Source organism: Lampetra planeri, chromosome 26 (assembly GCF_965212315.1).
Source record: "Lampetra planeri chromosome 26, kcLamPlan1.2.h2, whole genome shotgun sequence".
Taxonomy (NCBI): Eukaryota; Metazoa; Chordata; class Hyperoartia; order Petromyzontiformes; family Petromyzontidae; genus Lampetra; species Lampetra planeri.
The window spans coordinates 10,763,838-10,824,785 of NC_136132.1; the positions used below are offsets into that span (position 1 = coordinate 10,763,838).

The 60,948-nt window shown below is 50.9% G+C and overlaps 1 protein-coding gene and 1 pseudogene across 6 annotated transcripts; both read right to left on the reverse strand.

The window, feature by feature from the left end:
• Positions 1-26,647: 26,647 nt before the first annotated feature.
• On the reverse strand, positions 26,648-41,082 carry LOC144727734 (tubulin beta-2B chain-like; annotated as a pseudogene). The gene is made up of 6 exons (XR_013587438.1): positions 40,928-41,082; positions 36,402-36,510; positions 35,222-35,332; positions 34,126-34,371; positions 32,023-32,625; positions 26,648-30,227 (listed from the first exon to the last, which is right to left on the reverse strand). The product of XR_013587438.1 is annotated as a tubulin beta-2B chain-like (transcript).
• Positions 41,083-44,628: 3,546 nt separating this feature from the next.
• Positions 44,629-59,642, reverse strand: LOC144727735 (enoyl-CoA delta isomerase 2-like). 5 transcript variants are annotated; one of them, XM_078606787.1, is made up of 11 exons: positions 59,523-59,611; positions 57,681-57,829; positions 54,289-54,457; positions 52,850-52,948; positions 51,009-51,188; positions 50,418-50,487; positions 49,944-50,046; positions 49,444-49,564; positions 48,258-48,347; positions 47,551-47,694; positions 44,629-46,372 (listed from the first exon to the last, which is right to left on the reverse strand). In XM_078606787.1, the coding sequence occupies exons 2-11, from the start codon at positions 57,755-57,757 to the stop codon at positions 46,217-46,219; spliced, it is 1,209 nt and encodes a 402-aa protein (XP_078462913.1). In that variant the 5' UTR covers positions 57,758-57,829; positions 59,523-59,611; the 3' UTR covers positions 44,629-46,216. The 5 variants fall into 5 exon arrangements, with proteins under 5 accessions (XP_078462913.1, XP_078462915.1, XP_078462916.1 ...); XM_078606789.1 differs by lacking the exon at positions 57,681-57,829 and adding an exon at positions 56,269-56,410 and having other exon boundaries at positions 59,523-59,610; XM_078606790.1 differs by lacking the exon at positions 59,523-59,611 and adding an exon at positions 56,269-56,410 and having other exon boundaries at positions 57,681-57,698.
• Between the last annotated feature and the right edge of the window lie 1,306 nt (positions 59,643-60,948).

The following is a 60,948-nucleotide window of genomic DNA, read 5'->3' on the forward strand; positions in this document are numbered from 1 at the left end:
TTTTACCTACGTGACTTTACCGAAAAAAACCTAAGAATATGAATCATTGCAGTCACGAAAGCTTCAAATCTAGAAGCGAAAGACACATATGGGCACGTGTCATCATCATCATCAGCAGCAGCGCGAGCATCAGGTATGTCACTAAACACATGGACAGTATTGTGAGATTGTGTAAGCAGTGGTGCATACACACGCAAATATTAAAACTCTCCATCGTCAATAACATCCTCGTTTTAAAAGGAAAATTATATAATAACGGACGTTTCAGGCGATGATCCGTCGTCATAGCACATGTGTTTGGTTCAATCAATAACACGTGTGCTATAAACAAGGGCAGTTGCCCGAAACATTGTCTATTATATATTTGATCTTGTTATGATCGTGAACTTGTGATGACGGCACCATACCCGACGAGTATGTTGCCCGGCGCATGCACGCCGGCTCCCTCCACGCGGACGCACACGCGGTGCAGGGCGCGTGCCACGGGGTTCGTGAAGCAGAGCTCGGAGATGAGATCGCGACCCACGTGGGTCCCCTCCATCACCTGTGGGGGATATCACACCATCTACCACTGCACCATTATCACACCATCACAAACAAAGCTTCGACAATCACATCACCACCATCATCATGATCTCACTTTCATTTAACATGGCATCATCATTATCATCATCACACCATCAATTACCACCACACCATTATCATGCCATCATCATCACACCATCATTAAACCATCATGCCATGGCAAAAACACCTCCGTTAAGCACTGGTGTCTACATACATTGCGAAATAAGTTCAACATACATCTAACATCACAGCATCATCAAAAATTATACCATCATCATGCCATTATAAACACACCACCATCTACCATCGCACCACTGTGTCGGGTGGAGGAGGATTTATGACACCCAAAATAAATTTTGAGAAGTATAGTTGTTGCTGCTGTTGTTGTTATTGTTTATGCTGCTGTAGTGTGCCACTCACGTGCAAGCGTGGGGAGCGCACACGGGTCACGGGTCACGCGCGCGACCTCGGCGCCCGTGTAGAGCACGCGCGCGCACACCACCAGCACGAGCGCGAAGTGGTCCACGGCCAGGTGCAGGTACTCGCTCGCGGGCACACGCACCAGCACGCGCCGCTCTGCGCCGGACAACAAAGACAAAGGTCCCCTCGTAGAGCCTTCAAACAGACTGTTGGGGCAAGTGTTGTTAGCAAACATCTATGAAGGCCGGGACAGTACACGATGTGGTGGGTGGCCAGTACCACGCACGACTGCTTTTGTCCGTCCAGTGGCGATGTTTACACACTGCACCCGGCAGTCATTTGAGGCTGCGTAGACCTAGGGGAAGAGGCCCAGGACCGGTTTAGAAAATCGCCACTGGTGTTGGCCATGAGCGGGAATAGAACTTGGGTCCCCGGGTTCGTAGCAGAGCGCTAACCACTACACTACCGCTCATATACACGCATGCACACAAGTGCACGTAACTATAATATTCATATAATTGCCCTCATTCTCTCCCTCCCCATCTCCCTCCTTCCGTCTCACCCTCGTGCGGTCCCAGCTCCAGGAGGAGCCTCCTCCTCCTCGAACCCACCCAGGTTGGTGCCCGTGTACGTGGCCTCATGGCCTGCACGCTCACGCGGGGTCGCGTGCTTCTTCTCGCCACGCGCACCTCGGCTGTTAACTCCCGGCCCAGCGCAGTCTCCTCATGAATCCGCACTGTCAGAGTCACCTCGGGGGGTGGTGGGTCCCCACCCGGGTCCCTGCCCGTTGGTGCCCCAATCGGGTCCCCGCCGGGGGATACAATCAGGTGGCTATCGGAGTTTACAATGGAGCATACATCCAGAGCCCTGCCGATATCCGCTGCGTCTTCTGCCCTCTCGACCCCGCCAGGACCCCCGGCGCCACTCGTGTTGTCCCCCCGGGAGGACCCTGTCCCTCCTGTCTAAAGCTCATGGGGTCGCCTCTCTGCACTCCCGTGCTTCAGCAGGCTGAGTGCTTACACCACCACACGACGCTCCTCCTCGGAGCCTGCGGGGGTGGACGAGGGTGGGTAGGGACTGGCATCATCATCGTCAGCAGCAGATGCAGCATCATTATTATTTCAGCAGCTACAGCAATAGTCACAGCATCGTAATCATCATCTGAAGTACCACCACTTAACAGGAGCACTATCATCACTATCTGCAACTTCCCCAGCCATCACCAGATTGATAGTTCCCTACCATCACCATGCGTAAAGACATTAGCATTACTATCACTATCTCCTGCATATCCTAATCTCAATATAATTATCGTTAAACATGATAATCAACATCATCGATCAACGCACACTGGTATATTGTTCTAGTTGTTTTCAATAAAAATCAGTCAACATTTGCATCACTCGAACATTCCGCGCCACTGACCCACTCCCCGTTGCCCTTCTCCATCCTCCCCTTGCTCCTTGTCCCCTTACCATCTGCCCACTTCCCCCCTGCTGCCCGGGCTCATGGTTACCCTCAGAGGGTTTGTATTTGGCTGTGATATCGAGGCTGCAATACATATCCACGTGATAAGCCACTTCGTTGAGGTATCATTTGTGATAGCCAGGTAGCTTCTGAGAAACACCTATATAGCTCATTGAGCTTTACCGGGTAAAATAAAAAATTATTAAATGTTTGTTTATCTGATGGGGAGGTACCACAAGAACCACCATCATCATGACCACTGTCAGGCTTCGTAAAGCAGGATGCGTGTTTGTTGTCATCATCTACGAGAGCTGCACGTGGCAAACGGGGGCGCTGTCGCATGGCCCGGCGATTGCGCACTTGCTGAATGAATCTGGAAATTGCCACGTGGTCAGCAAAGGGGCAGTACAGCAACATGAACCCTTGCATAGTGCCGCTTCCCACGCCTGCAACCAACCCGCACCGACCAGCGTGGTGAAGTATGGTCAACGATCCACTAGGTCGTGGCGGTGGGGAGGTCCCCATACAGCAGCAGACGCGTGAAAGGGCCATGACGTGGACGCACATGCATCGTCCACGTGATACCACCTGCGGGGCATGCTTCGCGACGCTCAGGTGAGCGTTACCTGAGCTCGCTTCCTGCGGGATAGCTTCAACCGCCTGCCAGCCATCATGTCCCGATGGGAAGTCGGGTCGCTTCATTCGCGCGTCGCTCCGCGATTGGAAGTTCCTGGCACAGATGCGCGAGGTGGATGAGTTGCAGTCCTGTCTGTGAGCGTGTGGGTTTAGAAAGCTGCGTTATGATGAATCCAATGTACCGATTCCCGCTTACGGCCACCATCACCAGTGTCGATAATCTGAACCAGTCCTGGATCTCCAGAGGTCGGCTTTAAATGAGTATCCGGTGCAATGTGTACACATCGCAACTCAAGAGACAAAGGCGGCCGAGGATGGTCCCGGCCACCCACACAGAACGCGTGTGAAACATAAACATCATGCGTGAAACACGTGCAGATCATTCGGAAAGCAGGCAAATATCTTGTTTGATATCACATATGGATCGTGCGTAGAACGCATTCCGATCATACATAAGAAACAAACACCCAGGTAATGTATATGCTGCTGTAGGATACGTTGGTTCAGCAGGCGTATAGGGTGATTGATTACAATGTTAGTTTCTTTTCAATGGCGATAAAGAATCTTGTTCATTCATTTGCTGTCCAGCTGTACACTCATTCATTCATGCGCTATCATATTAATCTGTGCATCTGCAATCCACAAGGTACCTACTATGATAACAGCAGTGCATACTGTGGTGGTACATTGTTTCACAACAGCAGTGCATACTGAATGCGGTGGTACCTGCTATGATTACAGCAGAGCATACTGTGGTGGTAGCTGCTTTAACTACAGCAGTGCATACTGTGGTGTAACCTGCTATGATTACAGCAGGGCAAGCGACAGTGGTGGTACCTGCTATTATTACAGCAGTGCATAGTGACAGTTGTAGTATCTGCTTTCACTGCAGCTGTGCATACTGTGGTGGTACCTGCTATGATTACAGCTGTGTATACAGACTGTAGTGGTACCTGCTATGATTACAGCTGTGTATACTGACTGTGGTGGTACCTGCTATGATTACAGCAGTGCATAGTGGCTGTGGTGGTTACCTGCTAGCACTACAGTAGTACATGCTGACTGTATAGCAGTATATATTGACTCTATAGCACAAAGTAGTAAGCAGACAGAGTGCCGTAGTGAGGCCTAGTCCCGTGCAGAGCCCCCAGCCTCGCCTAGATTTCCCAGCCCGCCGAGGTGTGACCTTGGCAGGCTGGGCCGCTCCCCCCGGCCGCGCTACAACAATGGCATGTACGCGCTAGAAGAATATGTAGGGGTTCTATAATAGTTTCAGGACGCATTGGGGTATCATTGGGGTATCATTGGGGTGGGGTGAATAGGACATCGCACTGTGAATAACTTACATGTTCCGTGTGTTTTTGCTGCATGTTTAAGGCGAATAAAAATTCGTGCCGATCGTGCGCGTTGCTAGGGGCAACCCATGTAAGCAGTGCCAAGTGTAATTACACAAATGCTTAAGGTACTAATGTGTGCGACTTACGTCTTGTATAAATGCAGATAATACAAAAGTGTGCGCCTTACCTTTGGCGACGGCGCGTGTGGATTGCTGCTGGGGGGTCACCTCGTGCGCGTTGTGCGCAAGTGCAGCTGGCTGCGTTGTCAGACAGCGAAGGGAAATACATAAATAATCGTGAAACTATTTAAATAAAGAAAAATCGGCAAAAGACGCTAATTTATCAAATTTTAAGGCGACGGGCGTGAAAAAGGAATCGCCTATGCCAAGCACGGGGCTTCCGGCGTGGTACCTGGCTAATTTTTGTTTACGCGAACCCCACCGTTTGAGAGCCAAATCCCTCGCAAGCGCGTGAACATTCACAGACAGGCAGAGACACAAAATGACATTTTTATATGAAAAAAAACAGATTATACGTGTCTGCTACTTAGAGGATAGGAGGATGAGGTGAGGGGTGAGGAGGACGAAGTGAGGAGTGAAGATAACGAGCAGAGGGGTGAGGAGGATGAGGCGAGGGGTGAGGACGAGGTGAGGTCGGTAAGGGGTGTCCGTCTCAGGAGTGTTGCATATTTGTTGCTTATTCTCGATGTTTGATTTGTGACAAAACATTGAATAAAGTACTTAATACATCCGGAATTATAGTAAATTATTCGTGTCTGCTACATCTACCTACACGCGTGCGCGTATTTATACCGGAGGGATCTCATGAGCTTGACGTCCTCTTTCACACACGTCCAGAAGGGGCGGGTCAGCCGGTTGCATCAACAACAAAATGTAATAAAGGATACTTGAATTTCGATTTAAAGCTTTCGTGACTGCAGGGATTAATCTTCTTGGTTCTTTCGGTAAAGTCACGTAGAAGGGAGATAATAAAATAATACAATTCTCACTGTGAGAATTGTATTATTTTATTATGTTTTATTTATCACACATTCTCACTGTGAGAATTGTATTATTTTATGTTTTATTATTTTATTATCTCCCTTCTACGTGACTTTACGGAAAGAACCAAGAAGATGAAAGGATACTTGAGTAAGGATTGAGAAAATGTCATCAAGTCACAAATAAATATGTAGTGCAAAAACAAACTGTGCAGCACATCCTGTAGATTTGTCAACATCATATCCAAGCTTGGGCAAGACGGCAAAACACCGACAGTCAAAGGACCACACCAAGACCAGAGACAGTCGCCTCGTGAGTGAATTTCACTGCGACATTGAACTCTCGACACGTGGCGAGGAGGCTCCGAGTCTCAAGTCGCAGGGAGCTTCCTCTGCCCCCATTGGGTGCCTGGGGGGGCGGGGTTCACGTGATCTGGCTCCGCCCACGGTAGGCGGGGCCAATGACGTCACCTCCGGCTTTGACGTCACTCCGACAGGGCGAGCGAGCTGAGCGGCTGCTTCTATCTCTTGCGCCCCCAACAGGAACTATGAGGTTCTTCAAGAGAGCGCAGCAGTTGCAAGCGACGCTGGAGACATCGAATTCGTCAAGAGTGGAGGTGAGTGGCGCCACCTCTTGCCTTTCAGCGATATCGGAGTTATACGAAATAAATACCGTGATCACATCGAGAAAAAAAATATCGATTTTTTTTCTGTTATTTAAGTTTCACTTTGAAATTGAACGCTTGATACGTAGGTAAGGAGGTTCATAGTTTAATATCACAGATTGAGAGTTTCATCAAGGATTTTAGTCGGAAGGAGCTTTCTCTGGGCAAGGTGGTCCTTGTTTGCGTTGCCATGGTGACAGCATCTCGGACCAACTGCCGTTGTCCAGCAACTGTGCCTGGGGTCACGTGGCACTTGGTGACGCGATAAGGACGAGCCATAGACTCCGCCCATTTATGGTTGGCTCCGCCCACATAGGATGGAGCCAATGACGTCACCACTGTCATGTCTGTTACGTCATTCATATCGGTTTTTTGGTGAGATCGCGTTATTATCAATGTGTCGCAACCCTCCACCACCCGACACGGCCAATCAGTAAAAAATGTGTCACGTTAACAAAACGCCAATTAGTTACTTCTTCAGCCCACCGGTGTGTTTGAAGAGTGAATCCACAACATTTAGAATTTGAGTACGACGTTTCACTTGTATTTACATTACTAATCTTGACTTAGGGGCCGTCCATAAATGACGTCACGCCATTTTGGCAGATTTTTTACTCCTCCCTTAAAGTTGCGCATTTTGATGTGACGTCACATTTCTCATTCTCAAACCCCCCCCCCCCCCCCCCCCGATGTGCGTGACGTCATTTATGGACGGCCCCTTAAAGCTTTCGTGACTGCAAGAATTCATATTCTTTGGGTCTTTCGATAAAGTCACTTAGATATCTTCAAAGAAAATAACAAAAAGTAACAAAAAACCTACGACGTTTCGATCGCAACACAAGCGGTCGGCATCAGGAAAAAGGATGCCGACCGAAAGAATATGATTGCTAATCTATTATACAATTACAATACCCCCCCACACCTCCGCTTCTGATCTCAAAACCTGATGGGATTCAACGATGATGGCGTCATCCTGCACTGTTTAAGACGGGAAGCAGGTGGGTGGCTTCACTATTCTGGCAAATCGCCCGAAGAAGCTGGATGTAATTACCAGTAAAACGTCGTACTCAAATGCTAAATGTTGTGGATTCACTCTTCAAACACACCGGTGGGCCGAAGAAGTAATTAATTGGCGTTTTGTTAACGTGACACATTTTCTACTGATTGGCCGTGTCGGGTGGTGGAGGGTTGCGACACAATTATAATATCGCGATCTAACCTAAAAACCTTTATTATGAATAATACTGGTCGCGCAATGCCTACGTGATTGTTACGTCATCACCGCATGGACTTCTTGTCGCTGCGAGGTGGCCTGTGTTTATTTCTCTGGGTCGGCAAGAGCATCAATGAGATCCTTCAGCATACCACAGTTGAAAGCCACACAGGAGACACTGAATTTGTCAACAGTGGAGGTGCGTTTTGATGGCAGAGTTGTACTTGGCAAGAGAGTGGAGTCAAAGCTAGGCTGGAGTGGAGGCCACCGCTGCAAACCTGTATGGAATTAATACAGGCAGTCCTCGTTTAGCGCTCAAGATGCGTAGGTGGAGAATTGAGCATTCATCATAATAAAGGCATTCATCGAATCAGCGCTTAAAGGGTTATTATACCATTGTACATATGGGGATGCTTTCCCAACAGCGTTGTCTCTCATGAACAATAAATGAGGGCTTCATTGGGGTGTCAGTATCAGCGCAATTTAATTACAGTAATAAAGCAGATGGTAAACATTGTTTCAAAACAAATATACATTTTTTATTATCAATAAGTATTATGTAATGTACTCGCCTGATGCTCACCCATCTCGACCGGCCTTATCACTTGCATGTTACCATTCTAAGTGATACTTTTACTTGACCTGTTGGTCTCATTTCCAGCACTAACACATTTGCAGGCCTCTTTCCAGACATTTTGGGGCTAAGATGCTCACTAAAAATATGAAAACAAGGCAAAGAGAGACCAAGGAAGAGCAAACACGTCGGTGGACCAGGGTGTCTTTTAAAAACTGGCGAGCGCTGCGTGGCTCAGAGCGTACTGTGATAATACTGAATAACAAAGATTGTAACAACATTGACAAAATTATCGATTTTTTTAATGTACTCGTGACCATACATTGTCATAATTGAATCGCGGGGGTTGGTTGCTGGTTGTCCCAGAGCGTTCGTCACTCTCATTGGCTGAGCTAATGTAAACAGAGATGGGTGGTGGGTGAGTTTCTGAGACCAACGCTGCTGCGCGTTCTACCACGGTGTTTAGGCTGTGTGAGGAATCGTGTTGTCTTGCGTGGGTGTGTGGGTGTCAGCGTATCTGTCCGATGTGTGTCTACCTACGTATGAGGCACTTCACTTGCCATGTGCCATGGTGTTGTTTCCACCATCCGTGTCAAATGGCGTCCGTCACGATGCGAATGAAGGCAGGATTTACACTGGGAGGAGCTAACGTGCCCATGCCATGTGCCCTTGCTCCCGTCGCAGTTGCCAATGCCGGAGAACGAAATGCACCAGCTGTCTCAGGAGGTGTCGAACCTGCGGGCCAACCTGGGCAGGGCACGAGCGCACTTTAACACCCTGCGTGGCGCCCTGAACCAGAAGGATAAGAGCCTCCACGAGATGCTGCACCAACTAGAGATCCACCATTCTGAGGAGGTACCCTGGCTGCCGCCAAACCCCCCTCCCCGTCCCCTTGTTGCACGGAGCGCGGCTAAAATTAAACGTGTTCTCGTTGTGAAGCTCCATGGCGCACAAGCAGGGATGACAAAACCTCAACATATTCGTAAATAAGACTGCAATGGATATTGCTGTAAAGGACCATTGCCTGAAACGTCGCCTTTTTGATGTTCTGCCCTATTGAGTGCATCGTTTTTGATGAATGTGTTGAGTTTTTATTCAGAGTGTGATCTGAACGTCAAGGAAATGGGCCATTAAATAAGTGCATTCTGGGAGGTGGCTGGGTGCCCCAGGGGTCAAAGATGCTGTGCCGGCACTGCTGAGATGCCAGGATCAAATCCAGATTACAGCCGCCCAACCACAGTGATTTAACCGGGTTCCCAAGCGTAATGAGTTGGTGATCTCAGCCTGGTCACGAATGAGTGCACAAAAAAACCCAACGAAAAATATTTTGGTTCTGTACTTAATTTGGCTAAATTTGAATCCTAATACTGTTGAAAATGAAAAAAGCAGATCAAACACAATTTTTGTATCATAGCATCTCCCCACAGAATATGCATGTATGTTTTACTGATTAATACACCTGTATGGGGCTGACCAGCATGGAGAAGTATAGTAAAACACATCCCCATGACCGACATGGCATTGTGAGTTGTTCTGAATATTGACTCCATTTGAAGACAATCATTTGGGTGCTCGGAATTTATTCATAATCTTATGATGAAGAGCATTTCCATGTTGTATGCATGCTTACAAATGGTTGATATATCATGCTTATATTTTTGGAATTTATTTTATTATTCGAATATATTTTATATTCTCTTTAAACCTGATTGTGCTATGTTGATTACGACCATGGGTATTTACCCGTGGTCGTATTGTTCACAATATAATCTAAACTTCTTCTCTTTTCATCTTGAAAGCATCCATTTGCATGTGTGCGCATCCTTCTGCATGCGTGCCACCTATATGGGCACATGTGCGTCTGTACTCGATCCCCGTGTCTCTGCATGCTTACGTTGTCTCCCTGTACATGTTGTGCCTGTGGCTATGTACATGTCTCTCCATATGCACTGTGACTTTCCGTACATGTGTCCAAATTTTTACATGTGACTTGCTTGTGTCTTTGTGTGTATATGTCTCTGCATGTTTGTCATTTCTCTATTTCTTTTCGTGTGTCTCTTGCCCGTGTCTCTGTCTCTATTTCTCTGTACAACTACATACTGCGTGTGTCAGTATGTCTCTACCTGTCGTCATCTGCACGCTGCACGTGTTTATGATGAGGGGCTGCCACTGTGCCCATCTGTCCGTGAGCAGCTACGGGTGCACTCGCAGGCCATCAACAGCCTGCAGGCGGAGTTGGAGGCAGCGCGGCGGGGTGAGCGGGAGGCCGAGGAGCGTTCCGTGCACTACGCCAAAGCCGCGTCAACGGAGCTGGCAGAGTTCACGCTTAGGACTGAGCGGCTTCAGGAGCAGCTGAGACATGAGCACGAGAAGACTCTGAATCTGGCAAGCATGGAGCTGGCCGAATATCGTACATCGCACACGCACGCCGACTCAGAGTACGACGCTCATGTCGTGCACATCGCGGTCCTGCAGAAGGTGAGGCCTTCACTCTCGCAACAGCCACCCCCCTACCCTCCCCCCCTACCCACACTCTAGTTCTCTTGTCATTCGGGGGCCATTGATTGGTGTCCTGGAAAATACTTGATAAGCCACAATCCCTTGGAGCTCTTTTCATAATTGGCCAATGTTCATCCATTGCTGGATGAAGGCCTCCCTTAAGCCACCACCACAACCTCTCCCGATCTTGCAATGATAACAATCCACTTAGTACCTGCACACAATCAGATTCCATCGCTCCATTCCCAGGCTGACACTGTGCTATTATTCTCCACCATCCGTCATCCCCTCGAGCAATGTGTCTTGCCCAAGCCCACTTAATTTTCTCAATATTTTGGGTGAGTGACAAAAAGGATAATGAATGTATTCAAATTACATGTAATTAAGTGTAATATAGATACTGCCCGTCCTCCGCCGGCAGGAGCTGAAGGAGCGTGACGAGCTGCTGCGGCGCTCTGAGGCCGACCTGGTGGTGGCACAGGAAGTGGCACGAGAGCGTGGCACTGAAGCCGAGCGGCTGGGCGCCGAGGCCGCGGAGCTGAGTGTGACCGTGCGTGACCTCTATGCCAACCAAGAGGTGCAGCAAACTGAGGTGGACACCCTGCGGGCTGAAGCACTGGAGTTGCAGCAACGGCTGCAGGAGACCAACGCATGCTTCGAGGAGACCGGTGGGTAGGGGCCTGTGCTCCCAATCTTTATAAATCCACGAACCCATTGAACACTAATTTTTGTAGACCACTAATTTTTGTAGACCACTATGCAACAATAACTTATTTTTACGAGTTTAAACGAGTCTAAGTCCTAGCAACATTTCACATGTGGACCACTTCCGTTAACATGGTAGGACTGCACTGGGTTTACTAAATGCTCTCTCGCTAAGTCCTTCCTGTGCATGTATTATTATTTTGGACCCCGTTTGAATGCAAGCTGGTGAAAAGGTCTGAGGGACCTAATCCCTCTTAGCACTGACTAGTTTCTGATACTACTCCCGCTGCTGCTACTCTTCCTCCTGATGCTTGCTGCTCTTTCTCCACCTGCTGCCATTGGTGGCTATACTGTCTTCATCACCGTGGTTTTGTGTCCCTTTCGACAGCCAATTCTCTGGAGCAACAGCATGAGCGTGCGGAGCTGTCTCAGGCAGAACTGGTGGCGATGCAGGCGCGGCTAGGCGAGCACAAGGTGGAGTGCGAGCGGATGCTGCAGAATGAGAAGTGCCGTGCCCAGGAAGAGCTCGACAACACCAGGTGCGTAGCGTAGGCACCGGTGGCGGCGACGGTGAGATGAGGGGCATGGGGGGAGTGATTAGGAGGATGCTCGGCGGGTGTGGGAGTGATGGAATGGCGGTTTGTAGCGAGGTGGCAGAGGTGAGCGGTGGTGGGATGGCGGTAGAGTCACGTCAAGGCGTCATGGCACGATAAGGACACATACGTGCAACGTCCAATGTGTTCAGATCACGCGTGTGCGAGCGTGTGCTTCCGAAAAGCAGAACACAGGGTGACTGAGGTTGAGCGATGGACATACGGGAAAGTAGAAAATCAAGGAACAATTTGTAATACAATTCACGTTTGAAAAAAGTTCCCAGGCTGCTCTGCTTGTAGCGCCAGTCGCACCATGGCCATGCAATTGCTTTTCCTGAGATTTGGTGATCTGCACATATACACCGCGGCCTTCAGCTTACCGCGTCTCGAATTCCCATTCTCTTCCTCTTCACTCCCCTTGCCCCGCTCTTTCCTCTACCTTCCCTACCCATTCGTGATCCCGAAGTACCCGATGTCGCGGTCTCTCATTCTTGAATCCTTGTATGCCCCTGCCATCTAAATTATTAAATTCTGTCACTTTTTTTAACTATGTCAAACGCTTTGAGTGAATTCGCTTAATAAATATACAATTAGATCAGATATATAGGACAGTGCAGTGTGAGATCTTCCATGGTTCGGTGTTGGATTCTCAGTGCGAGTGAGCGAGCGAGTTAGTGAGCGTGGGAGTTCCCGTGCTTGACGCCGTGCTGCCTCCTTGTGGTGTTGTAAAGGGGCAAGATGGAGTTCATCAAGGCCGAGCTTGGAGTCTCCAGGGCAGAGGAGGCCGCGACGGCACAGGAAGTGGTGCGGCTGCAGTACACAGTTCATCACGCGGATGCGGAGATGAATTTCATGCGCGGCCAGATCGACGGGCTGCAGCACCAGGTAACCAGAGGCTTAAGCTGCAGCCCCACACCTCTATTTGTGTGCACGTGGGGTCTGTCCTCATCCGCTGAGCAGTGCACCATTGCAGGTTAGAGAATGGTTCGCAGAAGCATATATCACAGAACTACTTCTGAGAAATCTTTAAGTGCCCTCTGGAACACACAATGGAAGGAAGTACTTTGATACCTGCCCTGCTATGGAAAGTAATGAGTAATTTTCACCACAAAACAGTCAGATCTTTGGTTTTCAGTGTTGGAATTTAGCTCGATTTAGTGCAAAGCCAACATTGTTTTCCTGGGCTTTTCTGCGCAGTCATTGATGACCAGGCTGAGATTATTAACTTATTGCACATGTGTACCTGGCTTAATCACAGGTGGCTGAAACCTGAAGGGGTTATAAAGTAACGTAGATGCAGCCAGGAAGGCAATCAGCCATTATTATTTTTTCTAATGTAGTATAATGCATTTCTATATGGCAAAATGTATAATTGTGACCACAGGATCGGTCCTCCCATCATGCCTTTTAATTTTGCCTGCAGATAGGTGAATGTTGGATGAGGTAATTACATTTGACTAAACAAGACAAGCCCTGACTAGGCCTGTGACTAATTCACCCCCTCTCGCAAGGGCACGCGTGACGAAGCCGTGATTGGCACTGAAGAGGGGCGCCATGGTGGCGAGATGTTAGATGTTAACTACCTCGCCTGACACCTGTATATTTGGAGTTTGCATGTTCTCCCCGTGGTCGTGTGGATTTGTCTTTGGGTCCTCCGGTTTTTCCCTCCACATTCAGAAACGTGTTTAGATTATTTGGCTGCAAAACATTTCCACATGATTAGCCACTTCTTTGAACTTTCATTTGTGACAGGTTGCTTCTGAAATAGAGTTATATAGCTCAGTGGTAAAATAAGGATAATGAAAGTTTTAGTTTGAAGACATCTGTGGTAGCGTTCACAAGAGGGAGAGGCCCTTTTTCGGTTGTCGAGCCTGAATCGCCAAATATAAAATGTGCCAATGACAATTTGGCCGGGGATACATTTGTCGCCCCCCCCCCGCGATTATTAAATCGGTGCCTTGATCAAAAACAATGTGATCATGGAACATGAAAGGAGTAACCGAGACCAGAATGGTCATTGTGTGGTCAAAATAATAGTACACAATGCAGCAATTAAGTTTTATCATGAACAAAGTAATGCACAAACAATGAAATACAGGGAGTTAAGTAACTAAAACAGACCACACGATGTAACAGATTACAACGGGGAGAACATACGGCATTTGAAACCAATGGAAGTTATATACAAACAGGTAGAAAGAAAACTAAATATTTGTGATTATATATAAAAAAGTAATTTAGTGTGATTCGTCTTCTGCACTCTGAACCAAGCCGTTGAAGTTTGATTTCCAGCCATGGGTAGCATCGATGGCCAGTGATATCTGAACCAGTCTTGGGTGTACCACCTCTTGCTGACCAGTGTGATGAAGTATGATCAATCAATTCCTATGACCGGTATGGCTCAGGGAAACCTTCATCCAGCAGTATCAGAAAAAGTACAATCATTCAGAGGTGGACGAATCATGGCTGGTCATGATGACGATGCTAATGATGACGATGGTAAAATGATTGTTGTCTGTATTAAGGCTCAGAAAGACGAGGAAGTATTCATGCAGCTGAGGGAGGAGCTCAAGGCGCTCTCCACACATTCACTTTCATACACACACATGTGCGCCCGCGCGCACACACACACAAAGCCTCACTCCCAGCACGAGTCTGAGTCATTACATTTCGCGGGGGATCGCTCCACTGAACAAAATAGCTCCGCGGTTAAATTTTCAAGTGTGAGCTCGTGTTTAAAGTCAATGTTAAAAAATATATATATATATTTCATGGAAGCAGGTTCTTAAATGTGGATGTTCATAAGTCCGGTATTCGTAAGCTGAGGACTGCCTACATCCACTTATTTTTCACACTGATGTATAGATGCGCACTAGGTTACTGAACATCCTCTGTTTAGGCACTGTACCACATTACGATCCATCATCCCACCTCTAGTAGAAGTACCTACTACTACTAGACCATCTCCCTGTGGCTACGTGCATCTCGATCCCATCCCTTAATTTTACCTTTTAATGCACCTATTGGGTTAATTGATTCATATATATGGGCTTTTATAGGTGGTATTTTGGGTTGTATGGATGGTGGTCGCCCATCGAAGCACTATCAAAGTTCAACCGTGCTTTTCTTCTAAGATATAATATTGGGTGTATTCTGGGTCATTTGGTCATGGGTGGTATGGTATATGGACGTATGTGAAAGAGTTTCATAGCTGTTCAGATTCCTATATTTAAAATAAAGATACTGGTTGTGTTGCCTCCGAAACGTCGTGATTTTTGTTTTATTTTATTTTATTTTCATTAATTTAGATGTTTTACCTACGTGACTTTACCGAGAAAAAACCTAAGAATATGGTTCTGTATGTCTTTGTTATATCTGAATGTTCCATCGTAACTGCACGCAGTCATTAAAACGCTTTGCCGTATCCCTCTGCTGCTTTATGCCCATGGCCCACACAGCTCATCGAGAACAACAAGCAGCTGGGATCCCTGCAGGCGGGGATTCTGAGCTACCAGCGCGTGGTGGGGGAGCTGCATGCTGCGCTGGCGCCATCCCACGAAAACTTGCAGAGCTTGCACGCACAGCTCCAGGATCTGCAAGTGCTGCACCAGCAGAGCGAGGCGAAGGTGAGCGCACAGCATTCAGCGTCACAAAGATCCCCCGTATAGCCTTAATAGACTGTTGGGACAAGTGCTGTTAGCGAGCACCATGAAGGCCAGCACGGCATGCGAGGGGATGTGTGACCAGCACCACACCCATTTGCCTGTGTATCTCAAGTGGTGATGTTTACACACCGCGCTAGGTGCTCATTTGAGGCTGAATCGACCTAGGGGAGGCCCAGGAACGATTCAGAAAATTGTCACTGGTGTTGGCCATGAGTGAGAATTGAACTGGGTTCGTAGTGCAGCGCGCAAACTGCTACAGTGCCGCTCCCCACACACTCACTTTCACATACACACACATGTGCGTGTGCACACCCACATTCACTCCCAGCACGAGGCTGACTCATGATATCTCGTAGAGGATCGCTGCACTGAACAAAATAGTTCCACGGTTCAGTTTGCAAGTGCGAGTTTGCGTTTTAAGTCAATGGTAACCGAAATTTCATGGAAACAGGTTCGTCGGTCGGGTATTCCGAAGTCAGGTGTCCGTAAGTTGATGACTGCCTGTATCCACTTCTTTTTCATACTAATGGTTGTACAGTATGGATGCGTACTGGGTTACGGAGCATCCTCTGTTTAGGGACTGTACCACGTTACGATCCACCATCCCACCTCTAGTAGAAGTACCTACTACTACTAGACCATCTGCTCCCCTCTGCTACGTGCATCTCGCTCCCCGTGTTTGGTTGGAAAGCGATCTTAATCTGATATTTTAATGCAGCTTTTGGGTTAATTCATATATGTGGGCTTTTAGAGGTGTTGTCTTGGGTTGTATGGATGGTGGTCATCCATCCAAGCACTATGGAAGTTCAGCCATGCTTTTCTTCCAAGATCTGAGATGATTGGGTGCATTCTGGTCATTTGCTCATAGGTGGTGTATGGACATCTGTGTAAAAGAGCTTAATAGCTCATTACATTGCTCAATTATAAATAAAGATTCAGATTCTATGTGTCTGTTGTTGCATCTGTATGTTATACAATAACCGCACGCAATCGTTAAAATGCTTTCTGTGTTTCTTTGCCGCCGTTTTCCCGTGGCCCACACAGCTCATTGACAGGAATTGGCAACTGGAATCTCTGCAGGCAGAGATTCAGTGGTACGAACGTGTGGTGGTGGAGCTGCACGCCGAGTTGGCGCCCTACCGCGACAACAGGCAGAGAGCACACTCAGAGCAGCAGCGTCCGCAGAGCGAGGTGGAGGTGAGCGCACAGCACTCGTGCGTCGCACACACAAGTATATAATTTGCGTTTAACGTAAATAATATATTCATACACACACGATTCAGTGTATGATGATACTGATGAGCTGGTCTAACCATCTCGTTAAGCTGTCATGGTCCTCATTTACAAATACAGATTATCTATAGACACAATTCCATTATTGCTGTAAACAATGATAATGATAAGAATGATTTAGCACCTTTCTGTACACCAGGGCATCTCAGAGTGCTTTACATCACATCTCATCTCAACACGTTTGAAAGGGCACCCTCAATGACAGATGTCCCTGTGGGCACAAGGTGACTCAGCACCTGGCGTGAAATCGGCATTTGTCTGCCAGTAGGGGGTGCTGATTGTTGTGTGTAATCACAGTTGAGCTGGTATATGTTCTTAGTTGTGTGTAGTGTCTAATGGGTCGGTTTGTCCACAGCTTCCTACGGTTGAGGAAGAGGACATCTCTGGCTGCTCACTGGAGCCCGGCGTTCAAGAAGCCTCCTAAGACCTGCCCCCCAAGGCCTCCAACACCCTCTGCGCCTCTCACATTGACTAACACACGCACATATCGACTGACACACACACACATATCGACTTACAAATACACATCGACTCACACACACGCATGGACCAACACACACATATGGACTTACACACACACACATCGATGCACACACACACATGGACTTACACACACAATTACATACGGACTTATACACACACATATCGACTAAGACACACACACGTGGACTTACACACACACATCGACTTACACACACTGCCCTACACACACACATATGGACTCACACACACAGACATCGACTTTAGATACACACACATGGAGATACACACAAAGACAAAGATCCCCCGTATAGCCTTAACAGACTGTAGGGGCAAGTGCTATTAGTGAGCACCCATAAAGGCCGGAACGGCACACCAGGGGGTGGGTGGCCAGCACCACGCGCGACCGCCTTTTTCTCCCCAGTGGCGATGTTTATGCACCGCACCAGGTAATCATTTCAGGCTGAGTCGCCCTAGGGGAGGCCCAGGACTGGTTCAGATAATCGTCACTGGTGTTGGCCGTGAGCGGGAATCGAACCCGGGTCGCCAGGTTCATAGCGCAGCGCGCTAACTGCTACACTACCGCTCCCCACACAAATAGACAAATATCCCCCGTGTATCCTTAACAGACTGTAGTGGCAAGTGCTGTTAGCGAGCACCTATGAAGGCAGGCACGGCACACGAGGGGGTGGGTGGCCAACACCACGCCTGGCCACCTTTGGCTCCCTAGTGGCAATGTTTACACACCGCACCAGGTACTCATTTTAGGCTGAGTCGACCTAGGGGAGGCCCAGGACCGGTTCTGATAACCGTCACCGGTGTTGGCCGTGAGCGGGAATCGAACTCGGGTCGCCGGGTTCACAGCGCAGCACGCTAACCGCTACACTACCGCTCCCCACACACTCACACACACATAAACGTACACACACACACACCGACTCACACACATATGGACTCATCACACACACACACATACACATCAATGTATGCACATATCGACTGACACATATGTAATATAGCTTGCAGAGATGGCGTCGTCTCTTCTGTTTGTTTATTATCAAATAAATATCAACCAATAACTCAATGTGCAACTACGAGTGACTATATACACACGGGTGTTTCACACGACACGATTCTGGGATAACATAACTTCTTCTTGTAAGACAACTCGCGGACGATGAAGATGGCCTGGACCCAGATCACGACGACGCAGTTCCCCCCCCCACACCAAGCAGTGCCCTGAACCTTCACTCACACTGCTATTTATCCTCGCCGGGCCCGACCACACCCAATGCCTCAATCCAATGGGTTCCCCTCTAAGGAATGCTTATTAACTCGTCCTTCCCTACCATTGGCTCCCGTCGCATGAATGCTCATTAACTCATTAGCAACCATGGTCCCGGTAACCCTTCCATTAGTAACCATGGTCCCGGGGAGCCCCACCGTCCGCTATTGCCCCGCACTGTCATTACAACACCCCCCCTTTGCAAGGTCAGTAACGTCTTCCGAACGCCGAGATGTAATAATTTGGTTTCGTGTACCTCTCGAGTCAATGCACCCCGTAAAACCATAAGAACCACCAGGCCGTAGCGTTGAAACCCCTCATCCCATCTCATAAGAAACCCGTCCCTCAGCACAATCTTTGAGGACTTCGCCGAGCTAGGGTTCATTCGTTCCCGCTCCGCACGCCCCCGGAGTCGCAACAAAGACGCGTGATCCATTTGCAACCGACCCCATTCGGCAAGCGTGAGGTCCAGCGTTCCATCTACCGCTCTCCACTGACGCCACTACCCCGGATGGCTTCGCGCCCCGTGGCTTACATCGTCCTGCGCCCGTTGAACAAGCACAGCCCTCCCCCGTCGGCATTCGGGAAAATGCGTCCTTATTACTATGCCGCAATCGTTTTAGTTAAATCACCTAAAATGAAAATTCCTGTAATATCTCCAACCAACGTGACAGTTGGCCCGAAGGTTGATCCACACGCAAGGAGTATTGAAGGGCCGCGTGGTCTGTGTGGACCACGAATTCCCTACCGTACAGGTAAGGCCTGTACTGTTGCACAAAGTGCACCATGGCCAAGAGTTCCCTCCTGGTCACGCTGTAACGTCGTTCCGCGGATGACAGGACGCGGCTCCAGTACGCTACCACCCTTTCAACGCCGTTCTTAACTTGGGACAGGACAGCCCCAAGACCCGTGTCACTGGCATCTGTATTCTAAGGTAAAAAATCCGGCTACTCCAGGGGAGGCGCGTCGGCATGGCTTTTGCACAGTGTAACAAAAGCGGCCTCCTCCTCTCCCCACCTAAACTTCTGGCCTTTAGCCGTTAAAGCATGTAGAGGCTTAGCGATCATCGCGAACTGCGGAATGAACCTTCGGTAATAGGGCGCGAAACCGACAAAACTGCACCTCCCCCACCGACTGAGGAGTCGGCCAATCGCGCACACACGCCGTCTTGTCGAGATCCGTTGCTCTTCCGGAATTGCCCACGATGTGACCCAGATATCGCACAGAGATTTGCAACAGGTGGCATTTCGCAGGTTTCAACTTAAGGTATGCCGACCGTTTCCTCAACAACACGGAATGCAACCGTTGCAAATGTTCCTCAAAAGTGCGGCCAAACACAATAATATCGTCAAGGTAAATGAGAAGTGAATCATATTGCAACTCCGCTAGGACTAGTTGCATCAACCTCTGGAAGGTGGCCGGGGCTGAGTGTAAGCCCATTGCAAGGCAGTTGAAATGGTACAATCCTTGAGGTGTTCTAAATTCCGTTTTTGGTTTGGATGACTCACCCAGGGGAAGTTGTCAAAATCCCGACAAAAGGTCTAAGGTGGAAAAAAATCTGGCCCCCGATAGCGCATCCAACGAGTCGTCCATACGGGGGAGTGGGTACGCATCTGCGACTGAAACTTTATTCAACTTGCGGAAATCTACGCAGAACCGCACCATGCCATCAGCCTTATTTTTTTTTATCAACACCACGGGAGCGCCCCAAGGGCTGGTCGAAGGGGAAATAATATCTGCCGCCAGCATTTCCTCCACCGCCAGTTGCACACTTTCCTTTTCCCCCGGGCTTAACCTATACAGATTCTGTCAAATGGGGGCAGCCGTTCCTGTGTTAATATGGTGTTGCAGAAGGGAAGTGCGCGCTATATCAAACTTCCTCTTACTGAATACCTTCGAATATTCCCATAGGAGGGATCGCAACTTGGCCCGCTGCTCCATGGACAACTTCGGGTTTTCCCCACAGCTTTTCTATCCATGCTTCATCCTCTCCCCCTGTATGCACCATGCCACCTCCCACGGCCTCCCCGGTGGCCTTGAGGGAATCTCTCCCCGTCAACGTCGCATGGGCTAACACCATTCCCGCCTGAAACACCACCGGCTCTACCCCAACATTGAGGACTTGTAAGAACGGCTCCTGACCTCCTCGCAACAGCGTCAACGCACTCACCAATGTAAGCCCCCGGGATACCGCCTTAGACGGGGTAAGGAGGACACCTGCCTCCAGGTCAGACAGGTCCAACCGTCTACGGTAACGCAGTCGGACCAAAACTTGAGTACTGGGCGGAATCTCCAAAGTTTCCTTAGCAGAGCCTGTACCAACAACCCCTGTATTTCACGTCGAAGCTGGTAATCCAAAAAAAACAACCGCCGCCCTGACGGCATCTGAACACAAACTTGTTCGGTCAAAATCAGTAGGGGCATCCTACTAAAAAAATCCGTGCCCAAAAGGCAGGGAACCGCTAATGTTTTCGAAATTAATACTGGCCCTGGTATCTCAATCTACCCCAATGAAATGTGGGCATCTATTTGACCTACAATACCCATACTTCCCCCGTTCGCCACCACACATGCGTGAATCACCGGCACCACACAACGATTCGCAAAAGGCAACGTTTCTAAAACAACCTCGGATATGATAGTAGCCGAGGCACCCGTGTCAACCAGAACCCGAACGTCCACCCCTTGTACACGCCCGACAATAACCGACGTGCCTGCCGCCCCTGCTACCACTTTGCGTGCCAGCTTTCGCCATTGTGTGCGTGAGTTTGGCCACACCTGCATTGACCGTGCCAATCAATCGTTGCCCCCGACGAGAGGGAGAGACGGAATTCGTTCCCTGGAAGCCCCCTTGTCCCAATGCGTGAAATGTTCCTAGCGGCCGAGTGTCCGGCATGTCGTGACCTGCCTGGGCAGGCTGGGACGAAAAAGTCGACGAGGCGGTGGACATGCGGGACCCCGTCGATGTCCGAGAGGCGTTTTGACATTCCCGCGTGAAGTGGCCCAGTTGACTGCAACGGAAGCAGGTTGCCCTGGCCACTTCCATATGTGAACCGCCGCCAACACCTCCCCCGTTGATTCGGCGCCATCATCGGTCGGCTCCTCCATGCCCCGCAAAGGTCGACCGAGCGATCTGTCACCTGGTCCCGGCTTCCCGGCCCACGCGGCCACTCTTGTACGCTTTCGTAGCACGTCGCGTGCCTGCAAGCACCGGGCGGCCCACAAGGATGTTTGGGCGTCCTTGTTGATCACTGGCAGCACGACGAACATCTTCTCCATCACGAGGGAGTCAAGTGCCGCTTGGTCCAACTGAGGGTAGGCCGCCAGTCCCAACACCATCAGCACCCCATGGTAAGCGAGGAGTGCCTCAGCGTCCCCTCGACATCGCTGGAGAAACTTTTCCCGTGTGTCCGATGGGGGGTCGTATACGGCCGCCATTTATTTGTATACCTTCTGCAGCGTCACTCTTCTTTCTGGAGGAATGGCCCAAAATGCTGCCAGCCCATCATCGTCCAGAGCCGTAAGCAAAGCCCGCAACGCCTCCTCCTCCGTCCAGTCAACCGGACGGTACTCCGCCTGGCCGCAGGTGTCGTCGCTGTTTCTACAGCCTCCGGCACCGGCTGCAAAATGGCAGCCGTTGATCGCGCGGCCTCCCGCGAAATGGCGGCCTCCGTCTGCGTGGTTTCCAACACGGGAACCCCGACCGCAGGCGGCCGCTCCGTGTTCCCTGGTCGAGTGAGCAACTCGTCCACAGCCACCTCCGTCTTTGATGTCGCCGTCCCCACCGACGCCACCAAAGAGCCACCATCGAGCCTAGCCGACCCACCTCTGCCCGCATCTCCTGCCATCCCTCCATCGGACCGCGCTGGGGTGAAGCGGCTCCCGCCTCCTCCCTCGGCAGCGGCGGTGGCAACTCTCCGAGAACCCGTGGCTGGAGCGACGAGGCGATCGTCACCTTCGTCACCGATGTTGCATTCCCCATGCCCGCAGGGCTTCATCTCCTGGGGCTGCTTGGAGGACCCCTTGGAAGTCGTCCTCCTCTGAAAAAGCTACCGGCGGGTTCTTGCTATTCACCTTCCTCGGCATGTTACGATTCCCCACTTCTGACACCACTGTAATGTAGCTCTCAGAGACACAGTCTTCTCTTCTGTGTTTATTATAAAATAAATATCAACCAATAACTCAACGTGCAACTACAAGTGACTATATACACACGGGTGTTTCACATGACACTATTTTGGGATAACATCACTTCTTGTTGTAAGACAACTCGCGGACGATGAAGACGGCCCGGACTCAGATCACGACGGCGTAGTTCCCCCACACCAAGCAGTGCCCTGAGCCTTCACTCACACTGCTATTTATCCTCGCCGGGCCCGACCACACCCTATGCCTCAATCCAATTGGTTCCCGTCTAAGAAATGCTTATTAACTCGTCCTCCCCTACCATTGGCTCCCGTCGCATGAATGCTCATGAACTCATTAGCAACCATGGTTCCGGTAACCCTTCCATTAGTAACCATGGTCCCGGGGAGCCCCACCGTCCGCTATCGCCCCGCACTGTCATTACACATAGACACACAAACACACATCGACTCACACACACACATAGAGCCACACACACACATCGACTGACATGCAGACCTATTGACTCACACACACACATAAACTCACACACACACATGGACGTACACACAAATACACTGACTTACTCACACACATGGACCCACACGCACATCGACTCACACGCACACATGGACTTAGACACACACATTACACTGGTCAACACATTTTTTCTAGCATATGGTATTCCAACGGTTTTAAGATAATTTTGGGGTGCTGATTCCAAATATGGCATCAGTTTTTGTCTATCACATCAGGTTTTTGAGATATCAAATATTGCATTTTCAATAAAAACTGCAGAAGAAAAATATTAAATAAATGTGGATATCTACATAAAATGATATTATAAACACACTATCCTAAAAATACAGCACCATATTTTAACACTAAAGCAGTCACTGACTCGCAACAACTTGCAATCATAAGTGACAGAGTTAATTTCAGGTAAAATCAATGAAAATGGGGTATGCCGATAGCATAAAAATGAGATGTGATAGAGCAAATCTGAGATCAGATTTGGAATCAGCAACCTGAAATTAGTCTAAAACAGCTGCAAAAGTCCAGGCCAGAATTTTTTTTTATTGACCAGTGTTATTATTGAAAATTTTACAAACTTAATTTTAAAATATTAGTTGTCTACACACACAAACACCACGCACACACATTGACTAACACACACACATATCGACTGACACACAGACATATCAACTCATGCACACACACATCGACTTGCACACACATCGACTGCCACACACACATGGACTTACACACACGTACGGCAACTTACACACACATATCGATTTACAAAGACACAGCGACTCACGCACACGCATGGACTTACACACATACATCGACTCACACACATCGATTTGTACACCCACACACACAGCAACTCACACACACATCGACTTACACACACGCACATATATGGACTTATTACACACACACATGGACCTATACACACATCGACCCACACACACACATACATCGATGCAGACACGCACATCGACTCACATGCACACATGCATTTAGACACACACATAAATATTAGAAAATGTACTAATAAAATAAAAAAGAAATAGTTGTCTACATACACAGACCATGTACACACATTGACTAACACACACACATCGACTGACACACACACAGACTCACACACACACTAATGGACTCACACGCACACATGGACTTAGACACACACATTATTGAAACATTTAGCAACTAAATAGTTAAATATTACTCTTTGGTTCTTTCGGTAAAGTCACGTAGGTATAAAATAAAATAAATCACGACGTTTCGGGCGCAACACAAGCGTCCATCATCAGGTGGGAAAGCATGGTCTGCTGCTGAGGCAGACTGTTTTAAAAGGTTTGAAATGGGTGTAGCTCAAGGGTTATAAAGAAGTGGCCGGGGCTAGTGAAGTTAACGTGAGAAATTAGCATGTAACTGTAAGATAGATGAGCGGCCTCCTAAAATCGAGGGCACAGAAGTGGCGATGATAATGTGAGGGATTAGCATGTAAAAGTAAGCTAGGAGAGTGGCCTCCTAGACGAGGGCACGGAAGTGGCTATGTTAATGTGAGGGATTAGCATGATGTTAATGTGAGAAATTAGAGGGTACGGAAGTGGCTATGTTAATGTGAGGAATTAGCATGATGTTAAAGGGAGAAATAAGCATGTAACTGTAGAAAAGGTGAAGAAGAGCGGCCTCCTCGACGAGGGAGTGCAACCCAACGGGTGTAATACGAAGGGCCTGTGAGTATGAGAGTGCAATCCAAAAGACATGTAAGCATGAGAGTGCAATTCAAAGCCAAGAGTGTGCAAGGCAACGGACATGTGAGCATGAGAGATCTAAGAGAGAGGCATAGAGAAACAGAGAGTCGAAATAACAGCTGACATATGCAGGTTGGATGGAAACATCACAGTCAATTAAGACTGCACCAAACCCCTCCGTCCTATCTCGCTGGGCGGCGTGCAGTGCCGTCCTGAACGGTCGTCCTGCTGCTGCACCCACGCACAAGGGGCCGTCCATAAATGACGTCACGCGATTTTGGACGATTTTTGACCCCCCCTCCCTCGTCACACGGCGTCACAAAAAGTCAGACCCCCCCTAAAATATTACGTCACAAAACTCTGCACCCCCCCCCCAAAAAAAAAAACATGCTTCAAATCGCTTTAAACTATGGTCATTGTAGTGCGTATTTAATATGGTGCTGCACTCTGATTTTGTAGGAGAAAACATTATTGAAAAGTCTATTTAATTAAGTAGAACGTGTTGTCTATATTTATTTAAAGTTGCGCATTTGGATGTGACGTCACATTTCTCCCCCCCCCCCCTCGTCACACATCGTCACAAATGTCTGACCTCCCCCCCCCCCAGGTGCATGACGTCATTTATGGACGGTCCCCAAGCCTCGTGCAAGGGGGATACGGCCAGCGCAGATTCACCGGGGTCTCCGGCCCCGAAGATCTGGAACCACGCCAGATGTCTGGGAAGAGGTGGGAGTACCCACGCTTTACCCCACCGCACGCGGTGACTTGCCGATTGACAAAATAGTTTTTTTTATTTGTACCAAGTAAGACCCACTGAGCTGCGTAGTTCTTTTCCAGAAGCAACCTGGCCATCACACATTATAGTTCAATAGAGTGGGCGAGTCGTGTGGAAATGCATAGCAGCCAAATACTACCAACGGTATGTTGGTTCTAAATGTGGAGGCTAAAACCGGAGGATCCCAGTGAAAAATCCACCAACTATGGCATACCGATACATCATGCTGAGTGGACAGAGCGGTGGAAGGGAGATTAAATAAACTTGCACCATTGTGCCAACCGCCGCACCGAAAAATCGAATCGAACCGGCGTCACCACTCTTGAGAACCCCTGACGTGCATGTACGTCGAGACCACAGTGGTAACAGTGTAAAGGAGAGCCGACACAAGGTTGCAGGGAGTTCGTCTTTTATTCCTTTTCTCCAGTCCACACCTGTCCCCAGCCATCTCAATCTCGTTCCTGCCAAGACCCCCCTCTTCCCGCTCGTCCTCTCCCTTATATCTCCTCACTCGCTTCTCCCCCTTCCCCTGTCACCGTCCCACTCCCCCTCCTATTGGTGGGAATCCTTCCCCTGACATCCCTTACAACAGAATCCCAGCGGTGGTGGCGACGCTGCACGTGGCCTGTACTCCAGCGCTGTGGAGACAGCGGCGAGGGTTGGCGGATCACCACACGGAGATGTGAAACTCGCCTTTCTCGTGGGCGTAGAGGAGGTAAACGTACCCTGGATCGTCAGGACAAGGCAGGGCAGCAAAACATGTGGACGCCACCTGTTCCGTCTGTGTGGCATAGAGTTTTTCCTCCCCTTGCACGCGTGCATTTTCTCCGGGTGCACTCATTAATTGGCTGAAAACATCTTAATAAAGAGGGGACTGCAAAGCTTGGGCAATTGTTGGCACCGGGTCACCGCGTGTCTGCTGCCTCCCTGTCCGTCTGTGATTACTCCTCGAGCAATCCGAGCCGTCCTCTGTCCCTCTCGACGAGAGCGAGTGAGTAGTGCGCAGCGGCGGCTCCCATTATGATATTCGATTCAAGTCTTGGGGACACTCTCACACAGTGCGGGCGGAGGGCGAGGATAAAGTTGGCAGCTTTTTTGTTTTATTCTTGTTGGCTCGCACTCCGACGCCGGCGACACGCGTAACAAAGCACGCGTTAGAAAGCACGCGTCGCGAGTGACGTACGTGTCCGCGCAAGCTCGTCCCGCAAAATAATACAAAGAACACATCGATGCACCACCACAGCGCATGCGACACCGACAAATGATATCAACATAGACCTCGACAAATGCTTTGCATAAAGTTCGTGGCAACAGACCGGAGGAGGCGACGACAGAAGCAGAGTTCATGGATGAGGGGGACCAAACGGCGGGAGGAGAGGGGAATTAGACCCGGGGTCAGAGTTAACGTTGGTGCCAATTAAATTGGCAAAACTTCAGTGGTAGGGCTACTCGGCAAAAAACCATGCCAACCTTGTTGGTGGACGTGCCAACGTATCATGTTGACCAGGTAATTGCAGTGTTTATTTACAAGGGCCAGGAGTGTATTGGTCGTTCTTTGTTCAGTCCGTAAACGGAGTGGAAGATGGCAGCAGCCTTTGTTCACGCGACCGACTCCGTTTGAGCGAGAAATCACGACTCACGCCCACCGCCGGCCCCGGCGACCGAACATCGATCAACGATCTCCCGGTCACCAGAGCGGCGACGACTCGAGCCTCTAACTTCCCACTGCTGGGCGAGGCCCCCCCTCTCTCTCTCGCTGTCTGCCATGGTCTCCCGTTCCTTGCACTCCTTTAGTTGCTCCTGTCCAGAAGTGGCCTCCGGACTCCCTTCATTATACAATTGGCGACGACCAACTGTGTGTGCATGGTTGGCGGTCAAATCTACCAACTGTGCATCATTACAAAAAAAGAATGGCAACGACATCAGCTCCGTGTTCGACGTTGCAACACTTGCATCCGTTGCTCTGTATTCTGTAGCACTATGCCACAGAGGTTACACAGAGCCCAGTCGTCACAGTATTAACACGTTCTCAACTGGGGCCCCTGTGGTCCACAAACCACGTGGTACTGCCACTACCAAATCAGGGCTGTAAACATGGGGGGGATAAGAACTTCCCAACGGGTTTGAACACGCGATAGCCTCTTCCTGTTGACAGTGGCATGCGTCCGAATAGCTCACGACGGTTTGTTGATCCCTTCCTAAAGCAAGAACACGACTAAATGTTTTGGCCAACTCAGGTCGGCACCGGAGGATGGGATCCCTGGTCTGGGTCCGCGGACTTTAACTGGACACGTGTGTGCGCCCGTGCGGCAGAGAGACGGTGTCCGGATGATGAAGCGAGGAGTGGGCGGAGGAGGCACGGCGAGATGGGTCACCTGGCGATTAAAAGTGAAGGGTCGACGCACGGTCAACCCTCGTCCATCCTCGGTATGGTGGTTCACACTGCGTGATGATAACTAGATAGCGGTGATTAAATGATCAACAGTGGTAGTCAATTGACAGTGGAAGGTTGGTTAATGGTAGTGGACCCATTAACGCCTCGCGACACGAAGTCGTGATGATGACAATGCTGCAATGATGGATGTGGTAGTGGTTATTTACTGGACATCTGTGAAAAAGAGCTTCATAGGTCATCGGATTTCTCCAGGATAATGAACGATTCTGATCTGGGTGTCGAGGTTATGCGATGTGGCGGTATATTCTGATGTGGTTGACGAGATGGTGTGGTAGGCCTATTATGACGATGGTGTCATCATGGTGACAACGTGGTAGTGGTGTCAAAATGTGGTGATGCGTTGTAATTCTATCGTGATCATGTGACGAGACGGGCCGCCAGTTTGTCGTGACAATGGTGTGATGATGCGATGTTGTGAAATTCTTGCAATGACAACATAGAGTGGCATGACGTGGCGATGATGATGTGATAACGACGATGATGATGTCATGACGACGACGACGTGCTGGCTCACATACGCATGCGCTGTTACACGTGTTTAATACATGACGGCCTGTGGCTTAGCTCACAAGAATCCGCGGAAGCTTCTCAGTCATCTCTCCTCCTTCCCTCCACACCGAGGTTTGCGCTGACCAATGTTGCTCGTTCGATTTCCTTCCAGAGCGTGGTTGAGAAAGCGTAGTCCAGTTTTCAAAAGCGCCAGGGAGGTCCCGTCGATGGCATCGGCACCGCGTGGTTTCAGGTAGCGGAGGCTACAAAAGCTCCAACCCGGATTTTTCAGTCTCCAGTGATAAAAACCCCATGCAGGTGGACGTTTGGAATGTGAGGCTGAATGATGATGGTGGTGGTGGTGAATGCACGAGAGCTGAACTACAACAGACCAGTTCTGCCTTTGCATACAATTTACTTGAGAATGGAAACCCCGAGGTGACGTTTGGAGTTGCCTCCTCAACCTGGAACGGTGAGCCATCGCTGATATATGGGGAAGTTACAACGATGCCCCTCATTCAGAATCTCAGTGTTCACTGTGTGTATGTGCGTGCGATGTATTAATAAATAAATAAAACTAAGACAAAGATCCCCTATATAGTCTGAACAGGCTGTTGGGACAAGTGCTGTTAGCGAGCCCCTATGAAGGCCGGCACGGCGCAGGAGGGGGTGGGTGACCAGCACCATGCCCGGCCAAATTTGTCTTCCCAGTGGCGATGTTTACACACTGCACCAGGAAAGCATTTGAGGCTGAGTCGACCTAAGAGAGGCCCAGGACTGATACAGATAATCATCACTGGTGTTGGCCGTGATCGGGAATTTAACTTGGGTTGCCGTGTTTGTAGCGCAGCACGCTAACCGCTACATCACCGCTCCCCATCACACGCACACACACACCGCTCTGGGTAGGTGTATGTAGGTATAAACGCACCACTCAAATACGAGGCGTCGTTCCCTCTGTTCCATTACACAATTATTATTTCGGAGTGGAACGTCAGGGCTCGGGGTAGGGCTACACGCGGTGCCGAGCATCGGTTGCTCAACATTGGAGACCAACCGCGGTGGTCACGACCCCTGTACTGCACCACTCTCAACTACAACTCAGTGCCCGCTTGTTGTCCAAATGCCGACCGTGCTTAACTTCGATTTCCATAACGGCGTCCCCCCGCTGTTTGGTCTGACCAACGACGATCTGACCGCCGGCGTGGTGGCAAGGCCGCCAACACGGCAGCTTTGCCACCAGCACAGCGACCTGACTGCCGGGGTTGGCTGATAGCCCACCAGTATGACAGCCTGACTAGCGGAATGACAATTTTTACCACCTGCAGAATGACAGCTTCACCACCAGCATGGCGACTCACACCCACACACACACACCCCAACCCAAATCCATTGGGCAGCGCAAATGGAACCATCGAGAGAGAAAGAGAGAAAGGGACGAGGAAGCTTCCGCGGATTTCACCACCCCCGGCAAGCGACGAGGTCATCCGACGTCTCAGGCCTCCTCATCGTCCTCGCCCTCCTCCTCCTCGAACTCGCCCGCCTCCTCGGCCGTGGCGTCCTGGTACTGCTGGTACTCGGAGACGAGGTCGTTCATGTTGCTCTCCGCCTCGGTGAACTCCATCTCGTCCATGCCCTCGCCCGTGTACCAGTGGAGGAAGGCCTTGCGGCGGAACATGGCTGTGAACTGCTCGGAGATGCGCTTGAACAGCTCCTGTGGGACACATGGGGGGGGGGGGGGGGGTTACAGGGACTCGGTGTCATGGGTGCAGGCCCGCTGCCTCGTCATACGCGGCCACTGCACAGTATTTGCTCATAGTCGTAGAGAGAGAAGGACTCTAAAGTTAAAGTTACTAAAACTATTTTTATTTTACTATGTAAGGCCCAATGAGCTACGTAGCTCTATTTCAGAAGCGACCTGGCCACAAATGAAAGCTCAATGAAGTGGCTTATCATCATCATCACCACGTAGACATTTATAGCAGCAGAAATATTCTAAATGTGTGATGTATATTCTAAATGTGGAGGGGAAAACCGGAGGACCCTGAGAAAAATACAAGTGACCACCAGGAGAGAGACATGCAAACACCAAATATACAGGCATTATTGTTGGGATCGAATCCACAACCTCCTGTATACTAGACGAGGGAGTTAACATCTCGCCATAGTGACTTGGGGGCACAATAAACCACAGACAAGCAAGAGGGCAGCCACATGATGAGCAGGTGCCAACAAGTGCCCAAGCTCTACGGTCCTCTCTATATATGAAGGTGTTATTGGGCAATAAATGATTATTTTCACGTGGGAGGAAACCAGAGCACCTAGAGAAAACCCACGCATACCAGGGGGAAACACCCTATCCCACACAGACGGAACAGTTGGTGTCCACAATTTTGCTATACAAACATTTCGTGACATTTGTGCGATTCACCAACCCTCGCCTCCACACGGGCATGGGGACATAGGGACTTAATGACCTGAAGGTACAACAGGTGCAAAGAGATTGAAGACATGGGAATACGAGGCCATGGCGATTCAAGAACATATGGACATGGAGACATGAGGATATGAGGACAGGAGGGCATTACGGGCAGGGCCATAGGGACACGGGGACACGGAAGCATGAGCACATGGAAAAAGAGGGACGTGGGGCCATGTGATATAGAGGGGGAGTATAAGAACATGGGGGAACACAGGGGCGTGGGAATGTTGGGATCCTGTGAACATTAAAACATGGGGTTGTGAGAACGTGGGGTCATGGGTGTACAGGGGAGATGTGACATGGGAATGCAGGCACATGGAGCTGCAAGGTGACTAACAGTTTCTTGAATCCATCTGTGCACAAATGTAAACATTATCCACTTGTACGCGTGGTGGGTTTTCTCTCCGATGCTTCCAATTTTCCACCATGTAAAAAAGCCAAACCTCTCATCGATGGAAACAACGGCCCCACATCCCACTGTAGCGGGAACCCTCGCAGAGAGGGAATCTCGAGACTCGGCAAGACTTCCTTGAGAAAAATAAATAAAATCAAGGCATCTACCACCGTTACCATCACCGAGAGTAACGAAATCCTCTGATTAATATGGTCGGCTATGTATGGTTGCAAAAGAATTTCAACATACACACACACACATACGTAAATACGGTGTGAACAAAAGGAACGAGCCAGGTCAGTGCAACATTGGCAGGCTGTGACGCGTGGATTGGGCACAGTGGCAGAGGTAATGGGAGCACGCAGAATGAAAAGTACGCAAAGTAACGTTGAAAGGTGGCGCAAAGCTCGGAATGATTTACAGGAACTTGCTCATCTCTATACTCCAAACGAGGTGCCCCCTGAGATCTTCGGATCGTCTTCTTCTAAGTCAAGGCTCATTTCCTGCGGGGGTGATCGGGCTTTATGCCAGTTGAGCTCCCAAGCTTTGGAATGTTTGTGCCTTTGCGAATGAGAAAACCATAATTCGTGAGAGCTATATTTAAACCATGCACCCGCCCACCCCCCCTCTCACCTGGATGGCCGTGCTGTTGCCGATGAAGGTGGCGGACATCTTGAGGCCGCGCGGCGGGATGTCGCACACGGCCGTCTTCACGTTGTTGGGGATCCACTCGACGAAGTAGCTGCTGTTCTTGTTCTGCACGCTCAGCATCTGCTCGTCCACCTCCTTCATGGACATTCGCCCGCGGAAGATGGCGGCCACCGTGAGGTAGCGGCCGTGCCGCGGGTCGCACGCCGCCATCATGTTCTTGGCGTCGAACATCTGCTGGGTGAGCTCGGGCACGGTGAGCGCGCGGTACTGCTGCGAGCCACGGCTGGTGAGCGGCGCGAAGCCCGGCATGAAGAAGTGCAGGCGAGGGAAGGGCACCATGTTGACGGCGAGCTTGCGCAGGTCGGCGTTGAGCTGTCCCGGGAAGCGCAGGCAGGTGGTGACGCCGCTCATAGTGGCCGACACCAGGTGGTTGAGGTCGCCGTACGTGGGTGTTGTGAGCTTGAGGGTGCGGAAGCAGATGTCGTAGAGCGCCTCGTTGTCGATGCAGTACGTCTCGTCCGTGTTCTCCACCAGCTGGTGGACCGACAGCGTCGCGTTGTACGGCTCCACCACCGTGTCCGACACCTGCGGTGGGGAGAGAGTGGGGGGGGGGCGTGAGAAAGTACGTATGTGGGTGGGTGGGTGAGTGAGTGGGTGGGTGGGTGAGTGGGTGGGTGGGAGAGTGGGTAGCTGGCTGGGGTGGGCAAATGGGTTTGTGGGTGGGCGAGTGGATAGATGGGTGGATGGGTGAGTGGGTAGATGGGTGGATGGGCGAGTGGGTAGGTGGGTGGGTGATTGGGTAGGTGGTTGGGTGGGTAGGTGGTTGGGTGGGTGGGCGAGTGGATTGGTGGGTGGGCAAGTGGGTTTAAAGGTGGGTGGGCGAGTGGTTTGGTGGGTGGGTGTGCGAGTTGGTTGGTGGGCAGGTGGGTGAGTGGTGTTGATCGGCTCCACCACTGTGTCCGACACTAATGGTGGTGTGGGGGGCAGTCGTGGTTGTGTTATATTTAGGGGTACTCATAGGGGTAGAGTTAAAGCAGGGGTATTGGTTAGGGTTAGAGTTTAGCGTCAATTAAGTGGCAGAGGTAGAAGTTACGCATACAGAGGTTATGGTTTAGGATCAGTCAGGGATAGTATTCAGTGGTTGCTTCTGGGTGGAGGGTGTGTGTGGATAGGGTTTTTATACAGAAGGAAACAATATTCTCGGTTCTTTCGATAAAGTCACGTGGATAGAAAATAAAATAAAAAATAATAAAGAAGGAAATAATGTTTTCCCATTCGATTGTTCCAACAATTTTTTGCAAATTGTTGAACCTATAATTCTACCAATTTTTGACTACTGGGACACTCCATTGGAACCTCATTTGTGGTGGATATAACCAGATTTGTCAATGTGATCGATAGTTACATTTTAATGTGCAATTCTATTGAGGGGGACTGTGTGTTGTCTTGGTGTGCCTGGGACTGTTTTTGCTGCCTTGCCCAAGTTTGATGAATTGGTGTACTTGTGCAATTTGAACTTTTATACTTTATCTATTCTTTGTATTTACTTTTAGGGTTTTTTTTACCTTTCCTATACTTTGCACACCTATCGTGTTTTTGTATTGTTTGTTATTGTAACGTTATGACCCCGTGCCCCTACTGGACATCTGCAAAAAAAGAGATTTATAGCTCATAGGATTTCTCCAGGAAAAATACCGATTGTCATTCTGGGTAAATGTCAGTGTCAGGTCTAGGTTCAGAACTCGTGTCAGGGCAAGCATTGGGGCAACTACTCGTGTGTGACCTCATGCCAGGTGTAGTTCCAGTTCCTCAGTGTCAGGGTGGCAGGGCTGGTGTCACCTTGAGTGAAGGCACCACGCTGAAAAGTGTTCATGATGTGGTCGGGGTTCATCCTCCTTTGGGGCTGTAATCCATAGTCCTCCTGTACATTATTTTAGTCCTCCTGTTCTATAGCCCTCCACCGAGTAATTATCTAGTCTCCTCACCTTGGGGGAGGGCACCACACTGAAGGTGTTCATGATGCGGTCAGGGTTATAATATCAGTACTATAGGACGATAGTACTGATACTTGTACTATAGTCTTACCTTGGGGGAGGGCACCACGCTGAAGGTGTTCATGATGCGGTCGGGGGTACTCCTCGCGGATCTTGCTGATGAGCAGGGTGCCCATGCCCGAGCCGGTGCCCCCGCCCAGCGAGTGCGTTAGCTGGAAGCCCTGCAGGCAGTCGCAGCTTTCCGCCTCCTTGCGCACCACGTCCAGCACCGAGTCCACCAGCTCCGCACCCTCCGTGTAGTGGCCCTTGGCCCAGTTGTTACCCGCGCCGCTCTGACCTGCGGTGGAACGGGTGGTGGGGGGAAGGTCACTATGCGGCCCGGCGCATCTTGCATCGTTGCATCTCGCTTCCCCCCCCCAGTGCGGAGTGGTAGTGTAGCGGTTAGCGCACTGAGCTACGAACCCGGCGACCCGAGTTCGATTCCCGCTCACGGCCAACATCAGTGACAATTATCTGAACCGGTCCTGGGCTTTCTCTAGGTCGACTCAGCCTCAAATGAGTTCCTGGTGCGGTGTGTAGTCACGAGGGAGATAAAGGCGGCCCTGTGTGGTGCTGGCCACCCACCCCCTTGTGTACCATGGTGGCCTTCATCAGGTGCTCGCTAACAACACTTGCCCCTAAAGTCTGTTCAGGCTATACGGGGGATCTTTGTTTTTGGGATTATTAACAAATTGAAGTGGGCGGATGGGACAACCTGGGACCCTCCGACGAAGCTAACGGTTTTGGAGGTTCGTGGTTCGGTTCTGGCAGGCCGCACTGATTCATAACTCCACGCCGTCTGCATCGCGGTGGACGTTAAGGATCACGTGGCATCATTCGGAACGAGGAAGGAGGCCATGGTGTGCCGATGTCACGGTCCAAGTTTTCAAAAATGTAAAATTACATTGCAAAATTACGCAATTGGGATCACACTAAACTAAACAATTAGTATTTTACCAGGCAAGGCCAACTGAGCTACATAGCTATTTTTCAGAAGCGACCTGGCGATCACAAATGATTGCTCGATTAAGTGGTTTTATCACAGACTCATGCCCCAGGTCACTCTTGCAATGAGACTCCTGTCCTGGTCTCCTGAGTTCACATCGGGTTCAACAAAATCAAGAAAACGAGCAGCCTTGGTTGCCTACCGAAGACGAAGTTGTCGGGCCGGAAGATTTGTCCGAAAGGTCCGGATCGGACGGAGTCCATGGTGCCGGGTTCCAGGTCGACTAGGATGGCTCTTGGGACGAACTTACCCCCTGCACGCACGCACGGGACCCACACAGAGACACACACACAGACACACACAGAGACACACACACAGAGACACACACAGAGACATGCGCAGAGACACACGCAGAGACACAGGCAGACACAGACACATAGTTACACATACACACACGTGTACACAAACACACGTGTGTATACACCAATCCATCTCTCTGTAACATTCTCTGAATCTCGATCGGCAAACACATTTTGGCTCTGACCATGATCATCACGAATCCTCGTTGCAATTACAAGGGATAAGAAAGCTGACTATCTTACTGATGATGCTTATAAAGGATGTGATGATGGCACGTGTTTATTATGATGGTGATGATGATAATAAAACGTGGTTACTTTAAAACGTGATCGGTGATGATGACGGCGATGGCTATACAAAGTCAATCACCTCCTCTATAGTTTACCCCACAGATGTAAGCTCTGTTTGCGAGCGCATATTAAACTCGGGCCAGTGGCGTAGGAACGACATTATCAGTTCAGGGGGTGCGGCAATCGGATCAGGTGGCACCCCAATAATTGATTTGTCCCGCACAGTCGCTCCTAGAGGCTATTATAGATCGCGCGTCTTCTCTTGCCTCATCACATCCTCGTTACGCTCACGGTCTCGATCATTTAACGCTATGGGGGTGCTCCGTCTTGGCACAATGCAGCCACGGCAGCTCTGCGTGTCTACCTGGTTACACCCTGGTGGTGGTGGTGATGACAACATAGAAACAGATACGCGATGCGCAATTTGCCGAGCGTGAATGGATCTTAATTAAATTAAAACGCGGAACGCGGATGAAAGCGTTTTCACGAACATAAACGGTGTGCTAAATAACTCGTTGTTCTTTTTCCACTCTTGTTGGAAACAAATCTCATGGTGGTTGCCAACTCAGGGAGGGGGCAGGGCCAAGGCACCCCTTGCGTGGTGGCCCCACGCCCGTTGCGCCACCGACTCGGGCGCTCGCGATTTTCACGGCGACGCGAGGCGACGACGCTGCCCAGCCACAGTAGGGAGCGGTGAGGCCGAGTGGACCGTGAGGGCTCCCCGCGCCGTACCCGATGCCTCGTTGTAGTAGACGTTGATCCTCTCGAGCTGCAGGTCGCTGTCTCCATGGTACGAGCCCGTGGGGTCGATTCCGTGCTCATCGCTGATCACTTCCCAGAACTGCACAGTGGAGGGGGGAGGACATGGCGAGGGTGTGACACGGTGGGCGGGGGGGTATGGTGGGGGAGGGAGGGGCACGTGGGGGGGGAGGGATACGGTGGGGGGGCACAGTGGGGGGGGCAGGACGGTGGGGGAGTAGGGGCACGGTGGGGAGGGGCATGTGGGGGGGGGCACGGTGAGGGGGAGCACAGGGGGGGGTGGGACACGGTGGGGAGGCGGAGCACGATGGAGAGGCATGGGGGGGGGGGGAGGGGTACAGTGGGGGGGGGGGGGCACGGTGGGGGGGGGGGGTTGAAGACGATGGGGCGGGGGCACGGTGGGGGACAGGCGTGGAGACAGGGGGAGGCATGGCGAAGACGTGGAGGGGACACGAGGGAGACACGAGAGGGCCGAGTGAAGACACCAGACACGGGGAGACACGGGGGGGGGGGGGACGTGGAGGAGACAGGGGGCAGACGACTGAGTTGAACTCGCGCTGAGTTGACGCTGCATCATCAACTCCTCGTCATCTTCGCCAGGCCAAGCAATCATCGTTACGCTCATCATTACTCAATCGGTTTCGGTATGATGATCACCATCATCATCTGTAATCATGTTTCATTATCATTGGCTTTTTAAAAATGACGAATCGAACGTATTTATCATGTTGACGTGTCCACGTGATCCCCACCACACCGAGGGTTCAGATTCATGGGCACCGATAACCACGCCAGCCGCGTCCCTGGCTCTGCTGCGTCTCCGTGCATGGCCCGAGTACAACCTTTGTGCGACACGAGCAAATGCCCGCCCAGTCTTCATTCGTTTTGCCATCAATTAATTCATTCAACGACTCAAAAATGCGTTCAATTACAAACTTGTCGGTATTTCCATCGAGTCATTCATCATCGATGCAATCGGTCACACGGTCCCGTTATTTGCATCGTCCGGACAATGATTCATTCATTCGTTCGTCCGAAGATTCGTTCATTCACCAGCTCGATCGCTCGCTCGGAATTATTCGCCCAATTTATTCGACCGATGGGCGAACGATCGATTCGTCCGCTCAGGTCCGAGAGACGTCGCTGCGTCGGCGCGACCGCCACACCCAGCGCGGAGTCGGGGATTCAGGGTCGCGGAATTTTGCCGGCGGCCTTCGGCGGACAAAGGCAGAGCGAGCGCAGTGGCCGTGGGCGTCCGACGCGCGTCGCTGGCAGCCGTTGGGAGGCGAGGTCCGGCTGAAGCAATCCGCGCATCAAGGCAGCGGAATTGCAGCGGCGAATGTTGAGCGCTTCAACGAGCCCCCCCCACCCACGTAGCGCTGCATAGGGGCGCAGTGTAAGGAGGTGAGGATGGGAGTGGTGGCGGTGGCGGGGGTGGGGTGGGGGGTGAGGGAGTGTGGAGTCCGCATTGCGGATACGTGGGAGGGGTCCCGAACCATCCTCCCCCCCCCATTTTCATCGCCCCCTCCATCCTCCCCTCCCATCCGCCGCCAGCCCCCACTCCTGGGCACTCTTCCCAGCGCCCGCCGCATGCCTCCAAGCCCGACCCACAGTCTGTGACGACACATCTCAGAGGCGTGTTTGACGCTGGTGCGGCGATGCATCGAATTTGTATCGATTCGTATCGAGTCTCAAAATCCGCAATAAATGCATCGTATCGCGCGTGAAATAACCGTTTTAAAAACCACAACGCAAATAACGTACGAATGATGCTCTAATTTCGCTTCGGAGTAACGGTGCCGATGGCCAAATCGTCGCGACTGCTGCGGCTTCAATGGGCGACCACCTCGCACTAAACTGATGCTGGAGGCTGCTTGCAAGGCTACGTGATAGTCTGGTGAAGTATGGTCAAATAACCGCCAGAGCCCCTCACGGCTTGGGGGATGCCCCCGTCGCCTCCTGCACAGCGGCACCCCTACACGGGGGCACACAGATAGAGCGCGGTTGGCGTGGGCCCTGGCGCAATAGATGAATTGGGCCCCCCCCCTCACATTCCCCTCCCCAATTCCCCCACTCCTGCACGTATCCCGTGGCCTGGGCACCCATTGGGCTCCGGTGCAGTTGCACCGCCTGCGCACTCCCCTGCACCCCCCCCCCCCGCCGCGCCCGCCCGCTCCCAATGCCTCGACAGCAGCTGGCGAAGCGACCCCACCCCTGAGATCTTGGGGGGGGGGGGTGGTAGGCGGGGCTTCCCCCTCCCTCTCACCCCAGTTCTCTAACCCCAACCCAGGCGCCCCCCCCTTCTCCCTCTCACCCTCCAATCTCCGCCCACCGCCCCTGAAACGTCTCCCCCTGTCATCAGTCACGACCCTCGGTCGCTATCGAACCCATCCCTTCGCAACTCACCTCCCATGCAATCAATGCTACTCACTCCCCAGCAGTGACGTTACTCCAGCCAGGCAGCTACGATCTGCTCGTTCATTTCGCATTCATCATCAACATACACAGTCATCATCCGCATCACCAACATCAGCATCACCAACAAAATCATCATCAGCATCACCAACATCATCATTATATCATCAACAGCATCATCAGCATACACAGTCATCATCATCAGCATCGCCAACATCATCAGCGTGACCAACATCATCAGCATCATCAGCATCGTCGTCTTCGTCATGTCCATTTTCATGCCGTTTTATCGACGTACTCAGTCTGCTGATATATATACGGAAAGAACAGTTGCAAGAATGCCTGCATGTGTTCATTTATTAAATCATGTGGCTGCTTATTATTTATTCATCTCATATTTCGCTCGCGTCTGCCACGGGTGTCAGGGGGTTGGTTGCACGTTATTAGTATGCAGTGCAAGGCTCCGGCGGGAAGCGGAAAGCGAGCGTGATCATTCTTTAGCCGCTCCGAATAAACACAGAATCGGAATTTTTATTAAGACAACGATGGATTGATTTAAAACCCTCCCCGCCCCCCCCCCCCAGAATTATACAAAAGCAACACGAGACGCGATTTTTATAGCAGAAACTGTCGCCTGAAATTCTGCACAGATGGGAGAAATGAAATTGACCATCTGGGGGAGATGATGCGGGAAGTAAGGCATGGGGAGAAAAAAAACCACAATAAAATTAACCTCTCCTAAAATCGATATCTGGGGAAATAGGAGGCCGGGATGAGGGGAGGGGCACCCCCCCCACTCACAGGGCGTGGAGAATGGGGGTGGGAGGGGAGGCTGATGAGGTCTTTGTTTCAAATCAAACGCGGATCTATGCAGATCGACGTCACAAATGTTTTTATTAAATATATAACCAATATATGAATCACCGAATCTATCGATTTCCCTGCAAGGAATGCAACAATCCCCATTAAATTCCTGCTATCACCAACGTTGTGGTTTTTTTTGGGTGATGCTGCATTGGGTAGGCGGCGGTGCGCACAACCCCCCCCCCCCCCACTTTCGTCTCGAACCAACTCTGCCCCTGCAGAGGGAACGCCTCACATTGGCGACGGTTCGAACCATGGCCCTTCTTCAGAAGCAGCATCAGCGGCAACGTTTTATTGTTGTTGTTTAACATAATGCGATATGTCGGAGTAACAGCGATAATTGTGACGTTGATGATGTCTCTATCATTGATTGGTGCTTCTATCGCAGTGGCGATGAATCAGCGAATGATCGGATGGATCTCGTCGAATAGCATCGTAGACGATAACTCCTTCGATAGCATTGTGAGGACACATCCCTCCCGCGTGTCCGATTTCGAAGATTTATTTGTGTGTTTTATTTGTGGTCCAGTCTTGTAATGCTGTTTCAAGATTCGATGCATGTGCTCCCCCTCTCGCCTTCAAATCGGCCCGCACTCACCAGGGCGCTGAATTATGGTCAACTAACTCTCATACAGCCCGCACACAGGCTTGGGGAGCACCCCCTCCCACCTCATCCAGCAGTGAATTTACAGGAGAGAGGAGGTGGCTATACGGGTAGCAATGCTACTAGGATGGAAGTGTGGGCGGCATCAGCGAGCAGAATATTTTTTGACGTCGCGAAATTCGGAGGCGCACGAGGAAGGACCAGGACCACGCCCTCGAAGAGGAGGAGGAGGAAGAGGGGAGGCTAGGAAGAGGTGGAGAATAAGCAATTAAGGGGAGATGGAGCAGGTGAACGAGGAGGAGGTGGCGGTTGTAGGAAGAGGTGGGATCCGTGCAAGAGGAGGGAACAGAAGAACCGTGGAGGTGGTGGAATAAACATGCGCAGTCGGAGCAGAATGAAGAGGTGGTGATGAGGATTCTGTCTCTTAGGATGAGCATGGTGATGTGTGATATGTGCATGATGATGTGGAGGATGATGATCTGAATGAATAGGAACGAGAGTGTGGATAATCGTGACGATGTGGATGATGATCTGAATGAATACGAATGAGAGCATTATGATCGTGACGATGATGATGATGGTGGTGGCGGTGGGGGTGATGAGGTGCCACTCTCACCTTGGCGCCGATCTGGTTGCCGCACTGGCCGGCCTGGATGTGCACGATCTCACGCATGGTGGTGGTGGTGGCGGGGAGCGCGGCAGCTGGGGGACTGGTGCAGGACGCGGTGGTGGTGGTGGTGCAGGACGCGGTGGTGGTGCAGAGCGAGACGATGCAGGTCGCGTTTCTTGGGAGGGGAGCGCTCCAGGCCGGGTTCTTATAGCGGCCAGGGAGACGCCCTCCCACTCATCGTCCCACCCTCTCCCCCCCCTCCCCACCCCACCCGCCCTCCCTTCCAGTGCCACGCTGTATAACGCGCCCAACATTGTAACCAATGTCAGGGGATTATCCATCCCTTGCGACTCGCGTCCTCTCCCCTCCTCCTCCTCCCCATCTCCTCTCTCCCCCCCTCCTCTACCCTCCCCTGTGCTCCTATCCCATCCCATCATCTCTTCCCCCCTCCCCTCCTTTGCCCCCACCTCTATCCTCCCATCCTCTCTCCTCCCCTCCTCTCCTACCCCCTCCCATCATCATCCCTCCCCTCCTCCTCTCCATGCGCACCCCTCCCCTTCTCTCGCAATGCGTCTGAGAGGGAGGCATGGAGAGAGGGAGGGAGGGGATGAGGAGGGTGGAGATGGTGGATTGAGGACGCGTGGATGCGCATCACCCAGAATGCGTCGGGAACGAAAAGGCGATGAGGCGGCATTCGCACCGAAATCGTAAAACGCACTGGGAGGTGGGAGCGGCGGCTAAGTGGTCAGCGCACCGCGCTATGATCCCGGCGACCCGAGTTCGATTCCCAGCCAGGGCTGACATCGTATCTGAACCGGTCCTGCCTCCACCTAGAACCCGCATTGACCAGCATGGTGAGGACGTCAAATAATCTCCATGATCGAGACCACGTGGAGAGGCCTTCATCCAGCAGTGAATTGAAAATGGTTGCGTGCATGTACATGCGCCATGCAATCTGGCTCTTCATGACATATGCACGCAGATTCATCGTGCTAACTAACGTCTGTTTGCGTGAGCCGTCGCATGCCCAGCCACCGCATGCCCAAGCAGCTTCTCTTTGGCCAGATCGAGGGGGGTTAACGGGCACAGCACGGGCTGGAGGAGAGATGGAGCTGATGTGGCACGGGAGGATGCGGCGCTGAGTGGACTTGCCGACGACCGGTACCAGAGGTGTCAAGATTGGCCTCTGTAGAGGAGGAGGCTCGTGAAGGACACCACAAGGCCGATGGAGGCAGCCGCCCAACAGGAACAGCGGAGGGTGGAGAAGAGACGCTCACAACAACGAGCAGAGCACTGGGAGATTAAAGCGCATCTAATTGGCATAGTGGGGAGCACAGGTAGAGCGCATCTGCGATTCATCTCAATCTACCCATGGCACCGGGGACTGTGCTGGCAGTGTGTACGTGCTGAGAGTGTGTACGTGCTGACAGTGTGTGTTGGGAGTGTGTGTGCTTGGAGTGTGTTTACGCTGGTAGTGTGTGTGTGCTGGGAGTGTGTTTATGCTGGGAGTGTGTGTTAGGAGTGTGTGCTTGGAGTGTGTTTACGCTGGTAGTGTGTGTGTGCTGGGAGTGTGTTTATGCTGAGAGTGTGTGTTGGGAGTGTGTGCTTGGAGTGTGTTTACGCTGGTAGTGTGTGTGTGCTGGGAGTGTGTTTATGCTGGGAGTGTGTGTTAGGAGTGTGTGCTTGGAGTGTGTTTACGCTGGTAGTGTGTGTGTGCTGGGAGTGTGTTTATGCTGAGAGTGTGTGTTAGGAGTGTGTGCTTGGAGTGTGTTTACGCTGGTAGTGTGTGTGTGCTGGGAGTGTGTTTATGCTGAGAGTGTGTGTTGGGAGTGTGTGTGTGCTTGGAGTGTGTTTACGCTGGTAGTGTGTGTGTGCTGGGAGTGTGTTTATGCTGGGAGTGTGTTTATGCTGGGAGTGTGTGTAAAATGATGTAGAGCCCTATTATATGTAGAGCCCGTAGGTTTTCGCGACCAATATCATCCATAAGAGGTGTTTTTGGGTTAGATCGCGTAAATTATGTATAGGGCGACCACAGCGGAGTTGGAGTGAGATGGATCAACTTGTGTGCAGGAGATAGATCGCAGGAGATAGGCCAGTGCAGGATAGATTGGAGCATCGCGGGACCGTGATGATGTGAGGCGGTCTTCTTTCTGCAGTGGATAGACCTTGGCTCATGGTGATGTGGACATCGATATCCAGCAGTGGACAGACCATGGCTCATGATCCTGATGTACACGAGTTTGTACTTTACCAGCACCAGTGTGACACGTGACGCAGCACTGTGGACACGTGTCATTACTTGAATGAAACATTAGGCCGCTAATGTGTTTTGCTGGGTACGTGACCATTAATAATGAACTAAAATTTATTCTTTCGCACTTTAAACGCATCGAATGCATCGAAGCACGATTTATCATTTACGGAAAAGTTTATACTCGGGCTAATGGAACTAACAATCATACTTAATACACGTTTTTGGGTTAGACCGTCTAAATATATGTCGTTAAACCCGCCACCACCAATTACTGTAGTAAGGTTTGTCACGTAAACAGAACATGCCGTACTAGTGACATGGTCACTAGTACAGCACATCGGTGTATTGATATTGGTCGCGAAAGCCTACGTGTTAAACAATAATACTATAAAAATGGACACGATGCAAAATACATACGAGAAGACACATATAAGACAATCATATTCTGTATGTTACCAGGTAAGGCCCACTCACCTATGTAGCTCTTTTACTGGTAGGAACCTCCTGGTTACACCAGCCCACAGGGGATTATTGTGTCCGTCGTGCAGGGAGGGGCTGGGTGGAGGGGAGGGGCTGGGTGGGGAGGGTGGGACTGGGTGGGGAGGGTGGGGCTGTGTGGGGGGTGGGGCTGGGTGGGGAGGGGCTGGTCACCCCGTGGTGCCCTTATAAAACTCAAGGTTCAACCTACTCACGCCGGCTTGTGCCCGCCCTCACAGTCGGGCATATTTGCGGAATACACCACGCCGCCGTTGACCCTGGCCATTGACCGAGCAACCCAACGTTCCTACCAGCTCCCTCCGCAGCAGGAAAGTGTTTCATAGCGACTTGGCCACAAATGATAGCTCAGCGAAGTGGCTTAACGTGTGGAAACTTACAGCAGCCAAAAACGCATGATGTTGATTCTCGAGGATTCTGGAAACATGAACCCCAAACTGCAGTGGTTCATAGACTCGTTTGGCTAACGGTGAATCGCTCAATTTGTGGCTAAATTTCAGTTCCGAGAGTTAAAACAAATATATCAGTTCGACTGTCACGCAGACGAGCATTAACTACGCAGAGTGGGAGCGGATGTGTGCTGCTCTCTGCTGTGCGTGGGGCAGAGCGCCACTTGAAAGAGGGCATCTGAAGAGGCAGCTCTGGGATATCCGCTTCTGAGGGTCGTTTCTCTCTCTGCGAGACACGCGGACGGACTTATCTCCTGCTAAATCAGATTAAAAAATACGAAAATTATTTCAAAATGTGAGGGCAAGTCCATCCACTTCTAGGTTTCTGAAGTGTTCATGACCGTGTCGAGTTTGTCAAATGTCCTCCGATAAGGCCACTGTGCTCCCGTTGAACAACTCTTGCGTCACAACTGCCATTCACCACCCAATGTGGCGGTGAAGTCACTAACGGCGCTTGTGCCAGGCTAGGTGCACCTCGTCGTTACAAAGACACTCCCCGAGACACAACGGACCAATGAAATTGTATTTATTTGCATATTCTCATTCAAAAAAGTTACGCTAATCGATTTCACGTTGGAAAAAAGTGGAAATGCACTTCGAGACGTCTCCCCCATGGCGATTCGGACGCCATGGCCCTGAAATGAATGCCCCATTAGTGGACCCAGGACGAATTCGATCTCAAACCGAACAGAGCGGTGCGATGGATGTGCACTCTCTCTCACTGGCTCGCTCGCTCTCAGCATCACTACTCACTCACCGACTCGCTCACCCAATCTGCACACCTGCTCATTCGCAGACTCACTCACGGACTGACTCACCGACTCGCTCGCTCTCTCTCTCCCTACACGCTCACCGACTCAATCTCTCACTCAACACTGGCGCGAGCAAAGGTGGTCCTCTTCAATGTATACAATAACACAAGCAGAGGTCTCGCCACCACTATGACACGGACACGATCCTCCCGGTCGAGCAGCACGTGCTGCTAGTGCAGTGTTTAGCGCAGGCCACTAAAAATCACCCAATCGTCCGAGTATAGATTCCCGGCACCGGCTAGCATCAGTGGGAAATGATACCTGAACCGACTCTGGGCCTCCCCTAGAGTGACTCGGCCTAAAATTAGTATCTGCTATGTGTGGGCATGGTCCTGACCACCCCACCCCCCGTTGTTGCGGTGCTCCAGCCTTAACAGCGTGCCCATGTCCCACTGTTCTGTCGAGCCTAGACACGCAGTTGCATTTGTAAGATAAATAAAAAATTATATTGCATTGCAATCGTTGCTCACCAACAGCATCTTGTGTTTGTGGATTTGTATGTGTAGGCGCATATGTGTGTGTGTGTGCTGCGTGCGTATGTGGGCAGCGGTGTAGTGGTTAGCACACACTGGCGACCCGAGTTAGATTCCCGCTCACGGCTAACATCGGTGATGAATATCTGAACCTGGTCCTGGACGTCCCCTAAGGTCGACTCAGCCTTAAATGAGTACCTGGTATGGTGAGTAAACATCAGCAATGGGTAGACAAAAACGGCCGACCGGGCGTGTTGCTGACCACCCACCCCTTTGTGTGCCGGGTTGGTCTGCACAGGTGCTTGCTAACAACACTTTTCCCAAAAATCTGTTAAGGCTATATTGGAGGCATTTTTCTCTGTGTGTGCACGTGTGGTGAGTACTCTATATGTGTGCGTGTACATGTGTCTGCGTGCGCGTGTGCCTGCCTGTGCGTGTGTCTGCGTGCATGCGTGCATGTATGTATGTGTGCATGTATGTATGTGTGCATCATCACAGCCCAATACTCTTTCAACAAATCCTGACAGTGCAGCAGCAGCTGCTGATTGGGCGTTTACGAAACGGAATCTTGAGAAACGCGCGCTGCTACAATCAGTCCCATTCGGCGCCAATTCGTCGCTCACGGATGGAACTCAGAGCACATTCCAAAGCGGTACACTCACACGCAATCTCCCGGCGGTACAACACGACATGACCACGACGCCTAACCACTAAACCGCACCCCACCACCACCACCGCGACGATGAGAAGTGGCGCCACACGGCACCGCACACAGCGGCCGCCTCACCCCACCCCCTGCCCCTGGCGGCGGCCTACAGCTTGGCCTTGCTCTGGAAGAAGCCTGCGATGGCGGCCATGCAGTCTTCGGACTGCCAGCGCTCGATGAGCCGCTGGCACTCGCGCAAGTTGGCAGCATGTAGCGCCTCTCGCTCCGCGTCGCGTGACAGCTGCTTGGAGAACGCCAGGGACTGTGCGCGCACACGTGACGACACATCGTTAGTTTGCCTGCTCTTAACTCCCTCCAGCACCTCCGAATAGCACGGTTGGCTACGTACGGTGCGAATGAAGTTCAACGTACGTATGTGCCCTGCGACGCGACCTCGTTACGCAGAGCGGCGCAAATGGCCGTCATCGCACGTCACACAGTTGGAGCATCGCTCGTACGGAGTAATACAATTTTTATCCAAACAACAAAAACTAACTATTTTTACTGTACCAGTCAAATACTTTCATGCATGTTGATTCGAAATGTGGAGGGAAAAACCGGAGGACCCGGAGAAAATCTACGTGACCACAGGGAGAACATGCAAACTCCAAATATACAGCAGGCGTTATGGTCAGGATTGAACCCACAACCTCCTGCATACCAGTCGAGGTAGTTAACACCTCGCCACCATGGTGCAGCCCTTTGTGCATCTCACTACCGGATGGTTATACACGTGGGAATAAATCAGAGCACCAGCAAAATACCCACACGTGCAAGGGGGCAACACTCTATCCCATATAGATGAAACAGGTGGCGTGCACATTTTCTGTGCTGTCATCTCCTGGCGAGCCAAGTATGGCTCCACCTCGACACCAACAGGGAAGGGAGTTTCGCAACATCTCTGCAGCAATTCACTAGCCCTCGCTGCCTTCAGTGCTGGGTTACAGGCAGCCACGATGTGCACAGCCACCACCACATAGTTAAGTGTTCTCAGAAGGACGAATAGATGGACAAAAAATGTTGTGGGCAGATCAATAAGCAGCTGTCAGCTTCGTAAAATGACAAACAACAGGGATGTACAAAAAAGAGTCGAGTGCCATTTAAGATGTTGCTGTGTTTACTGACAGCCGTCAACATTTTTTGTCGCTGCTTTTGATTCTAGCACCAGGAAAGACTCGCTGAGTCTTCAGACTCTCTTTCAGGAGGGTCCTGCCAAGTTTTTGCAGCAGTGGGCGGCAATGTTTGCTGCGTGCGATCCAAAGCGAGTAATTTTCAGGTCATTATTTTTCAGCACTGGGATGCTTTTGGGCCAATTCCCGTTACAGTAAAAAGTACCGTGTTTTTTTTTGCCATTATAGGAAATCTGAGAACCCACTGTGCCCAAACTGAGCAATTTGCGCAAAACAATAGAAACGACGGAACAACGATGGAACCATGCACCTTCTTGGGCAGCTTGGCCAACGTTTCCAAGCGAGCCCACACCTCCCGCTGGAAGCTGTTTTCGGGGTAGACTTCGGTGACAAGGCCCAGGTCGCACGCCTGCTGGGACGTCAGCCTCTTGTTGAAGAGAAGCATCTCGGTGGCCTGGGAGATCGTGAGGACAGGGTGCGCGTGAGACGGACGGACAGAGGGGGATGAGCAGGAGAATGTGCGCATGTAGCATGCACGTAAATTTTACGTGTGGATGTGTGTTGTTTATATGCGTTGTCAGTCTGTGAATGTCCGAAACACCTGGAATTCTATCGGCTCAAGGAGACTCACACAAAGACCAGTAAACTCACCCAGAGACCCACAGACTCAGTGGAGACACATTGGGCATGTTTCTCTGCTAATGCCCCAAAACACCTGGAATCCCATCGCTTGACGCATCGTTTCGTTACCCCTTTTGTCCAAATCACAATTTGATGCCGAGCTGTCTATGCTTCTTGATAACCTCACATGCAATTACCATTTGACCTATACTAGGGATGTATGTGGGTGGTCCAGGTGGTGCTGATGGGTAGGAGGAGGAGCTGGCTAGCGGCTTGCGCGCTCGCGTGATATTGGCGATGCTGGTGATGTGCCAAGCCTCTGGAGGCAGGAGGCCGAGTGGCATTGGAACGGGCAGCGAGCGCCAGGACGCCAGGGTACGGCATGGCGGAGCTCACCTTGGCGGCGCCCATGAGCTTGGGGAAGATGTAGGAGGAGCAGCCTTCGGGGCTCTGACCCAGCTGGCTGAACGGGGTGTGGAACGTCGCCTTCAAGGGAGACAGAGCGAGCACCGTGAGCACACACCGAGATACTAAAGAGCTATTAAACAATTTTTATTTTACCAGGTAAGGCCCACTGAGCTATGTAGCTCGTTTTTCAGAAGCCACCTGGGTATCACAAATGATAGCGTAACTAAGTGGTGGCTTATCGTGTGGATCGAACCCACTACCTCCTGTATACCAGGCGATGGAGATAACACCTCACCACCGGTGGCGCCTCCATTCATCGTGCATGCAAATCGTACGCAAACGTTCCCATGAGGCTCATGGTCAAAAGAATCAAGAGTACAATCGAGGTAGGCCAAATAATACGGAAAATATAGACGGAAAACAGAAAAAAAAAAGACTTGCAGATCAAAACAGTACTGACACAAAAAACAATGTGTATGTGTGTGTGTCTGTGTGAGCACGTCTTTCTGTGGGGAGTGGTAGTGTAGCGGTTAGCGCACTTCACCACGAACCCAGCGACCCAAGTTTGATTCCTGCTCACGGCCGACACTAGTGAAGATTATTTGAATTGGTCCTGGGCCTCCGCTAGGTCGACTAGGCCTCAAATAAGTACCTGGTGCGGTGTGTAAACATCGCCACTGGGGAGACAGGCGGCCGGGCGTGGTACTGGCCACCCACTCCCTCGTGAGCCATGCCAACCTTCTTTGGTGCTCGCTAACAGCACCTGCCTCAACAGTCTGTTAAGGCTACACGGGGGATCTTTGTCTTTGCATGTATTTGTACAGGAGAATGGTGGCGCAGCGGTTAGTGCGACGCGTTGCAAACCTGGCGACCCGAGTTCAGTTCCCGCTCACGAGCAATATCAGTGGCGAATATCTGAACTGGTCCTGGGCCACCCCATAGGTCGACTCATAGACTTAAACGAGTACCCAGTGCTGTGTGTAAAAACATCAGCAACGGGGAGACAAAGGCGGTCAGGGCGGCCATGGCCTTGGCCATTCACGCCCACGTGTGTGTGCCGAGCCGACCTTCAATAATGCCTGCTACAACAGTGCTTGCCACAACAGTCTGTTAGAGGGGGTTTTGCCCGGGGGATCCCTTGTGATGTAGACATGCATGTGGGTGGGTGGCCGACCCTGCTGCTGGCGTAGACGGCGTCGTAGAGGCCGAGCAGCGTCACCGACACGCCGACCGCCGGGCCGTTCACCACCGCCACCAGTGGCTTGGGGAATTCGATGAAGGACGACACAAACCTACTGCTCGCGCAGAGGTGAACAGCCATTGTTACCAACGCCAATCAAACGCCCCCATCACCGTCGTCCGTCGCGCGCCCCCCCCCCCCATCACCATCATCCATCACCCATCATCATCGCCAATCACCAGCGTCTATCCTCACTGCTGCCCTTTACCACCGATAACTACTCACCACTATAGTGCATAAACAGCACTGACCATCATCGTCACTACTTGTCACCCGCCACCACCACCAATCACGACCACCGCCACTCATCACCACCATCGCCACTGACCACCATTGCCCATCACCACTGGCATTTATCAATAACCATCAGCACCCAACAACAGCACCACCTTTGACCACCACTGCCACCCCCTCACCCACTCCCCCCGGCTCACCGCAGCAGCTCGGCGGCGTCGAGCGCCATCTGTTTGATGCCGCTGGGCGGGATGTTGGTGAAGTTGCTGAGGTCGTTGCCGCTGCAGAAGTAATCGCCGGCGCCTGGGGCAAGCGGTGCATGCGTGCCGGTGAACACACACACTTGCGCGTATGCGCTCGCTCACACTCTCGCCGGTGTTCACATATACACACTGGTGCAGGTGCACACATGGCTAAAGTGTTTCATTCACGGTGCTATGAGTCTGGTAACCCGAGAGCAACTCCCAGCCACGGCTATCTGACCCCTCCCCACCACTTCACTAAGCAACATTGACCAGCGTGAAGTACGGTCAAACAAACCTCGTGACCTCATTGCTGTGTGGAGGCCTTCATCCAGCAGTGGATTGACAAAAAGGGCTGCAAACGAATGCTGATGTACAACATTGGAACAAGCATATCTATATGTAGATGCGATGGCGTTTGGAGAATCTCACCTGTGATAACGGCAAACGCGGACTCGTCTTTCCCAGCCTCCTCCAACGCCTTCATGATCTCTTCGTACATCTGGGAGGCGACACGGGTACTCAAGGACCATCGCAACATATCGCACCTCTCACGCGTCGGCACTTGCAAACCGCACATCCTCCGTGACGATGGTATGCACGTCTTAAGTCAGATGGCGGCAGGCGTTCCCAGTGAGCTACTGGGCCATTCTTTTAACGGCGAGTCAGCCGGGAGATAGCGGTGGCAGCAAAGCGCTGCGGAGGCGATATGTTAACTCCCTTGCCTGGTATGCAGGAGGTCGTGGGTTCGATCCCAAACCTGACACCTGCTGTATATTTGGAGTTTGCGTGTTCTCTCTCCCCGTGGTGGTGTAGATTTTAATCCTGGCTCTTTCCCCTCCACATTTAGAATCAACGTGCGTATATAGTATTTGGCTGCTGTAAATTTACACATGATAGGCCACTAAGTTAAGCTGTAATTTGTGGTCAGGTCACTTCTGAAAAAGAGCTATATAGCTCAGTGGGCCTTATCTGGTAAAATAGAAACATTGTTAAGTTTAGAGTTGGGTTTGCGGGCGTCACCGTGATGTTGATGGCGTTCTTCTTGTCAGGCCGGTTCAGCGTGATCACCGTCATGTTGTTCTCACGCTTCAGCTGCAGGGTCTGGTAAGCTGTGGCGCCGGGCTCCGTCGACGGAGCAGCAGGAGCCTCGGCCGCCACCAGCGAGTCGATGAGCTGCACGTATTTCAGTCGAGCCTCCTCCTGCCGGGGTTCAACGATCGGGGCGGGGGGGTGGTGTTGTCATCACGAGCAATCGTGACTAGAGATACGGCTCATGCGGTCAGTCGCTGGGGATCAAACCGAGCTGAGACCTCAATCTGTAAATTAAAACGAATAATAGCTCAACAAAGTGGATTATCGTGTGGAAATTTATTGCAGCCACGCAAACTCCAAATATACAGGCGTCAGGGTTCTGGATCAAACCCACGACCTCCTGTATACCAGGCGAGGTCGTTAACATCTCACCACCGTGGTGCCCTCTAACCCAGGATCTCAATATACATACAAAGGTGGTTGGGTGATTCATGGGGTAAATCGTTGGAGACCAAATCGGGTTGAGACACCTCAATCCGTATTGCAACAACTGGAGAGATGCGGTAGAGCTGGCCGTGACGATCTCTGGACCTTGACCTGGCATTGAGGTTGCCATGTGCGACTCGCCATACCCCCAACTAAGAAAGTTAAAGTGAGAGGTGGTCCAAGGCCAGGTCAGAGATGGTCAACGGGCAACGGCTGAGATCTTGGGTTAGAGTGAAGGATTCAGCCCTCCTCGACGTAGCTGGGTCTCTTCAAATGTAGAGAGCCGATGGTCTCAGCCCGTTTACCAATTATCCACGCGCAAAAAAATACGTCGCGTTAAATTCCATTTACACTTAAAATTGGCTCAATCCAGCTCTGAGAATAACACGAAAATATATCCATTTGATTGTCATGCCGCGAACATGTCCACTACAAAGCTGTCAAAATCTGAGAGTTTGATTACCATATAAGAACTCAATTACAAGGTCAATCTGGTGAAGATGGCCTTAGAATGGAAAGATAACACGAGCACATGCGCTCTAAATGTTGGGATAATGATTTTATGTTTGAAATAGTTGCCCTCCTTTATGCCGGGGCAATTCAGAACTTGCATCATCTCGAAGATTTTTATAGGGCACCCTCAGTGGAAGCTATCTCTGTGCGGCACCTGGACTGCAAGTGGGCATTCGTCTGCCAGTAGGGGGCAATGATTCGGGTATTTTTCGAATTGGCAAATTTGGGCTAAAGAGTTATTATGTTTCTTTTCGCACGGAAGCCTCACTGACTCATAACTCTTTCAGGTGGGTCCTTAAAAGTGTTTTCAGTCGGGGCGTGGCGATTGCTGTGTATATTCCAAATGGGTAATTCGCGGCGCAGGCCCCACCCCATCATCACCTCCCCCGCCCACGGCCACTCGGTGTCGGCCATCACCCCGCCCATGATTTAAGTGTCGTTAGTTTCAAGTCTGAACATCTTTCATCGTGCACTCTTCACAAGTCGGGTCCACCACGAATGCACGCTGGATCACACGTGGTAAGCTCTTGGGAATAATGGTTTTTTAAGTCTTGCGAAATTGGCTCGGACTCTGATGGATCCCGAACATCTGTCTAACGGCTTCCATCTTACCGGTAATTGGTATTTTTCAAGTCACCCTGTGCTTGGAGATACGGCGAGCAAATTACACAGGGGATCTTTAACGTAGACCTCGAAGCAGACAAGGGCGTATCTTTACGGTTAACAAATCGGCGGTAATGACCAGGATGGCCTGCTGGCATTTGAACCGGCGAACCACCTGGGCCACATCATCAGCCCGTAGCCTCCCGGAACCGACACGCGGCAGTTACCTTGCTCAGAGGTCCCAGGTTCTTCCACGCCTCCCACTTCATTTTGTTGACAAAGTCCAGCATTCCGGGTTTGGGGGTGTTGCAAGACCCCTGCGTGGACTGAACGGACACAGCAGGGCACATCAAGACCCACCGCCAACGCTCAACCACAGCGCCAAACCGACAGCTCAAAATAGAAATCGCCACCGACGCCGCTTCTACACCTCCCCCGCACCCAAAAATAACATTTGGCGGCTGGCTCAGGCTGCCTCCAACGCCATGGAAATTCCATCCGGACCCAGCAGGGGGAAAACGTGCTGATAACGATTTCTGTCAGCAAGCGGCGCTGCAGGAAGCAGCTTACGGGGAGGCCGGCGGAAACACGACTGACCACTTCCGTTACAACGCCACCTTGCAGCAGGAAACAAAGATCCCCGTATAGCCTCAACAGACTGTTGGGGCAAGTGCTGTTAGCGAGCACCTATGATGGCCGGCACGGCACACGAGCAGGTGGGTGGCCAGCACCTCGCCCAACCGCCTTTGTCTCCCCAGTGACGACGTTTACACACCGCACCAGGTACAGCAGGATACACACACACGCGCACATAAGTACGGTGCTTTTGTAAAAAAATAAAATTATGAGAGGGGGTGGGGTTGAGCCTTTGGTAGGGGGGATTTTTTGTCCCCCGGGACTGCTGCACCTGTACTCATGTCCATCTCTCTATCTTTCTATATCGCTCTTCATGTCACAGTCGACCTCTCCTCCTCCCCGCGTCTCTAGAGACCGTCTACTCTGTACACCTCCGCACAGGGGTGTTTTCCCTCTGGCCGGCTGCTGTATACCTCGGTGTGTGGTGGTGGTGATTGGGGTTGTGTAGCGGTTAACGCTACGCTGCGTTACGAACCCAGCGACCCGACTTCGATTCTCGCTCACGGCCAACACCAGTGACGATTATCCGGACCGGTCCTGGGCCTCCCCTAGGTCGACTCAGCCTCAAATGAGTACCTGGTGTGATGTGTAAAACCATCGCCACTGGGGAGCCAAATGCGGTCGGGCGTGGTGCTGGCTACTCACCTCCTCGTGTGCCATGCTGCCCTTCATAAGTGCTATTTGCTAACAGCACTTGCTCCAACAGCATGTTAAGGCTATATGGAGGATCTTTGTCTTTGGTGGAAGTGGTGGTGGTGATTGGGGTTGGGGAGGTAATGGTGGGGGGGGTGGTGGTGATTGGGGTTGTGGTGGTAGTGATTGGGATTGTGGTGGTAGTGGTGATTGGGTTGTGGCGGTGGTGATGGTGGTGATTAAGGTTGTAGTAGCGATGGTGGTGATTGAGGTTGTAGTAGTGATGGTGGTGATTGATGTTGTAGTAGTGATGGTGATTGGGGTTGTGGTGATGGTGGCGGTGGTATGGAGGGGGGCGGTAGTTGGTGGGGGTAGTTGGTGGGGGTGCGTGTACCACCTGCTTGAAGAGTGCGTAGATCAGGAGCTTTGCCTCATTTCCTGGGTCCGACGTCAGCTGTCCCAGCCGCTGCTTCGCCGTCTCAAACTCGGCCTCACTCGCCACAGGACGCATGGCCACGGCGGAGCTGCGGAGGCCGGCACGAGGAATGTCTCTCCACGGCACTGTCCTGCACGGCGGCGACGACCAAGCGGACGAACACGTGGTCAAGACGACGCGACGTCGCACCGCTCCGAGCTCCGGAGTGCGAACTCTGAACAACTTCTGAAGACGGCCGCAGTAGTGCGTGGCGAAAGCCCGAGAGAAGATATGCTCAGCAAGAAATACCACACTCGGATCATGAGTGGCAGCGAAAACCTACACGTTGAATCCTCCTGAGGGACAATGCCGCCGACGCCGCCGAGCGGTATGGCTGGCGTTTATGCTGTGAACTCTGTACCACTTTGCCAATCATCACTGGTCAGTGGTAACGGTGCAGCGGGTGAATGATTGACCTGCTGTTGTTTTTCCTCGTGGTGCTGAACTGAACTCTAAAAGTGACGCGAGTCTGGATCGCCAAGCTCGTCCCTTAAACAGGAACGACTCTGGAGGAGTCCTTGGCGCCATCGTCTTTCCACCGTGATATGCGAACCAGGAGCTCATTCTTGTGCTACTTTTGGCTCTTTAGTTAAAAGCGAAACGACGGATAAACATCTTCTACTAAATCAATAGTATGGCGAGTGCGATGAAAACCAGCACTTTTCAATCAACAAGTAGAATTATGATGGTGTGCTGTGCTGGACTACGCCCCAAATGTCTATACTCACGACTTCACCAACCTGCACTGACCAGTACGGTGAAATATGGCCAAAAAACCTTGATGACCCGTATGGCTTTGGGAGGCCCTCATCCAGTAGTTTATTGACAAAAAGATTAACCTGTAAAAACAAAGTTTTTCACTATAAATCCTTTATATGTGTTGCATCGGTTTTATTTTATTATTCATTTCTGTTTTTCTTTTGCTTTCGATTGGTTTACATTACATTCCATGACAGGAGGACCTTGCTGTGTTTTCAGTTTCTTACAAAGAGCAAGACAATAAATTACAGTACGTGTTCAATGGGCCACAAACCAGCCCACATTGGTCTTCGAAACGGGCGGCTAGAGTCCTCTCGTCCTCTGGCTTGAGATGGCTGCCACCTATGGGTCAGATGATTGCCTGCCACCATTAAGCAATTGGTAATTAAATATAAAAAAAATGTTCCTAAAAAGTGTAAAATTTTGGAAATTTTTTTCACGAAAATAAATTGCCACGCACAACGAGTCTGTGTGCAAAATGTCAGCTCGATTGGATCACGGGAAATGGGTTAAAAAACGACCGAAAGATTTGCACGGTCGTAAGCGCGCAAGCAAGTGAACTTAATATAAAGGATTTAAAAAGGGGCCGTCTGTACATGTGCACCGCAATGAAGATCATGCCAACGTCGACAGCATTGTGATGATGATGATGAGGGTTTGAAAACAATTGTAATGCTGTTACTGTCCGCCAAATAGGTTCGAGAGAGTAACCAGGCAGGCCGTAGCCAGCCGGCAATCCTATTTTGGGTTGGAGTGGCAGTAGTGTGTCTATGTTGAACTTCTTTCGAACCGTATGTAGCCAAATGTGCCAATCAGAGGTGCGGGGTAAAGAACAACAAACTAAATACAAAAATAAGTTCTCCAGCAATGAGTTTGTGATCAAAATAATAAAAGTGCACAACTCCAGTGGCTTCCTAATATCGGAAGAGCGTTTCCAGATGGCCACAGAAGCGTAACTGAAAGCGCGCGATGCTGCGGTGACTGTCTGTCCGATGGCCAGCCAAAATCCTCTGCTGTGAGGATGAACAGGAGTTCGCATGTTGATTTATATGCTCCTTGACAAGATCAGCAAGGTATTGTGGTTCATTTGTGGCAAGAGCTTTAAAAGTGGCGGCGCTGATTGCATTAAAAGTTGCTACTCACTCTCCCGTCCAGGTCACGCCTTCTCGTGAGACTCAACTCCTGCCGACGAGACAGCGTGTCGAATCCAATCCAGAGTTTGCGCGAGTTTGAACCAATGCCACTTGAAATTATGGGCTCCAATATGGCCGCGTGGCAAACTTATCTGATGGAATGTGTAAAAGAAAAATGCCCAAGTGAGATTATATATACATGGCTGTGCAGTGCACGTATGCAACTCGCAAACAACTATACCACCCCCGACCCGCCTCTCTCTCTGGTGGTGACTTTGGCTGAGGTTGTGGTAACGCTGGGTGAAGGTCAACGGGTGTGTGGATTTCTTGGGCTTCACAGCCAAATGTCCAATCGCCTGCAGGAAAGCTGTTTAAATCCCAGGACCCATCCACCGACTTGTTGACCTGTGATGGTTCTAGACTACTGTGTGTGGTTTAGATGTTAGGGTTCTCTTCTTCTTTCGTATGGCTGATGTACTACTATTTTTTTTTATCAGAGAAGGCCCACTGACCTATACAACTCTTTGTCAGAAGCGACCTTGCCACAAATGATAGCTCAACGAAGTGGCTTATCATGTGGAAATGTATAGCATCCAAATACTCTAAGCGCATGTTTATAAATGGTGAGGGAAAACCTGGAGGACCTGGAGAAAAATCCACGTGGCCACGGGGAGAACGTGCAAACTCCAAATATACAGGCATCAGGGTCGGGATCGAACCCACGACCTCCTGTATACCAGGAGAGGGAGATAAAATCTCGCCACTACGGCATCCTTGTTGCGCCGCATGTAGATGCATGTAGATGCGGAGCAACAACTGCAACTTCACATTCAGGTGGTCAAGCCAGACAACCGCGTCAGGAGCAGCGGAGTGTGTCGCCGTGATGTTTCCTTCGTATTTGCGGATCGTACATTGGATGTGAGGGTTAGGGCTGTGTGTCGAGACCACTGATGCAACCTCCTCCACCTCCCCATCCTCATCTCTCCTGACCCCGTGCTCTCACTTCTACGATCCGTTTCCACCCTCTTCCATTTTCTTCTGTCTTCCCCCACCCATTCCCTTGTTTTTGTTTCCATTCACTATACAGGATCCTTGTGACTCTTACTTCCCTTTCCCGTGGGGCAGGTGTCATGGGTAAAGCGTTGCTCGTGTCCGTGAAATATTGTGGGCGCTATGACTCGCATTATTATTCTTATTGCAGCATTAGCATGTACCTAGAACAGCTATTGAAGATGGCCCAGGTTCAAAGTAATACAACAAAGAGGTGGGTGGATGGGTGGGAGTCGGAGTGCTCTTGGCAATGTAACTCTGTACACCTCTACGCAACTCCATGGCACTCCACATAATTCTAAAAGGTTGACTATGTACGGTGCGAAAGAAGTTCAACATACATGCGTATTGCTCTGTGTGACTCTACGTAACTGCAATGTTGTGTAACTGCCGCCAATGCCGGCGGTCTTGGGCTGTGGATGTCCTTGTAGCAGAGCTGCGAAGCTCATCTGGAGGGGGGGGGCCTTGCCAGCAGAGCCCTTGAGACTGTGCAGAAACGTACCCTTGGGCAGTAAACGTCGCTGGAAGAGACGAAGATCGGTTGGAGGGTCAAGCCTCACAACGGAGTGGCAGACCAGACGTCCACCACACGGGGAGATGGAGCAATGAAATCGGCTCGTTATGACGAGATGGACTGTCGCGTGGCGAGACTGTGAGATGAGTTGAGCGATCTTGGGGGGGGGGTCGTCATCTAGCAGTGGATAGATTATGGCCGATAATGATGAAGGCGAGGGCTTTGTGTGGTTTAGTGGTCGTTAAAGAGGTAAAGTGTCGCAGTTAGCGTGCTGCACAAACAATCCAGCGACCCGAATTCCATTTCCGCTCACGGCCAACACCACTGACGATTATCTGAACCAGTCCTGGGCCTGCCTTAGGGTCGACTCAGCCTAAAATGAGTTCCCGGTGCAGTGTGGTGTAAACATCGCCACTGGGGAGACAAAGGCGACCGGGCGTGGTGCTGGCCACCCACCCCCTCGTGTGCCGTGCCGGCATTCATAGGTGCTACTCGCCAACAGCACTTGCCCCAACAGTGTGTTAAAGGTTACACGGGGGGTCTTTTGGTCGTCCTCTGGTCTAACACCGTTTTGAGACGAGGCTCAAAAGAAAGCTGTCTCTGGTGTGGACCAATCAATTTTAAGGACAATGCATATATTATCAGAGTACGTTTGTTGTTTGCATTCTGACAAGTATTGTGGTTAATGCAGACATGATTCCTTGTAAAAAGTTTCAGTTTGGTGTTTTAACATCTTAACACCTGTTTTGTTGCCAGAAAAAAGGGGAAAAAACTATTCTCATATTTTGGTGCCGGCAAAGGAGGTCCCTACGTTGTTACAGAGTTAGGCTGACCGCTGGCGATGCACTTGTCAAATCATCCCTGGTGCGCGAAACCCACAGCACTTGCGATTATCCCGTAACCTCCTGCCGGGCGCCTTCACCACCGCACGTGACTTAAAGGTGCACCTAGCCTGGCACAAGCGCGTTATGACGTCGCTAAGAGAGTTAACGCTGCAATCTATATGGGCAACCACCACCACCATGTATACAATAGGTTGCTGCCGGGCTACGTGGGAGGGCAGAGCAGTCAAAACTCCTTCCCCCGCACCTCCGATTCGCACAGTTGGCTACCATTCCTGTCAACCCCTTGTCAGTGCCCTACCTTACTACAGACCAATTCAGACCTTACCGGTCACCCCGTGGCCCTTATAAATCTACAAAGTACCATCACAAGGGAGAAACACAAACAAATAGACACTTAATTTGTGCTGCCCGCATTGAACCTAAAAAACTCAATTTCCCTGCACAAGAATACAGGGTAAGCCGTATGGGTTGACCGCTTTGGAGCTACGTACGGTGCAAAAGAAGTTCAACAACAACAGTGTACGTACTGCCCGGCGTGGCGAAATATGGTGAAGACAACCACAGCCCCACCACGACCCGCACGGTGTGGAAAGAACTTCGTTAATCCATCCAGCAGTAGATTCAGCGCGGTACAGTGCACGCGTACAGTGCGTTGTAGGGGGGTAACGAGACCCGGCTTCAGTTCACCCACTTGGCTCAAACCCTTTGCGAACTTTGATTTGCGTGTAAATAACTTTTTTTCGTGTTTATACATTTCTCTTTCATAAACGACGGCGATAATTACAACTCTGACGGAGCGTTTTCCGAAACGTCTCGGCCCGCAGCCGCCAAATCGCCGAATTCGCCGTCACCGACCTGAACGAAGCACGGAGCAGAAGCCCACCCAGCCGAGTCACAGACGCCATGGCAAAGTGATGTCCGACCCGCGAGATGACGTCATGTAGCCGCCTCGGAAGTGTTGGTTACGTGACGTCACGTAAACCACCGCGGCCGCGGAGGTGACATGCGGTCACGCGCGAGGATGGAAGTGTGACGTGACGTCATGCGACGAGGGCGGGGGGATGCGGTGACGTCAGGAGTAGGCAGGAGAGCTTCTTAGGATCCTAAAATGTCTTCTTGGTTCTTTCGGTAAAGTCACGTAGAAGGGAAGTAATAAAATAATAAAAATAAAACATAAAATTATTCTCAAGATTCTGTCGTCTTCAGACTCTGTCGCCTCGACGGACCTGGTTTTCACCTGATGACGACTGCTTGCGTTGTGGCCGAAACGTGAGAATAATTTTACTGGTAGGAACGAAGTGGACCAGACCACCAATAGATTATATCGTCCGTCCGTCCGACCGTTTGTCCGTCCGTCCGACAAGATGGCCGCCCGCTCCCCCTGCGCGTGTGCGTGTGTGTTTGCGTGCGTGCGTGTGTGTGCGTGTGTATGCGCGTGTGTGTGCGTGTCTGTGTGTGCGTGTGTGCGTGCGTGTGTGTATATGTGTGACTGTGTGCGTGTGTGTGCGTGCGTGTGTGCGTGTCCGGCCCACTCGAGCGGCGTGATGAATGGGCGCTATTGGGCTTCGGATCGTTATTCACGGCGAACTGGAAGCGTAGCAACACAACTTCATTACGTGTGCGTGTGCGTGCGTGCATGTATGTGTGTGTGCGTGCGGTGTGTGTGCGTGTGTACGTTTATGCGCGTGTGTGCGCGTGTGCGTGTGTGTGCGGTCGATATCCCTATACCGGTATTAGTATTATTCCTACCAGCCCACCCCGCAGGGTCCTGTTATTATGTTTTATTTTTATTATTTTATTACTTCCCTTCTACGTGACTTTACCGAAAGAACCAAGAAGATGAATCCCTGCAGTCACGAAAGCTTTAAATCAAAATCGTAAAATGTATTTAAATTGCAGGAATCCGATGAGCTGTGAAAATCTTTCTTTTTCACAGATGTGAGTAATTGTTTATAACCGAATAGAAAAACAAGCTTTTAATATGTGTAAAGTTGAATTTGCATCAGGCACCAGGGTATAAATAATTACTGTCTCCAACTCTTATGATCTCTCTCTTTGTGCTATGAAGAAGGGCCATTGCATGAAACGTCGCCTCTTGCATAGTTTTCCTATGAAGACCATAAAGTGTTATTGATTCTGATTCTATTGACGAACGTCTTTACATTGCAGGAATCCGATGAGCTATGAAGATAATCTTTTCACAGATGTAGTTTACTGTTTATAACCGAATAAAAAACAAGTATTATTTGGGTCTTTCGGTAAAGTCACGTAGATATAACAA

Excerpts from the sequence above, each read along its gene's own strand:
- LOC144727735 (XM_078606787.1), bottom strand. The coding sequence starts at position 57,757 with ATGAGCTTCGCAGCTCTGCTACAAGGACATCCACAGCCCAAGACCGCC. Across the intron at positions 50,047-50,417 it reads CGCGTTTGCCGTTATCACAG|GCGCCGGCGATTACTTCTGC; the intron begins GTGAGATTCTCC and ends CGCTTGCCCCAG. Across the intron at positions 49,565-49,943 it reads GACGCCGCCGAGCTGCTGCG|TAGGTTTGTGTCGTCCTTCA; the intron begins GTGAGCCGGGGG and ends CTGCGCGAGCAG.